At 42.2% G+C, this 72,089-nt stretch overlaps 1 protein-coding gene across 1 annotated transcript; it reads left to right on the top strand.

Annotated features, from left to right (window-relative positions):
• Positions 1 to 17,311: 17,311 nt before the first annotated feature.
• On the top strand, positions 17,312 to 46,044 carry LOC144722375 (tyrosine-protein kinase Src42A-like). The gene is made up of 8 exons (XM_078600586.1): positions 17,312 to 18,072; positions 28,985 to 29,106; positions 32,598 to 32,764; positions 34,140 to 34,308; positions 35,872 to 36,030; positions 40,794 to 40,975; positions 42,446 to 42,602; positions 45,688 to 46,044. Exons 1-8 carry the CDS (start codon positions 17,690 to 17,692, stop codon positions 45,897 to 45,899), a joined length of 1,551 nt encoding a protein of 516 aa, XP_078456712.1. The 5' UTR covers positions 17,312 to 17,689; the 3' UTR covers positions 45,900 to 46,044.
• Positions 46,045 to 72,089: the final 26,045 nt, after the last annotated feature.

Here is a 72,089-nt window from a genome sequence, read left to right on the forward strand (position 1 = left end):
AATTATTTTATTATGTTTTATTTTTATTATTTTATTACTTCCCTTCTACGTGACTTTACCGAAAGAACCAAGAAGATGAATCGCTGCAGTCACGAAAGCTCTAAATCGAAAAGTAAAACATGTGTCACGTTTTTCAAAGGACAAAATAATTCACTTCTTTAGCCCACCGGTGTGCTGCAGAGAGAATCAACAGCACACTAAAGAAGTGAAGTATTTTGTCCTTTGAAAAACGTGACACATTTTTTACCGTTTGGCCGTGTCGAGTGGTGGAGGGTTACGACACATTTATAAATAACGCGATCTGACCCAAAAACCTTTATTATGAACGACGGTGCTGCCTTGACGTGCCATCGTGAGGGCTGGTCTGATGGCGACACCGCGGCTGATTTACCTTCTGACCTTGCCTGCGCCACCAAAAGGGCAAATCGATTTGCAGTTGGCTGATTCGCAACACCTTCTCGCGAGCGCCTCTCGCGGCTGCAGTGACGCATCACGACACTCGGTGGTGATGGTGGTGGTGGCGAGGTTCCAGTTTAATTTATTTTCAGTTTAATTTATTAGGTACAGCCCTGTGTGCCAATCGGCGCTTGAAGCGAGTGCAACCGCAACAAACAAAAAACAAAAACATGAACAAGAAAATATCTTAAAGTGACTAAGCGCAAACAGAAAAATCCAGGAAAAAACAGCAAAACACAGAAAAAAATTCCAGAAAAAGCACCGTATACCAACGCTGTGTGCAAAAATCCCAGTGGGATGCAAGTCAAACAACAACAACCACAAGACAACGTAGATTAAAGCTATCAATCTAACTCCGTACTACAACAAACACAAATGGCCAAACCAAAACACTTTTTGAAATCACCAAAATAAAGCCATAAAAGCAATGTAACAGTGATCATAGGAACTGTGACCGAAATTTCACAATAAACGACATAAACAACATGTACTACCAAAACCCTGTAGCCATAGCTGGAGCATCAGTAGGATGGGGAGTGATGAAGTGGTACATGCCCGTTCGCGTGTGAGCAAGAGGAGGGGTTAAGTAGCGGCGTGGCTTGTAACAACCCGGCCACCCGAGTTCGATTCCGGCTCGAACGACTCAGCCATGATTAAACATGAGTAACTGGTGCGGTTTGTAAAACATCAGTAGTGGGGATACAAAGGCGGTCGGGCGTGTGGAGTGCGGGCCTTCATAGCTGCTCGCTAACAGCACTTGCCCCAACAGTCTGGTAGGGTTACCACCTGTCCTGGTTTTCCTATTTTTTTTAGGGTTAGTCCAGTGGATTCTGAAGGTCTTCCTGGAACATTGATTATTAAAAGCCACGGTTATTGTCAATTAGATAGAGTTCCCACCTATAGCTCCCATTATATACCACGGTTTTTGTTGTGTGCCTGGACATCTTTTGCAGCGTGCGTAACTAATCCGAGGTGGCTCACAGGTGGTAACCCTCTTGAAGAGGCTCGGATGCAGTATAACACAATGACAACCGCGAATGATTAATGTCACAATGATTCCTTCATTCTACCTGGGCTGAAGTATATTGAGATATCAATGGGAGTTAGCAAAAGCAGGGCAACAGCGGAGAGGTGACAACACATTCCTTCGGAGGGAGCTGGTAGGAACGTTGGGTTGCTCGGTCAATGGCCAGGGTCAACGGCGGCGTGGTGTATTCCGCAAATATGCCCGAATGTGAGGGCGGGCACAAGCCGGCGTGAGGAGGTTAAACGTTGAGTTTTATAAGGGCACCACGGGGTGACCAGCCCCTCCCCACCCAGCCCCACCCTCCCCACCCAGCCCCTCCCCACCCAGCCTCTCCCCACCCTCCCCTCCCCACCCAGCCCCACCCAGCCCCTCCCCACCCTGCCCTCCCCATCCAGCCCCTCCCTCCCCACCCAGCCCCTCCCTGCACGACGGACGGACACAATAATCCCCTGTGGGCTGGTGTAACCAGGAGGTTCCTACCAGTATAATTTGCGTGTCTCTGGGATCACAGTCTGCTGTGGCCATTCGTGAGGAGGCGCTGATGCATCCATGAATGTGAATGTATTTCAGTGAATCTGTTACGTTACGTGCTCTATACGTTACCAAACACTGCCACCTCTTGTCATTGACAGATTATTTGTGGTCGGTTATTTTAACACCTTTAAAAATACCTGCCCGTCCAGGGGCGCACGTGAGAACGCGTGTTATCGCAATAGTCGAGGAAGAGAATTGATGATTATCGGTGGAGTAATCAAAATGGTTATAAAGATAGAAGCCGATGACCGTACTTGGATATCCCACTCCACCCTGGACCTTTTCAAGCGCATTTGCCGTTCGCCTCGGCCCCCCCCCCGCCCATGTGGAGTGACGTCATCCGCTAATTATTATGAATGGAGGGGGGGGTGTCCATTTGGAGGAAGTCACCTGTTCATGATTATTAATGAGGTGGGCTGTTCGATGTGGAGTGACGTCACCCGCTCATGATTATTCATGAGGGGCGGGTCCATGTGGAGGACGTAACCTGTTCATAATGATTCATGAGGGGGGCTGGTCGACGTGGAGTGACGTCACGAGCGTTAAGGACATTCCTGTGTGATTATAGCAGATATATTCTTTGGGTCTTTCGGTAAAGTCACGTAGAAAAAAAAAAAACTCGATTTATAAATAATAAAAATACTTCTTTTATTTTATTGTTATAATTTTTTCTATCTACGTGACTTTACCGAAAGACCCAATGAACATGAATTCCTGCAGTCAAGAAAGCTTTAAGTCAAGATATAGTAGGTATGTTTAATTTTACTAGTTAAGACCCACTATGCCAAAGAGCTATTTAAGAAGAAGCGAACTGGTCACAAATGATAGCCCAATGAAATGGCTTATCGCGTGGAAACATATAGCAGTCAAATACTCTAAACGCCTGTTGAATATAATTATAAATGTGGAGGGGAAAACCGGAGGACCCGGAAAAAAATCCACGCGACCACGGGGAGAGAGACACGCAAACTCAAATTATACAGCAGGCGTCAGGGTCGGGATCGGGATCGAACCCATGACCTCCTGTATACCAGGCAAAAAAACGCATCCAATCTCCACAAATCTCTGAAGCTCAGCAGGTCTGAAGCTGGGCAGGTTCGATCAAGCGGGCTTGCAGAGGTGTTCTCGTTGGTGTGAGTTGCGAGATATGTGGCCGGCAAATAGCAGTGCCGAGTTTCACTCTCTCGGTATGCGTGGTGGCTCTTTTCCGCACAATCAAGTTTCTATCCATGTGCGCCCAAGGGGCCGTCCATAAATGACGTCACGCACCTAGGGGGGGGGGGGGGGTCAGACATTTGTGACGATGTGTGACGAGGGGGGAGGGGGTTGAGAAATGTGACGTCACATCAAAATGCGCAACTTTAAATAAATATAGACACGTTTTACTTAATTAAATAGACGTTTTAATGTTTTCTCCTACAACATCAGAGTGCAGCGCCACATTAAATACGCGCAACAATGACAATAGTTTAAAGCGATTTGAAACATGTTTTATTTTCAAAATGGAAATATGGTTTTGGGGGAGGGGGCAGAGCTTTGTGACGTCATATTTCAGGGGGGGTCTGACTTTTCGTGACGCCGTGTGACGAGGTGGGGGGGGTCAAAAATCGTTAAAAATTGCGTGACGTCATTTATGGACGGCCCCCAAACACTCATCGGTTGCATTGACAGAACGTCACATGTATCGCAGGGTCATTTCCTGGTTTAAAAAAAAAGGAAAAGTCTTGACAATTCATCGAAGCGCATTGTTTTGCTACACAATCAATGGCAACCGCTTGTGCCTTTAAGCTCTTTAATCAATGAACGCCACTCGGTTGTTCTGGGTGGACACGCTGACGTTTGAAGGCGACCCGGTTGATTGATTTAGACTGCACACGAATGCACATATAGGGGTCTCTGTAAGACGGCTGTTTTGTCCAGGGAGGTCCAAATGTCTTGTGACCCACAATTAATTGACTCCCCACATTACTTTCGTTCGCGTATTCATTTGTGTTTTCAATAAACTTTACTTGCAAAAAAATATTAAGTTTTAGAGAATTAAATTGGGGTCACGAGACATCTGGACCACCCTGTAGATTTTGTGTGGCAGGTAACAGAATTGGACTCCAGATGCTCCGTCACAGGGTGCTGGCTGTCCCATACAATGATGATACTAATCCACAGTGTACTGCCAGATGAACTCCCTCCTCCTCCAGAATATGATTGTTAACCCTATCTAAAGTGCAGTCTATATATATACTGTATACATGTCAACAACGTTTGAAGAGGGATCAATGCGGAGTTATATGTATAATCAACAAGCAACACGTCCTATGGACTTGACCGTCTGTCCTTACCTCTCTCCAGGCAGACAACCAGACAGCAAAATCTTCTTGGTTCTTTCGGTAAAGTCCCGTAGAAGGGAAATAATAAAATAATAAAAATAAAACATGATAAAATACAATGTTTTGTATTTTATTATGTTTTATGTTTTATTAAAACATAATAAAATACAATGTTTTGTATTTTATTATGTTATATTTTTATTATTTCCCTCTACGTGACTTTACCGAAAGAACCAAGAAGATGAATCCTTGCAGTCACGAAAGCTTTAAATCGAAATCAGACAGCAAAACTTATTTTTTGTCATACTGTATAGTTATCAGAGGGATCAATATTGATGTCATTATAATTATAGGAACCAACATATCGATGTTAACTACGTATCCAGCTGTTTTTTTTTGCCCATCCCGTATTCACCTTATTCGCATGCTATTATCCAACAGATTGGAGTGGTGGTGCTTCGTGCTTCCCAGCCACGCATAACTAAAGTGGCTACCACATTCTGATAAGCCCCCCCCCCTCTCCTCCCCCCTCAACTTGTATTTAAGGGCTTGCATCTTGAATCCCTGCCTCACTTGATGCAGCAAATCTGGCTGTGACGGTCCCACCTGATGACGGAGACTTGTGTTGCCTCCGAAACGTCGTGATTTTTATTTTATTTTTATTAATTTTAATTTCATTTTTTACCTACGTGACTTTACCGAAAGAACTAAGAGTATGGCGGGTGATTTACGTGCTAAAAAGGAGGGCAATTGCCCAAAGAGCTACCTATTAACCATATGTTTCCTTTGAATGCATTGTTACAGACGATAGTGTTTAGTTTGGTTTAGTTATAAGTGGTGTGTGATATCTGTACACCTCCTACACTAACTTCCACCGACCAACCTAATAAAGTATGGTCAAACAAACCTTCATTACCGACATCACCGTGGGAGGATTTTATCCTGCAGTGGAGTGACTCAGAGCTGTGAATGATTGCCCTCGTTTTCAAAAAACTACTGCAGAACGGTGTGCTGAGACCGAAATAAAATTCATAATGAAAGTTTCTGGGGGTAGATCGCGTTATTTATAAATGTGTCGTAAACCCTCCACCACCCGACACGGCCAAACAGTAAAAAAAATGTGTCACGTTTACAAAAGACAAATAGTTCACTACTTTGGCCCACCGGTGTGTTGAAGAGTGATTTAACATAATTTACAACTTTTTTTGTACTCAAAAATGTTGTACTCAAAAACTGTAAATGTTGTTAAATCACTCTTCAACACACCGGTGGGCTAAAGTAGTGAACTATTTGTCTTTTGTAAACGTGACACATTTTTTTTACTGTTTGGCCATATCGGGTGGTGGAGGGTTACGACGCATTTATAAATAACACGAACTAACCCTAACACGTTTATTACGATTAATATTGGTCGCGAAAGCCTACGTGTTCAACTGACCGAAATAAAATGTCTGCATCGTCGTTCTATATACTTCGGTGGTGGTTACTTTTGATCGACACCTACGCTGTCTATGGGCTTCTCATTTACAGCGCTAAGGTGCATTCCATTTGGCGCGCGTGTAGACTGTATTCGTTTGCGCAAGCATGACTCGTAAAACACGCCACGAGATAAGACAAATAACGTTGAATAACCGCGCGAGACCCTTCCTCCTACGCATATTGAAGTCGGTGTGGCTCAGGTAGGTATGTAGGTATGTTGGTATGGGTCAAATATTCACGGCTATCGTGGGCGGTAGGGGAGGGGACAGTTTCCCCGGCGACTCAAACGCGAGGAGGCTTCGTGAATGTACTATGTATGTTGACCTTCTTTCGCACCGTACGTAGCCAACTGTGATTATCGCAGGTGCGGGGGCAACGGACTAAACGCAAAAAAAACTGTTATGTATAGATATGAAAACAAATTAAATCTAGATTTAAAAAGTGAATTGCTCCAGTGGCTTCCTGATAAAATGGATCTTCTTCTTTGGTATGGCTGATGCAGATGCAGAGCAACAACTAGAATTTATTCATAATAAAGGTTGTTGGGTTATATCGCGTTATTTATAAATGCGTGGCAACCCTCCACCACCCGACACGGCCAATCAGTAAAAAATGTGTCACGTTGACAAAAGACAAATATTTCGCTACTTTAGCCCACCGGTGTGTTGAAGAGTGAATCCACAACATTTACAATTTTGTGTTAAACTACAATTTAATATGGGAAGAGAAAGATGGGGGGGAATCAGAAGAGTAGGGGGGGGCTAATCTGGATTTTTACCGTCGGCCCCCAACAGGAATTTTTTTGCCGATCCTGACCGCGATTAGCATACTTTTTTTTTTCAAAAATAAGTTCACCAACACAAGAATTGCAAGCAGGCCGTCAATGCGGAAAGTGCATTCGCTTCGCCAATTTGTATACGGCGACGTTCTTACCCCCGTCCGACGGCAAAGTGACCTTTCGTTGGAATTCACCTCGAAGCAAATGTGAAGTGGGCTTCGAACGAAGGGAGATAAAAAATTAACCCGTAAAAACAAAGTTTTTCACTATAAATCCTTTATATGCGTGGCATCGGGCGGCTAGAGTCCTCTCGTCCTCTGGCTTGAGATGGCTGCCACCTATGGGTCAGATGATTGTCTGGCAGCATTAAACAATTGGTAATTAAATATTTAAAACATTTTCCCTAAATAGTGTAAAATTTTGGAAAAAAAATGTTCACGAAAATGCATTGTCACGCACAACGAGTCTGTGTGCAAAATGTCAGCTCGATTGGATCACGGGAAGTGGGTTCAAAAACGACCGAAAGATTTGCACGGTCCTAAGCAAGCAAGCGAACTTAATATAAAGGATTTTAAAAGTGAACTCAACGTTAGCAGCTTTGTGATCGTGTGCAGGAACTCTGCAGCGCTGCGCTACCACCCGAGTTCGTTTCCCGCTCACGGCCACCAACAGCAGTCACGATTATGTGAACCGGTTCTGGGCCTCCCCTAAGTCGACTCAGCCTCAAACGAATACCCGGTGCGATGTACAAAAACATCGCCGCTCCAGAGACAACAGTTTGTTAAGGCCATAGGGCGGATATTGTCTCACTGTTACATCGAAGGATGGTGATAGACGGAAACGGATTTAGCAGACAATCATTCACCAGTGGATTGATCGTATAGCGTACGTATGAAAGCATATTCAGTACGAGTCAACTAGTGTATAGATTTAAAACTCATATGACAGGGTGTGACCGACGCGTCGTGAGGAGACTATTATCTAGAAGTAGTTTGACAATGGACGATAAATGATAATGATTCCCAAAGGGTAGAACCCATTATCAAACAATTAGCAGTTTGAGATCGGTCAAGGCAACGACACACACACACTTGGTAATGTGAAAAACTATAACCCATCAGTGTCATCCGGCCTATCTGAGTACCAGGTGAGTTCATAACATCTATAATTATATTATAATTATATAATACATATTATTACGTAACATTCGGGTGCGATTGTTTAGAACGCATTTTCGGATGACAAGCGTATGCATTGGTCGAGAACTATGCTGCCAGGAATCGAACATGAGATCAATTGCAATTGTCTGGATGTTGAACGGATTTTTGGAAGGAAAAAAACTGGCTTCGATCTGGCTTCTCGAAACCAGAAAAGTTGCTTTATAGTCACCATCGTCGGCCAAGGTCAATAAGGCTTCCCCCATGCAGCGGTACCTTGTACAGGGTGGTCTAGATATATTGTGACCCCCCCCCCCCCCATTTAATTATCTATAACTTAATCTATTTGGGTAACAATAGGTGTGAACATAGAAATGAATAAGCAAAGGAAAACAATGTAAGGGGTAAATTTTGATTTAAAGCTTTCGTGACTGCGGGGATTAATTTTCTTGGTTCTTTCGGTAATTCACGTAGAAGGGAAATAATAAAATAATACAAATAATACAAATATAAAACAATAAAATTTTGATTTAAAGCTTTCGTGACTGCAGGGATCCATTTTCTTGGTTCTCTCGGTAAAGTCACGTAGAAGGGAAATAATAAAATAATAAAAAACAATACAATTATCACAATTATTGTTTTATATTTTTATTATTAAGGGGTAATTTAATTTGGGGTCACAAAGCATCTGAACCACCCAATTTAATTCTCTACAACCTTTTTTTTTTTTTAATACACCAATGGGTGTGAAAACAGAAATGAATTAGTAAAGGGAAAACACTGGTAGGGGTCAATTCATTGGATGGTCACAAGACATCTGGACCACGCTGCACAGTACGATACTTCGATGTGACAATCCAGCCGGCACCTGCACGCCAGTTGATTGCATCGCCACCCATCACCGTGGTGGACTGTGTTAATTATTTCCCCAACATCCATTCTAAGCGACGTGTCCTGCAAAAGTCACTTATTTCAGATCACCTCTAGGTCAGCGGCACTCGTGGGAAAAGGCTTGAGTCTCTACACCCCAACTCTGTCGTGTTATCTTATTCGTCGAATAACTGAATGAATGCTCAACAGAGTATTGGACTACTTAAATAACTATAGCTATCGCACGGCTCTGTGTATCTCACCTATCGTAGCGAAGGTTCAACTATGCTCACCATCTCGCCCACATACTCCCCGCCACACACTGTGGGTATATCGTTTGAATATCTGAACATTCCATCGCTCGCGTGAATTCCCTGCACGCGTGCTTGCTTGAAGGGCGGAATGCGACTCATCCACAGGGGGGTTAGCTGCTTGATTTCGATGCTAGACGTCGTGTAAAAAAAAACCCCAAAAAACATGAAAATTACGAGAAAACCCAATGGCAACAGAAATATAGAAGAACAAAGGTTCTAATGGGCGCGGTTGTAAATCAGCAGTGACCCACGCAATTTGGAGAGGAGGGATCTTTATTGTTGGCTATGGCTGCAGATTCTTAGGTTATATCGGTAAAGTCACGTAGGTAAAACATTAAAATTAATAAAAGTAAAATAAAATAAGATAAGAATCACGACGTTTCGGAGGCAACACAAGCTTCCGTCTTGCCTCCGAAAAGTCGTGATTTTTATTTTATTTTACTTTTATTAATTTTTATGTTTTACCTACCTGACTTTACCGAAAAAACCTAAGAATATGAATCCTTGCAGTCACGAAAGCTTCAAATCTAGAACTATGGCTGCAGAGTTTGGTAGTATATGTTGTTGACGTCGTTTATTGTGAAAATTCGGTCACAGTTCCTATGATCACTGTTTCATTGCTTTTATGGCTTTATTTTGGTGATTTTCAAAATAAATTTAGATTTGGCCATGTTTGTTTGTTGTAGTACAGAGTTAGACTGATGGCCTTGCTCTAAGTTGTCTTGTGGTTGTTGTTGTTTGACTTGCATCCCACTGGGATTTTTGCACACAGTGTTGGTGTACGGTTCTTTTTCTGCAATATTTTGCTGTCTTTTCTTGGATTTTCTGTTTGCACATAGTCACTTTAAGATGTTTTCTTGTTCATGTTTTTGTTTTCTGTTTGTTGCGGTTTCACCCTCTGCCCCCCCTCTCTCTCTACCCCCTCTCTCCCTACCCCACTTTGCTCTCTCTCTCGCTCTTCTTTTTTTAAACCACAAGTGCTGCATCTGCACGCAGCCCTTCTCGCAGTCCAACGGCCTCCGACGGGTAGCTCATATCTTGCATGCAGAGCTCCCCGTCATCTGCCACCGAGCACACGGCCTCCTCCATCGCCCACTGCTCCTTGAAGGCCGGCACGGCGTGGGTCAGCCGCGCCGCATGGCGGAACTCCAGCCCACACACCCTGGGGCTCCGACCAGAGCGCGGAAGATGCCCAGGCTGCTGGCCGGACGTTTCCCCTCCAGGGCCACCTTCCTTGCCCTGTGTACGGCGAGCTTGGCGTAGCCGACGAGCACGTTACTCTTCTCGCCTCACTGGAATCATCTTCCCCTCCACATTAAGTAGTCACCTTCGGCCGTTCGATTCTGCTCCTCACTCAAAACTCACGTGTTTCCCCGAGCTCACTCCACGACCCCCCACCCCTCACTAACCTCCACCCGTACTGTCCCCTCTTCATATTCTCACGCCATGGTTATCACTCATTAACCCCACTCATTCATTCATTCGGTCGTTTACTGTCATCAATTTCGCTTTCACCGAATTCGCGTTATCATCACACACATTTGCCCCCATTGCTTCCTCTCTCATCGATGTCATTCATCTCATCTCCGCACATCGCATTCAGACGTTGCACCGTTGTTAATTCGTTGTAAAGCGCGCCGCTGGTTGTAACGCCACTTAAATTCGACGATAGTGATATGAGAAGCGCAAACCTCGACAACGGTAAGGAAACGCGCTCGGCCATGTCAAGAAGAAACACGTTTCACTTGTTCTAACGTTTCACTTCAACCTATTATATATACACACACATACACACAACGATGAAAAACAGAGATAAAGATCCCCCGTATAGTCTTAGCAGACTTTGAGAGGAAGTGCTGTTAGCGAGCACCTATGAAGGCCGGCACGGCACACGAGGGGGCGGCGAGCCAACACCACGCCCGGCCGCCTTTGTCTCCCAAGTGGCGATGTTTATACACAGCACTAGGGAATCGCGTGCGGCTGAGTGGACCTAGCACCCTGCACACATATAAACACGTAACTCACCCACGTCGCCTATGGGGCCGTCCATAAATGACGTCACGTACCTAAGGGGGGGGGGGTCAGACATTTGTGACGATGTGTGACGGGGGGGGGGGTTGAGAAATGTGACGTCACATCAAAATGCGCAACTTTAAATAAATACAGTATAGACAACACGTTCTACTTTATTAAAGAGACTTTTTAATACATGTTTTCTCCTACAACATCAGAGTGCAGCGCCACATTAAATACGCACTACAATGACAATAGTTGAAAGCGATTTGAAGCATGTTTTATTTTCAAAATGGAAATATGGTTTTGGGGGGGGGGGGCAGAGCTTTGTGACGTCATATTTGAGGGGGGGGGTCTGACTTTTTGTGACGCCATGTGACGAGAGGGGGGGGGGGTCAAAAATCGTCCAAAATCGCGTGACGTCTATGTTGAAATGCGCGGGATTTGCGCGGAAGAAATCTGCGTGCTTGAAATGTCGTTCGACTGGATTCGCTTCTATCTGATCGCAGAGAACGAGACGTGCGTGGATTTTCTTTCTTGCGTGTTGTATTCAGACTATTTCGGTTTCTTCCCGCAGGCAAAAAATTTCAGGCGCGGTCTTGAATAGACTCCCGTCTATTGCACCGATTTAAAAAACGTGTACATTGTGTCCAACCCGCAAATTACTTGATCATGCCACTGCAGAGAGCTCGATAAGAGACACTGGAGGTGCATGGAAACAAGACATTAAACATCCACAATCTGCACAAAATAATAATCATAGGGGGCAGTCCATAAATGACGTCACGTGATTTTGTACGATTTTTTACCCCCCCTCTTCCGTCGTCACACGGCGTCACAAAAAGTCAGACCCCCCCTCAAATATGACGTCACAAAGCTCTGCCCCCCCCCCCAAATAAAATATGCCTCACACCTGATGATGATTGCTTGTGTTGCGATCGAAACGTCGTGATTTAATTTTCATTTATTATTTTATTTTCTTTATCTACGTAACTTTACCGAAAGAACCAAAGAGTATGCTTCAAATGGCTTTAAACTATTGTCATTGTAGTGCGTATTTAATGTGGCGCTGCACTCTGATGTTGTAGGAGAAAACATTTATTTAAAAAAAAGTCTATTTAATTAAGTAGAACGTGTTGTCTACATTTATTTAAAGTTGCGCATTTTGATGTGACGTCACATTTCTCAAAAAACCCACCCCCCCTCGTCACAAATGTCTGCCCCCCCCCAGGTGTGTGACGTCATTTATGGACGGCCCCTAAACGGTAAAAGTGCAGCCCTTCAATTTGTACCTCACGCCACTGCGCCCCTCGAACAAGAATGCATTTGGCCGAACCGTCGTAGCTGGTCAGAACATGTGGGAATGCTCACGCTTGACGCACACCGCATGCCTGTGGGATATGAATGCCAAGGCCTGAATTAAGCGAATTTGACTATTATCTCACCGAACCAGTTTTATAGAGCAACAGGTTACAGTAAAACAACAAGTAAATAATTTACAGGCCTTTACAATTCTGTCCAGACACTTTAACAACTGCACAGAGCGTTAGGTAGACTTTTGTCGGTCTTCTGGGGATGTTTGACTATAAGAGTTGGAACGTCAGGTTCCGGGTTCATGATGGACTGAGACAATATCCCCCACTCACCCACCTCCACTTCAGTTTCGCAACAAACTCAACAAGTTCGTCGATTTTTCGATTTATAGTTTGCGTGACTGCAGGGATTCATCTACTTGGTTCTTTCGGTAAAGTCACGTAGAATGGAAATAATACAATAATAAAAATAAAACATAATACAATAATTTGTATTATATTTTATTATTTCCATTCTACGTGACTTTACCGAAAGAACCAAGAAGAAGATCGTCAATAACACTGCCCTAAATGAATACATCTACAAACACACAAACGTAATTATCGATGTTCGGACAATGTACCTTCTTCATAGCAATTAACTTTAATCGTATGTGCGCTAGCTTTGAGAAGTTGCGCGCTAGGTTTGAGATCGATTTAAGATTGCGTTGATTCAAGACATGGTGACTCATATAACACGTGCATACGTAGTCACGCACTCGTACCCATTGTCGCGCATCGATCGTCGCCCGCTGTCCACCCGGCAATATCAATGGCTACACCACAGGAGATGAGCAGGTCACATGCGGTGGGGTAAAGTATGGGTTACTCGCTCCTCTTCCAAGACATTTGGCCAGCGTGGGAAGAGGAGGCCAAAAATGCCCTCTGGAGCGGCACGCTCTACAGCTCACACTCTCGAGCTCCTTCGAGTCAAAGTCCTTCCGCGCCAGCAGTGGAGAGAGCAATACATTGGTGACACTTTTATTGGTGCGTTACCTTACCTGAATAACGTACCTTACGATGAAATGCAATCGATTGTTTTTGTTTGCCATTTTGTTTCGCAGATAATTAATCGGTCGATTTAGATTTAAAGCTTTCGTGACTTCTTGGTTCTTTCGGTAAAGTCACGTAGAATGCAAGTAATAAAATAATACAAATAAAACATAATAAAATAATTCTCACGACGTTTCGGCCACAACGCATTTCACAAGTAGTACTAATCGCATATCTGCATTTCCCATAAATATGCTAAATTCCTCTTGATATGCAAATTATTTTGTCAAGGCGCCCTTCCCCCCTCCATTCCAGCTTAAATAGTCGCTTTAAGCCTGGAGTGTGTCATTCAGACTCTGTCTTCTCAATAGACCTGCTCTTCACCTGAGGACGGCTGCTTGCGTTGTGGCCGAAACATCGTGAGAATTATTTTATTGTTAGATTTTTTTTATTATTTTATTATTTCCATTCTACGTGACTTTACCGAAAGAACCAAGAAGATGAATCGGTCGATTGTTACATCGCAACATCGTGAGAGGTGACGGTGGTTTGGGGTGGACTTCATACAGCAGTTGATTGACCATGGCTGATGGTGATTTTTGTTTCGATAGGATAAACGGTACGGCCGCATTGCATGTATCTATTTCGATTTAAAGCTTTCGTGACTGCAGGGATTCATCTTCTTGGTTCTTTCGGTAAAGTCACGTAGACCTGGTTTCACCTGAGGACGGCTGCTTGCGTTGTGGCCGAAACGTCGTGAGAATTATTTTATTATGTTTTATTTTTATTATTTTATTACTTCCCTTCTACGTGACTTTACCGAAAGAACCAAGGAGATGCATTTATCTAGTTTTGCAGTCGTGGGATGGTAGAATTGTGTTACACGTAACGCCTATTGTTCTCCGGTTGATATTAAGAGGAAAAGAGTGAACACCTATTGTGTGTGTGGACTTACTGTGCAGGCCCAGGTAGTTTTACAAATTGCGTGGCCTGTGTTCTAAAGCTCGTGGGATGTCTATTGTGTGGGGTTCTTCATAACAAAATGAATGATAATACGATTTAAAAAATAATCTATGCCTCGAGTTTCCTGCCTGGATCATGGCTGGACTCCTTTCCAACCCAACAATAACTTTGCTGTTGTTAGAGGCCCCTGTGGACCGCTGCCACCAAATCGGTGGAAGAAGTTCGCAAGATAGCAACGCAGAAGAAGCGGTGGAAGTGATACATACAGAAAACTCACACGGTTCATTTAAAACAGCTCTAACTTTTCAAATGTGTGCTTCTATAATTACAATTCTTTTCGCCCAGATTATTTACACTCTATAGAATGTAATGCAAAAAAATACGATACATATTGTTTTGGAATTCTACGGATTACTTTCAGTGCTCCGAGTGCAGGATTTGTGAGACGGTTATGAAAATGACAGCCGTCGATTATTTTCCGCTGGAGAGAAACAGGATCCCCACGAGTTGTTTTAATAATAATTATTTGGCGGCTGAACTAATCCATTGACCCATACACATGGCCGAGATTTATACACGCCGTTATTAATCTTTTTATCCATCAGTCGTAATTTCCTACTTTATTTAAAAGCGCGTCACGAAATGTATACGAGTATGCCACCTTCCAAAAACATGCTATTGCAATTACATGCAAATATCAAATGCAGTCCGTTCCCGAAAAAAACGATATTTGCATCGTTTTAAACGATTAAAAGATATGCCCATGTGCGTGTTTTACATTTCTGTACAGTATGTGTGTTTGTATATATGGTGCAATCCATTTTCATCCGTTCATACGTGCTCCGACCCAGTTGGATTTTGGTTATTTAGCCATGGCATTCCACGGGATGCGAATTATTGATTATAGGAATGACACGTATTTGCGTTTAGAATGATACTTAACGCAATTTTAAACGCGACAAGTCATCTCACGGACGTGTCAAGCCAAGAAGTCCAACAATTAAAACAAACACCAGAGACTACCGTACTTTTACAGGTAGGAACAACAGATTCCACACTGCCCACCAGGGATTATTTGTCTGTCGTGCATAGCCCCTCCCAAACATGTACGCTCCCGGATTGGTTGAAGTGCGTCACGTGACCGCGAGCTTTCTGTCGTGCACGAATGCGCTGTCCAACCAAGTTCCTACCTGCCCACTCCGAAGGAACGTGAATACATTTTACGCAAAGCATCATCATTACAAGGGGCAGCAGGTTGTCACAGCCATAAGTCGATGGGCTCCATTCCCGACTCGGGCATCTTTCTGCATGCGAAGTCTGTATGATTACTCCCTGTTCTGCATGGTTTTTCTCCGGGTTCTCTACTTTTCTCACGTGGCTATCAACAACAGAAAATTGTAAAAACTGGTATTGGCCAGAATTCCCGATGCTACGGTGAAAAAGAACGTAGCTCAATGGGCCTTAGCCGAAATAAACTGATCTGAAAATTTCGATTTAAAGCTTTTGTGACTGCAGGGATTCATCTTCTTGGTTATTTCGGTAAAGTCACGTAGAAGGAAAATAAAAAAAACCTGTTCTCCACCTGAAGACGGCTGCTTGCATTGTGGCAGAAACGTCGTGAGAATTATTTTATTATGTTTTATTTTTATTATTTTATTATTTTCCTTCTACGTGACTTTACCGAAAAAAACAAGAAGATGATCTGTAAATTTCTCAATTCGGATTACACAAAGCAACATCACCCCCTACTTTAAAACTCTTGGCAAAAAAAAAAATAGTTTCGAAACCCAGTCAGGCTTTCCGTTGATATAACAAACGTAATAATTGCGCGAATTAAATATTATTAGTTACCTAGGTGTCAATTATGGTCAAAGTCCACATCATTGATGCAGAGTTTGCCAAAATACCTCACGGACAGTCTCTGTTGAGCTCCTTCGAGTGGAGGCTCTTCTGCTAATAGTGACGTGAGGCAAGACATTTCATGGCTGCACATCTTTTTAAATCCTTTATATTAAGTTCACTTACTTGCTTGCTTGCGCGCTTACAACCGTGCAAATCTTTCGGTCGTTTTTTAACCTACTTCCCGTGATCCAATCGATTGCTTAATGGTGGCAGGCAATCCTCTGACCCATAGGTGGCAGCCATCTCAAGCCAGAGGACGAGAGGACTCTAGCCGCCACGCATAAAAAGGATTTATAGTAAAAAACTTTGTTTTTACGGGTTAATTTTTTGTCTCTATCATTTGCCAAATATTTCGTGTGGTGCCAATCCCACCCATCCCTTTGGCTTAATCACTCCCAAAATTTGGCCTATGGTCACGAAACGTTCACCGACGCATGCAGAGCAAGGATGAAACCCAGAGAGCGAGCGTGGAGAGAAGGGATTGCTGATGGTGGGGGCAGTAATCTAAGCTCTTTTTTTCAACGAAGCATCGGGATGATTGGTCAATACCAGTTTTTACACTAGAAATAGCGTGTGGTTAGCGCGCTGCGCTACGAGCCCGATGACCCCGAGTTCGATTCCCGCTCACAGTGACGATTATCGTCACCGTTCCTGGGCCTCCCCTAGGTCGACTCAGCCTCAAATAAGTACCTGAGTGCGGTCTGAAAATATCACCGGCCGGGGAGACAAAGGCGGTCGGGCGTGGTCCTTTCCACCCACCCCCTCGTGTGCAGTACCGGCCTTCATAAGTGCTCGCTAACAACACTTGTTAAGGCTACACGGGACATCTTTGAAGTGGGGTGATGTGTGGGGGGGGGGCAGTTGGTGTGTAGATACGAATCCAGCTTCACCTGGATGGCTCAGGTAACGTGGGCGCTTGGGCAATGCAGAGAACGAGGAAACGCGTACGCAAAAAAAAGGCTTATCGCCTACGTGATATAGTGAATGACGGGTGAAGCGCCTAGCAAAGCCGCTCACCACCCCCCCACCCCACCTACCTACCTACCTGGGCGAGAGCTGTCTCGCATGCACGCGACTCTGGCAAAGGAAAGCTTCTAATAATAACGAAGAAGGTCGCGCCCGTCCGGTCGAGCCGGATTCCACGCGCGCAACTTCCTCCTTCCTGATCGAGCGCCGCGGGTTTCGCGACACGAGCGAGGAAGGGGTCGCCCCGGCTTTCTTGGCAAAGCTGCGGGGAGCTTGTCAACGCGGCCGGCGATTCGCTCGTTCGCTTAAACACCGCGAGCAAACGACTACGAACAAAAAGCAATTTTCGCTACTTTGAAAAGTTTGGCATCATGGCTCCCCACCCCACGTCTTGAGAGAGGGAGAGCCAGCTGTGTGTAGTTGAGATAATGACGATTCGTGCGAAAGGGTGAAGTTGTGTGGGTAGCCGATTGCTGCTGTCGTTTTAGGTTGTTGTTGTTGTTTTAATAGCCTCGTACAATCTTCGAAGAAGAACGGCGAAGGACCTGCTAAACGAACGCCATGGCGACGTGCTTAAGATCGTGCTGCCCTTGCTGCGAATGCCTCTGGAATATGTGTTGTCCCCCGGCCCCGAGAAGCGATCAGACTGACTCCGCTCGTCCAACACAATCCTCGAGTACAGCTCCACTACCGGTGATAACTAAACACAACAATCCGACGTTCAAGCCGCTGCCTCTCTACGTGGCCCTCTACGACTACGACGGACGAACAAACGAGGACCTGAGCTTCAAGGAGGGCGAACTTCTAGAGGTGACGGACAAGACGAACCCGGACTGGTGGTACGCGCAGAAGAAGACGGTGAGCACCAGTAACGCCCGCAGCAACACCCGGGGATACATCCCGGCCAACTATGTCGCCGAGTTTCAGAGCCTCAACGCCGAGCCGTGAGTCGCTTCACAAAGCAACAAGCACACACACACGCGCACACAATGCCGCCGCCGCCTTCTCCTCCTCCTCGACACCTTTTCCCTTCTCTGTGGTCGTGACTTGTCTCGATCGCCAACTTTTGCTGCTCCTCCTTCTTGCGCACCGCCACGGTGCGTGGCGAAACGCAACAAGGGTTTTGTTGTTGTTGTGTGTTGTTGTTGTGTTGTTGTTGTGTGTGTTGGAGAGGGGCAAAACCCGAGCGCGCAAAGCTGCCCCGCGAGAATGATGCCCTCGCCACATTCATTCATCCATCTTCGCCGCCTTCACCTGTCCTCACCGATGCGGGCGGTGGGAATATCGGAACGCGAAACGATGTTCTGGGTTTATATTAACGCACGCGTACATGATGCAGCAGCAGCAATGTATTCAGGAGCTGAATGACCAATGTCCGAGGTCTTCTAGCCCGCGAGAGGGCTTCAGGAACGATAAACATGGAACGATGGTGGATAGGCGTCCGCGTGTACTGCTCCTTAAGCCAGCCGAGCAGCGTTCCGGAAAGTACTTGTCCTGTACGGTGTATAAATATGTGACTTATAAGCCCTGTCCCACACCCCCCTGGGCAGCTGATATCAGGGGTGTAGGGAAGAGGGAACGATGCCCATGCTGGGGGGAGGAGCTGGGAGCACAGGGGGAAAACGGGAGGACAAATGGATGTTTGCGCTCCTCGAAAAATGCATTCTGTATAGCGGGGTATATACGGCTGAATTATACCAATAATAGCCTTGTTCACACGCGGCTTTTTTAATCGTCGTATTATTGTACCGTGCAGGAAATCATTTGTTTTTCGAAGGTTGCAACTTGTGTATATGCAGAGAGACGCTCTCGCCACAAAGTGATCGTTATTAGAACCCGAAATGTTTAATCCGATTAACAACCTCGCATCCTATCCGCATGGCCACAGACCCTCCAAGCAGCATGATTACGCAGATTTTTTTGTCACGAGACAATTTGCCTCCGCTCCAGTTTTTAATGGCTTGTGGGTTGAGGGGTTATAGAAACATATACAGGGTCTTGAATTTTACTAATAGGTGAAAGTCAGGTACTGGTGTGCACATGATCTCCCGGTAGCCTCGTGACGTTATAGGTCTCGGTTTTTTGTCAGTTGCTTAACAGCACATCACTCAAGACGATTTAATTCAGGACAGTTCTCCCTTCTTCTGTGTCAAGGCCGTAGCCATGGAGTCAACATTGGGGGGGACCAAATCTTCTAGGGTGTCTGGGGGTCCCAACCCAGAAAAAAAAATATCTCAATTTGAAAACGAATTTCCTGCCTAAAATGTAAACAGATTCACTAACACATAGGAAGGAATTTTTATTTATTTATAGTGTATTGTATTGTATTACATTTTCTTAGTTTTTTCGGTAAAGTCACGTAGGTAAAGAAATGAAATTAAATTTATTTTAATTTTTATAAATTTTAATTTCATTTTTTTACCTACGTGACTTTACCGAAAAATCTAAGAGTATGAATCCTTGCAGTCACGAAAGCTTCAAATCTAGAATTGTATTACATTGCTCTGTTTTTTTTTTACCTTTTCTTGTTTCATTGTATGTAATTGCAGATATTAGGGATTAATAAAGTACAACCATAACCACAATCATATGAACAAAAATCTATGTTATAGCAATATATTGGGGGGGACATTTTGAGCATATTAGAATATTACGGACTTGTTCTGAGTACAGTACTGCGATAAGTTCTCATTCTTCCCGATGATATGTCCCAGTTTTTTGTTGTTGTTGTGGTGGTGGCGGCGAACTCGAGAGACAGCTGCTGGTGCATGCAGGGAAAAAAAAACACAACGTGCCCTTGCACTCGTCTGAATGGCCACCCGGCTGTAATTTTTTGTTGTCAAAACAAAACTACGAATAAATTTCGATTTAAAGCTTTCGTGACTGCAGGGATTCATCTTCTTGGTTCTTTCGGTAAAGTCACGTAGAAGGTAAATAATAAAATAATAAAAATAAAACATAGTAAAATAATTCTCACGACGTTTCGGCCACAACGCAAGCAGCCTTCCTCAGGTGAAGTACAGGTCTCATTCAGACGCTGTCTTTCCGACAGACCTGTTCTTCACCTGAGGACGGCTGCTTGCGTTGTGGCCGAAACGTTCTTTAATAATCCCTGCAGTGAACACACAATGTCGAGTGCTTCGATAGATACATTATTATCGTTATAATTTATGATGATTATTTTTATCTATGCCAGTGTTCAAGACCTAATATCAATCTTCACTGATCTCAACACGGTGGCCCGAAATTAAACTCAGTGGCATTGCTTGTTAATGCCAACCCTGTAAACCACATATACATTATATCTTGATTTGAAGCTTTCGTGACTGCAGGAATCTCGTGGAACTGCTGGATTATTTTTTCCGCCTGCGGACGACCGCTTGTGTTGCAATCGAAACGTGATATACAGTATAATTTTTTGTTTTATTTTAGTTTTCTACCTACGTGACTTTACCCAAATAACCAAAGAGTACACATTTGTATAGTTTGGAGGTTAATAATGAGTACATGGCTATTGCTGGGCCATATTAAACTGTCCTGTACTATTGACAAAATACATCACTTTGTTGTCCAACAATTCACTGTAGTTCAGTACTGCACTATATTGTCAAGTGAAATTGCGTTGTATCACACTTCATGCAAAATTATGTGGTGCTCTTTCAGCCGCATATTATTTACACATTAAAAAAGTTACCAAAACATGATCTCGGTGGTAAATGGTAGCAAAAATCACACCGTTATTTACCATATACACGTACTGTACGGACACGATAGAGGCATTTGCTGTTGCAAGCAAAGCTTTTTTTTACATTGGTGAAAAGGTTACACTTTAAAAACGCCCTTTCTCCATCACTTGCAATGAGTAACCTGTTAACATGATCAGCGCCGCCATTCTACGCTTCCTTGTGTACGTAGGACATTAATTTTAACGGAGCTTATCCCAAGCAAAGGTTTGCGTTTACCTTTGGCTCACTGAGTTATTTGCATTTTGTACAAGGCAAGGTGCATACCGTGTTGTAGGCAAAACCGGATTCGATCTTGACAAAGCAATTCTTGCCAGCTGCATCTAACCGCATATGCCGGTGTACATAAGTTAATCTAGAGGACTCTATTTTCTGTCCAGTGTGGATCTGTATGAGAGCTAGTGAGTGCTATTTAATGAGTAACACACATGAGTGGTAATGTAACCTGGCCTGTAATGTGAACTATTTAACACGTAGGCTTTCGCGACCAATATCATACATAATAGAGGTTTTTGGGTTAGATCGCGTAAATATATAAACGTGTCGTTGGCTCTCCAAACACACCGGTGTGCTGTACTAGTGACGAATTGGCCACGTTCTGCTTACGTGACAACCCTTACTAGTTGGCTGTGTCGGGTGGTGGCGGGTTTTAACGACACATTTATATTTTCACGCGATCTAACCCAAAAAAAACCTCTTATGGATGTGAACTATGTCCAGAGTTCGTAATGAAAATCTTTTGCTAAGTCAACATCAGCAATGAGGAAGCATAAACAATCCCACTCCTTCGGCTAAACATTTGTAAGGCTTTGTGGCACAGCCTTATACAATATTTATCTTTTAGTCACCAATGTTCTGTTATTTCCCTGCCAATATTGATGACTAGATTGTCGGTGATGTTTTGAGCAGCAATGCTACTCCTTCACGACACTTAGGGGCAGGTCAGAGAGGCCTGTAACTCGGAAGTTCCCACCATGGCTGGCAGGTGTAACAAATAACACTGGTCAACACACTTTTTCTGGCATAAGGTATTCCAACGGTTTTAAGGTAATTTTGGAGTGCTGATTTCAAATCTGGCATCAGTTTTTGTCTATCGCATCAGGTTCATGAGATATCAAATATTGCATTTTCAATAAAAACTGCAGAAGAAAAATATTAAATAAATGTGGATATCTACATAAAATTATATTATAAACACACTATCCTAAAAATACAGCACCATATTTTAACACTAAAGCAGTCACTGACTCGCAACAACTTGCAATCATAAGTGACAAGAGTTAATTTCGGGTAAAATCAATGAAAATGGGGTATGCCTTTAGCATAAAAATGAGATGTGATAGAGCAAATCTGAGATCAGACTTGGAATCAGCACCCTGAAATTAGTCTAAAACAGCTGCAAAAGTCCAGGCCAGAAAAAAAAAATTTTGTTGACCAGTGTATAATCGATTGCTTTAGGGATATCCAATTAAACAAATGCACATGAGATTCCAACCATGCACCAACATCCAAAACTTCCATTTCATAATAATTGAACATTTTAATAGAATGAATGCGTCATGGAAATGTCTCCTTCCGTGGCATCAAAACCCATAGGGGCATCTAAAGGCATCTAAATTCCCCCATAAAAATCTTTAACTCGACTCCCCCCCCCCTTTCCTGCGGTAAATACCTTTGATAGCATCCTCTGCCTTTCTACACTGAAATGCCAAAGCTACAAATGTAGAATGAATGACGTAGACTACCAGCAAACCGGGCCCCCATCCATTCAAACCCCCTCCACAAGCCACCCAAAACGCGACTTTGTAAGCCACACAAACATCAGCCATGGGAATGGCTTTATGCTTGCTTACTATCACCATACTCACACTCTAGGAATGTTTACCCCCGCCCCTCAGACCACAACCCCCTCTTTCCCCTGTATATCCCCCTCCCACATATCTAACAATGCAACGCTGTCATGTGGTTAAAAATTATGATTTGATGCACTTGTATTATTCTAATGATCGGTGATGCATCCCGTTGATTTGTTTTAAACTAGTTTTCTTAATCGTTTTAGCATTTATTATTTGAGATCATTTAATGGAAAGATGTACTGTATGTGAGAATTCGGTGAGATTCCTGATGACGTTATTTTATCCTTAAAAAATAGTTGGATGCAAATAACTTGATGCTGTATGCCCCCATATTCTTAATCTAGAAATCTAAATCAGCTCAAGCCTGACTTGTGTGGCCACCACCACTCTGAATCTCCCCCCCCCCCCTCTTCCCACCCACTATGGGAACAGATTCTGCTCCACGCAGCTTACTTCTTGCTTGCTTCTTCTCTCTCCCTACTTCCCGTCTTTCGTCACCCTCTGAAGGGATGAGAGAGTGATGAGAGATGACCATAAACCATCACGGCAACTCCGGTCATATTCTTAGGTTTTTTCGGTAAAGTCACGTAGGTAAAACATTAAAATTGATAAAAGTAAAATAAAATAAAAATCACGACGTTTCGGAGGCAACACAAGCTTCCGTCTTCAGGTGGAACCGTCACAGCCACCACAGCTGTATCAAGTAAATTAGCTCATTTACTTGATTTTTATTTTATTTTACTTTTATCAATTTTAATGTTTTACCTACGTGACTTTACCGAAAAAACCTAAGAATATGAATCCTTGCAGTCACGAAAGCTTCACATCTAGAACTCCGGTCATCCTCGCAGCAGCGGCTTTTGGCTTGCCATCGAACAAAGATGGGCCATGGCATCGCGTGCTTTCAGATACGCTTCTGTGGCCGTCTGGAACGCTCTTCCTTCAGATATTAGGAAGCCACACACGAGCAATGCAAGTTTGCATTCATTTTGAAAACTGATTTCTTTAGAACTGCTTTTTGTGTTGAGTTTGTTGTACTTGTCTGCACCTACGACTTGTACAGTTGGCTACGTACGATGCAAGATAATTTCAACACGTACACAGGCATAAATGCATCCCTGACATATTGTCCTGGTCATTCCTTCTTCCCATCCTCCTCCCTTTCCTGCCTGGTGCTGCTTTCTTCCAGCTGCTCATCTTGAGCTGTGCCCTCCTTTTGGCGAATTCCTCCCCATCATCCGTACCTCGTACCTTGTCCCGGTTATCTTGCCACCTCTGCCCTTTTGCACGACGACTGTACTCCCCTTACCCAACGGTGTGTCGCGGGTAAAACTTTGTATAAGGTCCAACAAAATAATCTCGCCTTTACAAGCACATTCCTGTGCATGGGTCTGTATGAAGGTTCATTACCTGTTCAGCTGGTTTTTGGCATCCAACAAATGCAGGATGGAGTTCAAGTTTTACCTACTCATGCTATGCTGTATCTATGAGAAGCTCTTAAAACATAAACAAAAACCCAGCAAACCTTAAAACCTAACGCTTTTTCAAACAAGAAAAGACACTACAAATAGAAATGTACTTTAATCATCCTCACCAGCCATGATCAATCCACCTCTGAAAGCCTTTCAATCCTTTGCCATCCATCATGGTCCCGCAACGTACTTGATACCTGTTTTTTTTTTATATATGATCTCTCTGCAGAATATTTAAATGGCCTTTCAGGTTTAAAAATGATACTACTCTTAACTATCGATGTGAATGTAAGTTACTCGGTGCATTTGGAAACATTGAATATCAAATCTCGGCCAAATAAACCCCCATGATCTGCATGGCTTAGGATGCCCTCGTCAAAGTAGTAGTTTGACAGATAGACCAGTACACATAGGTGTGTAATAAATCATGAGATTTTAGCGTAGGTTTGAGATCCCGAAGACTGGGGGTGAGCAAGCGATCCTCGGGCTGGATTGCCAGCGAGGACCACTACCCCTTTTACGTCGAGATCCGGGAAAGCACGGAACCTTCCATCCCCACCACCACCTCAGGCTCTCTAAAATGATCGTGGAAAGCCTCATGGTTGCGATCCAAAGTAGCATCGACCCACAGTCGTCAATGGGCTCGCGATCCCTCGGAATCTTGAGTGCGAGCATCGCTTAGATCCACCGAAGACATTCTTGGCTGTGACTAGATTGGAATGGCATTTTTTTGTTGAGAAATGCTTCTTACTGGAATTCGGAGTTATCTCGGTCTGCCCGGATTTCCTTGTTCTGCCCGGATTTCCTTGTCCTGCAATGAATGCACCTCTGACCGGCCAATGAAAACCTTGAACGCTTTTGTCAAATGTCTTTAGTGTGCACCATTTTACCAAACGCATGCCTAAAATATACGTAAAATAGAGCACATACCTGTAAATCCCAACTTCGCTCACAATATTTTGAGAATTTGGTTCAAATAATCCTTCACCAACGTCATGGTTACTCTTGAAAATGTATCATCATCATCAGCCATGAAATTCGATTTTTTGAGGACCTTTCCCGGCTAATGCAATCACTTATCATCTTGAAATTTCATGATTGATCTTACTCCTGAAACTGATCAATTGATGGGTATTTATTAATCCATTGCAGAATATGAAAGTGCATGAGAACCACTTTTTTTCTTTGTATTTTGTGCACACAGTATATTCACATGAGACCCTCCAACCATTTGTAGCTGCCATATTCATCACAAAAATACGATTATTAAATCGAATGGCAGCCTTGAATCGTGATAATCAATAAACATAGATTCAAAAAAATACATCTTAGAAAAACACACCAAGATACGTAATTCTATGCATCTTAATGTACTGTATTGTTAATTACGGCTTGCAATAGAATGCAGTTATCACTAGGCGTATTTAAACAGCAGTTGCTATACACAGTAACCTCTTTGTTTGGACCCTTCTGTTCTGGTTTATCTTTGGGGCAGGGAGAAGACCAATGCACTCGCCCCAGGGATCAAGGTCCATTAATCATAAATTCGATCCAACCCAGGTGTCGATGTTGTGTTACAAGTCAGGTACATAGACACACAATGGCATTTCATTCAGGGCAACAGTGAAGTTTAACCTTACTTGAGAGATATATTTGTTTCTATGCTTGAGATTCATAACTGCCGGAATCTTCTTGGTTCTTTTGGTAAAGTCACGTAGAAGGGAAATAATAAAATAATAAAAATTAAACGTAATAAAGTTATTCTCACGACGTTTCGGCCACAACGCAAGCAGCCGTCCTCAGGTGAAGAACAGGTCTTTCCGACAGACCTGTTCTTCACCTGAGGATGGCTGCTTGCGTTGTGGCCGAAACGTCGTGAGAATTATTTTATTATGTTTTATTTGTATTATTTTATTATTTCCCTTCTACGTGACTTTACCGAAAGAACCAAGAAGATGAATCCCTGCAGTCACAAGACAACTTAGATTAAGGCCATCGGTCTTATTCCGTACTACAACAAACAAACATGGCCAAACCAGTAAACTTTTCGAAATCACCAAAATAAAGCAATGAAACAGTGATCATAGGAACTGTGACGGAATTTTCACAATAAACGACAAACAACATGTACTACCAAAACCCTGCAGCCATAGCTGGCTGTATGAGTCACTCCACAACAGCAGGAGCATCAATCGGAGTATTATAAGTCAGTGATCGTTAGTGAAGGGGGGAGCCCAGTACATCACTCGCCACTGATGCTCGCTGTAGCCGTGAATCGAATGTAGGTTGCCAGGTTCAGAGCGCAGCGTGTTAACACTTGTGCAAGCAACTTTCCAGTGCTCTCTGAGTGAGGGTAAATGTTTGGCTTCAGTGTTGCAATCGTGATGACTGTTGAAGTGATGTGACGGTTGAAGCATATTGGCACGTGAGAGAGGGCTACGTCACACAGTCTGGCACACAAATAATTTTTTTCGCTAATTGGGTACAAATTTGGACCAGCACAGAACATTGACGTGATGTTTTTAAAACAATATGGTCAATTATGATGATTATTTTTTGCGTGTAAGCTTTGGTGCTTCTGGTAAAAAAAAAAAATAGGAAAAAAAATACGAGTGATTTATTTGCCAAGGAAAATGCATATTTATTTTGTTGATGTTGTAAGAATATGACATGACATTTGTAAATATTTTAACCAAAATTCCACAACAGCCATACAGAGTAACCAATGTGTTAGCAAATTACTTTCCACCACTTGACAAAGATGGTAATTTTTCTGAGCTGCCTTAATTGATAATGTACATTCAACTTGCAAGATTCTGTAATTAGTATTTCAATTGTGAATGTATAAACGTGTTTTTCATTCTCATACTTACTCTGTGATTAAAAAAAAAATTCAGAATTAGTCAAGTGTCTTAATACTGTGCTCGAGTATTTTGAGACAAATTTTGGGCCAGCATAGTAAAAAAAAACGTAATTAGAAACGATGTACATGTACAGTGATTTGAGCATAGTAAGTGATTCATATTACGTAGTATGGATTTTTGTGTTGAGTAATGAGGCTTGTTTGCTTCAATACCTTTATCTGTCCATAAACACATTTTATGAAATTTGCCAAACTTTCCAAGGCAGGACCCTCCTAAAAGAATCCGTGTGTTTTATAAACCTCGCTATATAAATAATGGGATCGAACGACCCGAAAATTATCACGCTTATTTAACCCAACGTTATTTTAAATGTTAACTTTTGGCAGAAATGTTATACTATACTGTGGTGCTCTTTGAGTTTTCATGCGCTAACCTTCATCAGAAATTTATGGATTTCAAATTAATTTCCCCTCCCCCCCTATATTCAACAATCTATCTTACTCATGACCAGGATATGAATGTATGGACTTTGTGGAATGAATGCATTTCATGATCCAGTGAATAATTTGTAAGTTGATGTAAGTTGTGTGTGACAAATTCCACCCAATTACAATTCTAATAGAGATGCTCCTGTAATAAAAACCTTTCACATACAGCACAGTATTTAATAATAAAAACACTGTCAGTGTCTCTCCTTAACAGTGGCTGTCTATTTTTGAAAACTAAAACTATTAAAATTACACGTGCATTTGCATTCAATTCAACCGAGTTATTTCTCAAATGTTTAAATGGAAATTCAGTACGTTGGTGACTCGGCCGCCCTGAACACTCTTGCTATTTTTACAATTGCTCATTTGTGTAAACTATACACTATTTTAACTAAACATTTAATTTGTATTTTACCAGGTAAGGCCCACTGAGCTACATAGCTCTTTCAGAAGCAACCTAGTGACAAGTTGCAACCCAATGAAGTGGCTTATCACGTGGACATTTCTAACATCTGAATACTCTAAACACATGATTCAAAATTTTGGGGGAAAAACCCCGAGGACTCAGAGAAAAATAGACACGACCATGGGGAGAACATGCAAACACCAAAATATACAGGCGTTCGGGTCTGGATCGAACCGAGAACCTCTTGTAGACGAGGCGAGGTAGTTAACATGACGTTCGACATCTCGCTCCACATGCTGGGAGCTCCAAGTTCCTGAAGAAGCTTCCAGCATGCTGTGCGAAACATCGGACATCGTGCCTGTGCAACACGCGATATAGCCCGAAAGTCCATCCGAGGGCTATGTGAGCACAATCTCGAAAACCTGTGCTTAAATACGTTCAGAATTTCTGCCATAAATCGGCCGGTGATATTTTGGGTGTTTCATTATTGTCGAGACTTATTACCCGCCATTGGTACATTCTCCTGTCACATCCACGAAGTATCAGGTGTGGATGAGGCGAAGAACCAACTCTTGCGTAATGTATATGCTATTCTGTGCTCGTGTCATGATGATGTGGGTCAAAAGCTCGCACAATCATGACTCTCCACAAGATGGTGTGAAGGTGCCTCAATGCAAACTTGCCGTATACAGCTAAGTAATTTACAACAACAATGTGGTTGCAGTCAGTAAATCTGTATTTTCTGAAATGTGATTAATTTTAATTGGCAGATTTTTGCTGACTTTGCTTTCAAGAGAAAAAATATATAACACGAACCTCAATGACTATTATCCGGTATTAAAATAAATGTACAAAGACTTAACACGAATGTACATGGAGAATACATGATTTGATGCGTTCGTCAATGTCGCTTGAAACGTAAGAGCGGATATGTATCCGATACAAGTCTAAACGCTTTGTAACCGTTATGCAGCCACTATCTCGAGAATGTTTAAAACGTGTGTGTTTTTTTTGTCTTCTCCTGCAGATGGTACTTTGGCGATATCAAGAGAGCAGATGCCGAAAAGTATCTGTTGGCAGACGTCAATACAACTGGCGCCTTCCTCATACGGCAGAGTGAGAGCAGGAAGACCGACTACTCACTTTCAGGTACCGACTCTTAGTTCTTTCGGTAAAGTCACGTAGGTAAAAAATGAAATTAAAATTAATAAAAAATAAAATAATAAAAATCACGACGTTTCGGAGGCAACACAAGTCTCCGTCATCAGGTGGGACCATCACAGCCAGACTTGTGTTGCCTCCGAAACGTCGTGATTTTTATTATTTTACTTTTATTAATTTTAATTTCATTTTTTACCTACGTGACTTTGCCGAAAGAATGAATCCTTGCAGTCACGAAAGCTTCAAATCTAGAATTTCAGGTACCTCTTCCTGTTCCTGTGTTCAAAGGCCTGCACCTGCCAGGTGCAAAGTGCCACACTTTAATTGAAATTTGTTATGAGCGTTTTTCTCCCACGTGTTTACCCTATTGTGCTATTGACGGTTACGTCACGGGGCGAAGGATCCATTTGGGCACTGGCGGAGCCAGTTGGGGGGGTGGGGTGGGGTGGCACGTGCCCCCCCAATGATCCAATCGAAATTAGAGATTTCGATCGGATCGGATCATTGGGGTTTATAGTAATAAATAGGCATTTTGTGACCCCACTGCCACTGTGTAGCGTATTATTACGTGCCAGGGACTCTATGAGATGATATGCCAATAGTCTGAGTCCATAATTGTCAATAAGTAACGACAAAGCAGTTATAAGTGACTCAAAATTGTGCACAGTTGCGTATACAGTACATGACTTCCGTGAAGGAATCAACACCTTCAGCGAGCGCGATGCCGATCACACAACGTGGTTCGAATTCGACTCTCGATCGATGGCTGCGCCATCGCCGCACACGCGTCGAATAAAAAGCAAGGGACAAGTCCTTACTTGCTAACAACTCCTCTATCATTTTTCCATTGCTGGAGGGGTTGCCCCCCCCTCTACCTGGAAATCCTGGCTCCGCCATTGCATTTCGGTCTCTCTAAGAGCGGCAGTGCAACTCTTCGAGCTACAGAACGGCCTATGAAAGTGGATGTAGTAGAACTACTCATAAAGATCCCTTGAAAGTGATCTTTGGCCCACATAGTAGGGGGCAGAACTTTTTCAGCTGCCCTGCGACAAGCGAGTATTGTCTGCTGAGTCACAGTCGTAGAAATACTTTTTTAAGCTGGAAATTAGCTAATCCGTAAGTGAGCAAAACCACACTCATGATTTTTAATTGACGGATTTTTCCCCCGGTGAATTAATTGGTGATTGGCTTTATAGACCATCGACTCGCGAGACTCGAAAACCACTTTTTTCTGTTCTATTAACGCAGGCGACTGACATCCGATTCGAACCGATGAGTGTGTCGGTGGTTGCCAACGTCACTGATGTCCAAGTCGCCTGCCCACCTCACAAGTGCCCAGTGGCTAATCCTCCGGCAACGACCAACGGGGAATTGATGAGATTTTGTAATGATCGCCGGCCGATGCTGTTGCTCCTTCTTTTGTTTGCGTACACACCCTCGTAGCGAGCTCCACAGTGCCCGTCTCAGGTGGCATTGATGTTTGTATTTGGTTACGTAGCAACCGTGAAACCAACTGCGTGCGGCGTGTTATAACACAAACACACACTACATTCATTGAATATACATTACAGCAGCAATGGGAACAGGTTTTGAGTACAGGCACCAGTCGCGGCTTTAGAGTCGTACGTTCACGATTTGTTGTATTGTGATACAATATTGTGATACAATACAACAAACCGGTATTATTACTATTAAGATCTTCATACTTTATTAACCACGAGCTTGTTTGCCCGTCCTAGGAGGGAAGCTGTAACATTTACAATTGTATCTTGCGTAAATGTAATGGCAGTTAATCTTGCACAAAACTACGCCATAAAACACCTTGCTGCATGTCACTGTAGCACTGTATATAACTGATCTTCAATTAGTTGAAATTCACTGCTCTGATACTTTATTCTCTTCTGCTTTCGGTCGCTGGGGTTGAAATGAATTGGAAATCGATACAATATCTGGAAAAATCACCGAGAAATGTCGATTTTACCATAATGTAGAAGCATAAATTATACACTTTAGTCTCAAGTGCTGAAGAAATAAATAAAGACACAAAATGCACCTTGTTGCTGCGTATAATTATTTATTAGATTCACTTTCAATAAAAAAACGTCAAACTTAAAGCGGATTTGCGGAATTTGTTTTATTTCCGCTCCACCTTCTTCTGCGTGAGGATAAAAATCCACCTGCTCATGAATATTAATGATGGGGGGGGGGGGGGGTGCGGCATGTGGAGTGACGTCACGTGGCATGTTGAGTGACGTCACGTGGCATGTTGAGTGACGTCACGTGCGGGACACACAAACAGACATTTTTAGCTCATTACAGTAGTAATAAGTACATTAATAAAGCTGCAGTCGTGCGACTTGGTGCCGCGTGGACGTGGACTTTGATTTAATCTTCTGGCTGAATCTCCCCGCTCCCCCCCCGACAAAGAGTGTCTTAGCTTTATGGGCTTTTGCTTTTACTCGGGGGTTAGTAAACTTGCGATTCCGCAAGGCGCTTTGAGATGCTGCTGGGGCATTTAAGTGGCCCAAGATTTGCAAACCATTTGATCGTGAATTGTGCTTTTTTTGGCCGCATTCCCAAAAAAGTTGTGTGTATACACATATATGAAAGCACAGCATATCCAGCGTACCTTTGGATAAAAAAACGTAGGAACAATGCACAGCCTTTGTCTATCTACTGATGGATGGCCTCCTTGCTCTGTGTCGGTCGTGGGAGTTGTGAGACCATGCTTTAGCAGGTCAGTCGGTGCGGATTGGCGAGGGGGTTGAGGCAGGCCAGTACCAACTCGTGCATCACTTGCCCACCAATGTTAAGCGTGGCCAGGTATCGAACTCGTGTGATTGGGTTCATGGCACATGCGCTAACCGTGATGCCCATCGCTCCACCAGCGTGAAATACGGTGATGTGCGTACCGTACAATATCATGGCCACAAACCAAACACGCGCAGTTTAATGGCAAATGTTACACTCGTGAAAGAAAGACGTCCTTTAATTTTTGTTTCTCATTATGGCTATTATACAATGGAAATAAAGACCTCTAGGAGTGGGCCAAGGTATAGTTCACAATATCCTTGTAAAACAAATCACTTGCCGACGCAAAAAAGACAAAGATGAAGGTCCCCCCTCTCGCCTCAACAGACTGTAGGGGCAAGTGCTGTTAGCGAACACCTATGAAGGCCGGCACGGCACACGAGGGGGTGGGTGGCCAATACAAGGCCCGGCCGCCTTTGTCTCTCCAGCGTTGATGTTTGCACACCACACCAGGAACTCATTTGAGGTTGAGTCGACCTAGGGGAGGCCCCGGACCAATTCAGATAATTGTCAGTGGTGTTGGCCGTGAGCGGGTTGCACTCCCCACTTGCTGAGACAAGGGTATGAACACAAGACACACCGCAGCCGAGCTAGATGGCCGGTCTCTCACCATACCACCTCGGTATCATTTTTAATCAGGCCTGTTCTGTGATTGTGTCTATTTTCAGTGCGCGACGGCGGTACCGTGAAGCATTACCGGATCCGGCAACTGGATGGGGAGGGTGGTTTCTTCATATCGAGACGGGTCACGTTCCAAAATCTGATTGAACTGGTGCAGTACTACAAATCGAACTCTGATGGGCTCTGCATGGCCTTACAAAAAGCTTGCGTGGTGGTGAGTTTTTTTTTTGGGTTCCTTCCTTTTCTGTGCTCCGTTCTCAGGTTCCCCGACAAGGGATTAACGCGTCGTGACAAACAAAGAAAAAACTTGGCCACGAGACAAGTGTTGCACGGAGCTCCGATTCCCCACAGAACACCACGTGATTCTGTGAGGCATCATTAAACAAACAATTTGGTGAAAGTGTTCATTTGGAAACATTTTTTAATTAAATTCTTCTCAAGCCCCGTGGTTTGAAATGCAGCCTCCAAATGTTATCCATTCGGCTTCTCTGCCTGAAAGCTCGCTTATTTTGCACATATTTTTAGTTGTTGTTTTCCTTTTAGCGAAGTATTATTGATGAATTTGACTGTTTTTTGTGAGGCATTGTGGACATTTGCTGCCTGCAATAAATAAGACGGAAGTGACATTCACATGAGCAGACCCGTGTTTTTTTTGGAAAGCTGAACTTGATAATGAAAAGTAATGTACAGTACTAATGTGCTACAGTATGCTATGACGTGTTTCAGAAAGATGGTTATGAATAAAAATGACCCAAAAAAATAGAACAACTGGAAAGTGTACGATAAGCATGGAGAGATACATGCTTGGAATTACACTGAGAGACGGACTGAGGAACGCATGGATTTAAACTACTAAACTTGACCAAACTTTTTATTTTTATTACGGAAGGCCCACTGAGCTATATAGCTCTTTTTTAGAAGCGAACAATTCACAAGTGATAGCCAAACGAAGTAGCTTATCACGTGTAAATTTATAGTAGCAGCCAAATCCTCTAAACGCACGTCTCTAAATGTGGAGGGAAAAACCGGAGGATTTGGAGAAAAATGTACGAGACCACGCGGCGAACATGCAAACTCCAAATATACGGTCACCAGGGTTGGAGTCGGACCCACAACCTCCTGTAGACCAGGCGAGGCAGTTAACATCTCAGTTGTGTGTGTGAGAACGTACATAAGTTAATAAGATCTTCAAAGCTATGAAGACAAAGTGGGTAGAACACTTGGCGAGAATGGGTGATGGATAAGGCCAAGAAGAAATGGAACACTTCGTAGAGGAAACAACGATGAAATGGGTTCATGCAAAGGTGATGGATGGATTTGGTGCATGCAGAATTGTGAGATCTGGTGGTGGCTTTGTGGGAGGTCTTCATCCAGCAGTGAGTTCTTCATGGTGAATGGTGATGAAACCAATGTGTGCCAATGACCTGGTCAAAATATAACGTGTTGAAATTACCTTTCTCTTTAGTAAAATTATTCAGGAATAACTTTGTTTACAGTATTTACGAAGTACATCGTCAAGTTGAATTAAACGTTGCACGACCAATTAGTCGCGTAACAGCACGCATTCTTGCGCCCTTTTGTGATGGCAGATGGAAGTTCCCAACACGATGGGACTGTCCTACAACACGGTGGATAAGTGGGAGATCCCGCGGGCCTCGATCCAGCTGCAGAAACGGCTGGGGGCTGGCATGTTCGGCGAGGTTTGGCAAGGCCTCTGGAACAACAGCACCTTGGTGGCGGTGAAAACCCTCAAGCCAGGTCTGACGGTCGTCATTTGTGCACCAAATCACCAGCACGCAGCAATCACTGCGCCCCGGAAGGGGGCAAAACAATTTGTCGATCGATCGATAACACTGGTCAACACACGTTTTCTGGCAAAAGGTATTCCAATGGGTTTAATGTAATTTTGGGGTGCTGATTCCAAATCTGGCATCAGTTTTTGTCTATCACATCAGGTTTTTGAGATATCAAATATTGCATTTTCAATAAAAACTGCTGAAGAAAAATATTAAATAAATGTGGATATCTACATAAAATTATTATAAACACACTATCCTAAAAATACAGCACCATATTTTAACACTAAAGCAGTCACTGACTCGCAACAACTTGCAATCATAAGTGACAGAGTTAATTTCGGGTAAAATCAATGAAAATGGGGTATGCCGATAGCATAAAAATGAGATGTGATAGAGCAAATCTGAGATCAGATTTGGAATGAGCACCCTGAAATTAAAACAGCTGCAAAAGTCCAGGCCAGAAATTTTTTTTTTTTGTTGACCAGTGTAATTCATTCATCGGCTCGTGGTACATGTGTCGAATTGCGTGCGTCTGCAAATGATGTGCAACCAATGCTCGTGCATGTGTGCGTGTTGAACTTATTTCACACCGCACGTAGCCAAACATGCAAATCGGAGGTTCGGGATATGCTAATGTACCGTGTAGAATAAAATAGTGCTACCAGATCGCACAAGCAAGAATAATCTGTGGGCATTGGAGGGTCGCACATTTCATTTTAAAGTGCACTCTCTCACTCTCTCTTCACATTTAAAAAAAAAAACAAAGTTTTAAAAAGGTAGCGAAATATGTTGAACGGTGTTGACTTGTATGCTGTACATGAATATAATCTCCTTCTACCTTCGCGAATATAAATTAACGATTCTATAACAATGGCACCTTCACTGTGATTACCACACACCACGCATCCTTTCTCTCGTTTTTATTACGTAAGATCGACAATGCCACCAACTTGGTACGCTTTAAAGAAATAACATTTTCACGGCGATGACGCCGTTAGAGGATTTTCAGTGATTTCGCAACAAAATTGAGTGACGTTCATTGTGCGGCTCATGGCTCGTATTTCAATGAACGTGTTCGAACTGGCTTCGAACACCGGAGGTTTTGTTGAAGGCAGGTGGAACGTAACAGAAGAGATGCGCACTTTTTCGATTTAAAGTTTTTGTGACTGCAGGGATTCATCTTCTTGGTTCTTGCGGTAAAGTCACGTAGAATGGAAATAATAAAATAATAAAAACAAAACAAAATAAAATAATTCTCACGACGTTTCGGCCACAACGACAGACTCTGTCTTCTCGACAGACCTGTTCTTCACCTGAGGCCGGCTGCTTGCGTTGTGGCCGAAACGTCGTGAGAATTATTTTATTATGTTTTATTTGTATTATTTTATTATTTCCATTCTACGTGACTTTACCGAAAGAACCAAGAAAAAGATGCGCACTTGTTGCAATAGCGTGTATCCAATTATGCGATGTTGACTTTGGTTATGCCCCTGCTTCTTCTTGCACCCGCCACGCTGCTCAGGAACTATGAAAAAGGAGGAGTTCATCGGGGAGGCGCAGATCATGAAGCAGCTCCGCCATGCGAACCTCATCCAACTCTACGCCGTGTGCAGTCAAGAGGAGCCCGTCTACATCATCACCGAGCTCATGAAGCACGGCAGCTTGCTGGACTACCTGAGAGGTATAGACATCGACGCTGCTGATTTGGTTTGGTTTCGGCGATTCACACGTACAATGTTCAACTTGTACTAATCGATTTTTGCAGATTTTTTTTTGATGACTCCGTCTTGTTTTACCAACTTTATTCCATCGTGTCATGAGATCAAAAGAGCCGTCCGGAACTCTGGAAAAAGCGGTGCATCTCTCCCCGTTAGAGAACGGCCCCACGGAATTGGATTTCACCAAAAATTACTTTTGTGACCCCTTCTAGTGACCTTTGGTTCACACAATAGAGGGGCAGCGCTTTCCCATCCGCCCAACCACCAGGAGTAATGTTCATCACAATTGAATGCGATTTATTTGTGATACGCACTCGTTGGCGACCAACTCAAACAGAGGCCATAGATTCGCTGCACTCGTGAATCCGCATCGGCCGTGGACAGCTGCCCAGAGATTCGAACCCAGGAATTTTTGCAGTGGCAGCTCAGTGCTCTGGCCTCTTACCCACCCAGCCACTTCCTCAATCTCGTGAAAATCCATGCATCTGTATGCCTGCACACACTCATTTGTGAAGTTATTTGTCAATACATTACCTATTTGTACGTTTCAAGGGTAGGCTGCTGACATTTGAAATGCTGTATTCTTCATTTATATTCAAGGTCACCAATTTCTTTGCTATTTTACATCCGTTTCATAATTATAACTGAATGGATTGATATATGAGTGGCATATTTTTTCTTCTGTAAGTTAGGCGCTAACTTTATACTGGTAGGAACCTCCTGGTTACACCAGCCCACAGGGGATTATTGTGTCCATCGTGCAGGGAGGGGCTGGGTGGGGAGGGCCTGGGTGGGGAGGGTGGGGCTGGGTGGGGAGGGGAGGGGCTGGGTGGGGAGGGTGGGGAGGGGCTGGGTTGGGAGGGTGGGGAGGGGCTGGATGGGGAGGGTGGGGAGGGGCTGGGTGGGGAGGGTGGGGCTGGGTGGGGGGTGGGAGGGGTGGGGCTGGGTGGGGTGGGGCTGGGTGGGGTGGGGCTGGGTGGGGTGGGGCTGGGTGGGGTGGGGCTGGGTGGGGTGGGGCTGGGTGGGGTGGGGCTGGGTGGGGTGGGGCTGGGTGGTGCCCTTATAAAACTCAACGTTTAACCTGCTCACGCCGGCTTGTGCCCGCCCTCACAGTCGGGCATATTTGCGGAATACACCACGTCGCCGTTGACCCTGGCCATTGAACGAGCAACCCAACGTTCCTACCAGCTCCCTTCGCAGGAATGTGTTGTTGGGGAGATAGCATAGGAGGATGTATGAGGGGATGAGTGGGGAGTGAGGTACTGGGCTGATGCAATGTCACATTTCTCGGTAAGACACAAGGCAGTTGTTCTGGAATGCATGGGACCTATCTCTCCCTGCTGTTAGGAGCTGCCTTTGTTTGGCTGTTACACACCGACTCTTAATTATCCTAAACATGGTCCGGTGTGACTTGGGTAACGACGAACCTGCTTGCGCTTTTTTGTTGACCTTATTATTGTTATGAATATGAATAATGTGTCCGTGTCTTAGTGCCATACATGCCCTGGTTTCCTGCATGATGCAACTCACGCTGATTGGTTCCTGCGCTCCACGAGTATGTAGCCTACCGTGCTAATTGAAGGTACAGGGAAGGACAACAAACTAAATGCTAAAAGCAGTTCAAAATAAATGAGTTTTTTCAATCTAGATTTGAAAGAGCGCAACTCCATTGGCTTCAATATATCGGAAGGAAGAGCTTTCCAGACGGCCGAAGCGCTTCTGAAAGCGCCACGCGATGTGGTGACCGTCTTTGTTCGATAGCCAGCCGAAAGCCGCTGTGCGGATGACTGGAGTTGTTCGCGTGATGATGGTTTATGCTCCTTGGCGAGAGTTTGTGGCACTGGTAACGCGCCACTTTACCGTCGTACAAATTTGTGTAAAAATGTAAATGTTTTACATCGTTAAATTATACGTGCTAGTGATTCCAATTTCCATATGTCACAAAAGGGGGTGAAGGTCTTTGTCTTGATCTTGATCGAAACCTCATATTTGTTGACAATGCTTGGTTGTACACTATGGGAACCTCATTTGCCAGTAAAAATATGATAATTGTTTTTTTACCCTTCTATCTGGCAACAAAACTGACACCCTTTTACAAGGAGTCATGTTTGCATAGACTGCAATACCTGCAGTCATAATACAAACAAAAGAACATAACTCTGATAATGTGCACTGTCCTTGCGGTCTATGCAAACATGACTCCTTGTAAAAAGGTGTCAGTTTTGTTGCCAGATAGAAGGGTAAAGAACCAATTATCATATTTTTACTGGCAAATGAGGTTCCCATAGTGTAGATGCTTGCCCCGAGCTCTCATACTCTGATGGTGCATTGTCTTTGAGTTGTGCGCCTTTTGGCGTCATCTGGTCCAACCCATGTGAGACTAGGCTCTAAGGAAAGCTGTCTCGTGTGTGGACCAATCAACTTCAAGGACAGTGCATTCATTATCAGAGTTATGTTTTTTGTTTGTATTATGACTGCAGGTATTGCGGTCTATGCAAACATGACTTCTTGTAAAAAGGTGTCAGTTTTGTTGCCAGATAGAAGGGTAAAAAAACAATTATCAATGCTTGGGTGAAGGAGATCTAGATATCTGTAGATTGTAAAAAGAGAAATAAATAAAGATGTTTAGTTTGTGATTCATTGTAATTGTACATATTAGTGGGGTGGGCGGGGGGGTGGTTACTGTAAAAGTTCCCTGCAAGTAAATTTTTGTTTTAAAGGACCGTATATAAAGCGGCTGTCGTCTGCGCTCCTTCACTGGAGGAGTAGCAACACTCCACCAACTTTCTCCTGCAGGCCTCTCGTGGTTGGCAGGCCTCGACATTGGCATTTAGCTCCTGGGCATCTTGCGATACGCAAGATATGAAATGGAACGAGTGTGTCACGTTTCAAGTTTCGCCCCGGAATGTCATTAATTGCACCTAGGCTACAGCTTACCTTGGATAAATCACTGAATCATAGATAAAATACACTAGTTACAAAGCCACAGAAATGATAGATTTAACAAAGAAATTGCAAAAGTTAAATGATTTTCGTCATCGCAAAAAACTCCCAAGACAAGGCACGTTTAGCGTTTACTAAATTGGGCTTCAGTATATCATGTTTAACAAGATATACAAGTTTGGCATACTGTATTATGCCTTTCTTGAACCTCAAAACAAATATTTATGTTTACAGTTCTTGTGAAGCTGGCTTTTATAGAAAACAAAAATGACAACTGTCATCTGGTTGTTATCATAGCTCTGCCATTGTAAACCCGAGATGGTTGATATTCCTGCATTTGATGTTTATAGCCATCTTTTTTCCAATCCAGATTTTGTAGAACCTCATAACATCGCGAAAATAAACCTCCATGGCTTGGATCCTCATCACAGTTACCTTCATGCAATATTAGTTTAACTGTCCCATTCTTGTAAATAGTTTAAATTGTCTCTATTTTTGTGGGCTGTTGTTTGTGGAATCGTGGATGACCGCATCAATTTCCACTGAGTCACGTGGCTTCTCATAGCCTATAATGGCCAAGCACAGTGGAATTTGATATTCGTTAGTGTGTCCCCTGAATGTGACTGATTGGATGTTGTTTGTAGTGGAATAAGAGAACATTCCTCAAGTCTGGCCTGTTAATGTTTTTGGTCGGTATACGTGCAGTAAGATATACATGGGTCTGTTATTCTTCAAGTTAGTATTGTCACCCTCTTTGATTAGCAGAGAACAATGGGAATGAAATACACGGAAATGTAAGAACGTAATAAAGAAAGCTGCAAAGTTGGGCTCAAGATAAGTATATATGTAAGCAAAAACAAAAGGCATTCACAACAAGTTCACTTCACAAATGAAGATCTTTGTTGGACGGACAGAACTGGAAAACACATCGGAGTATTTACCAAAGTCGAATAATGAAAGTGCGATGAAGACACGAGTGATTTAGGGGTTTAAGTACTTTTGGATAATGAAAAGTAACGTAGAAATGTGCCTAAAGGAGAGAGATTTAAATCCTTGTATATCGCCTGCTATGACATGCATCAGCAACATGGAAACTGACAAAGAAAATGGAACAAACGTTGAAAAGTGTATGAAAAAACATGGAGAGATACATGCGTATAAGAGCCAGATGTATCATATTGACATTCATTCAGCAGTGGATAGATCATAGCTATTTACAAACTAAACAATTGCATGTGTTGCATGGAGTTTTCACGAAGAAAAAGCTTCATAGCTCATCGAAATTGTCTCCAGGATAAATAAAGGTTCCGATTCTGTAAAAAGAAAAGAACAATTGCCTTCATATATTTTTTACAGTACCAATGTCGTTTCTAAACCATCCTCTGACCACACACTAGGATAACTGGGTAGACAATAGCCAATTAGCAGGTCACGTGGGATATGATCAGTTATGGGTACTGCCCAACTTTTCCCAAGATATTTGGCGAGCGTGGAAGAGTAGGCCAAATTACCTCTAGATGCCCTTTCTAGGGCTCCGTCTAGTGGTGGCCCTTCTGAACGCATTGGTGTGAGCAAATCATTGCAGGGCCGCACGTTAAACCCTATTTTAGGAACGTCTTGACTGTGTCATTCATTATCGGTCCCATCAAGTTGTTTTAAGTCCTCCCAAGCATTCAACGAATGCAATGATTCTCTCGCCTCTCAGTTTTAACACTCGAAGCAAGGCCGCTCTTCTTCCCCGCGACGATCAACCGTGTGAATCTGCTCCTACTCCTGTGTCCAGGACCCCTGGGGAATCAACTCAAGGCACCGGAACTGGTGGACATGGCTCGCCAGGTCGCCGCTGGCATGGCCTATCTGGAGAGCCAGAACTACATCCACAGAGACCTGGCTGCGCGAAACATCCTTGTTGGGGAAGGCAAAGTGTGCAAGGTGGCCGATTTTGGGCTCGCCCGGATTATCAAGGTATGCGTTGCAAGCAAACAATTGCTCTCTCTCTCTCCAGCTCGCCGGTATTGATGTGCTTTGGGTCGTTACTGGGTGTTGTTCAGAATGATGTCGGACATTTTGCTCCGTGTGCCGGGAGGGTCGTCATCGTTGGCGAGATGTTAACTACCTCACCTGGTATACAGGATGTCGTGGGTTTTATCCCGACCATGACGCTTGTATATTTTGGAGTTTGTGGGTCTTTCTTCTTGTGGTTCCGTGGATTTTTCTCCGTGTCCCCCGTTTCCCCCCCCTCTACACTTAGAAACGTGCGTTTCGAGTATTTTACTGCGATAAATTTCCACGTGACAAGCCACTTCGTTGAGCTATCATTTGTGGCCAGGTCGCTGCGAAAAAAGGGCTACGTAATCTCAGTGGGCCTTACCTGGTAAAATAAAAAATAGCTTAGTTTAATAGTTACTGAAGAATCTCTCGGCATGCGGAACCCAAAAACACATTAGAGGGCTGTACAACACAACCATGAAAAGCCTACGCAGTAGACTTTCTCTCTCTCCCGTATCCTGAAGCATCAATTTTGATGCAAACGCTCCAACACTGCCACTTGTTCATGCCGTTAACAATGCTTGCTCTTCTCACATTGGTCCTATTTCTCCTTAATTTTGGAGGGGTCTACCTTTCGGCTTCGTGTCTTCCTGTTTACACTGCAAGAGCCCCCTCGGTATTTTGTCGTCAATCGTTGTCAATGGTCTTCTGACATCCAACCAATCCCTATATTTCTATTCTCGTGGTGCATATCAATACGGCTGGTTAGTATTACTATTACTCCGATAACATGGTCCAAACTTGAAGATGTACACTGCAACTTAATTGGGGGGGAAAGCCCCCACATAGCAACGTTGCCCCCTACTGGCAGACTAATTGGCAGGCCCGTGCTGCTTACACTTCGTGCCCCACGTAGGGACAGCTGCCACTGGAGTCCCCTTGGCTAGATGGCAGCGGGGCATTGAAATAGTTGATGCAAAGCGTGATGTAAGGAGCTTTGATTTTCTGAGCCATTCAAGCATCCTCTAAATGAAAGTCGTCATTGTCAATGTCCAAGAGGTGTCATCATTGTACACCTAATTTCAAACGTTGTTTAGTAATGTACAGTAGTCTATGAAATATATTCATATAGCATAAACTTGTTGGAAAAAAAGATATGCTTTTTATACCATTACTGTTATATAGGTACTTTATATAAATAGTAACTTGGACCGATGTAATTACGACATTTTTTTTTTTATATAATATTTAGTGGGGCTTTTTCTTTTTAAAACTCGTAGTCATAAAACCACTCTGCAAAGTCCGCCCAAAAAAAATCCATGCTGTATAAATTAACATTTGCGGATTTGATTGGCAGCGTGTTCTGTGTGACGATGCGAGTCGCTGCAGGTTGTGTACGCCTGAAACACATGGCGCGTTCCTCGGAATGCAACTTTTGTTTTCCAGGAAGACGAATACGAGGGGAAGGCCGGGGCCAAGGTGCCAATCAAGTGGACTGCCCCTGAAGCTGTGAATTATCACCGTTTCTCCGTCAAATCCGACGTCTGGTCCTTCGGCATCCTCCTTTATGAGCTCATCACGTACGGCAGGATGCCTTACCCTGGTTAGTAGCTGCTCACTTCGTTAATGCTACAATGGAGTGCGTTCTGGGACCTCCCTTGCCAGTAGCAAAATAAAAGAATAGGTTTTACCCTTTCTAGCAATAAAACAGGTGTTAAGATATTCTTGGTTCTTTCGGTAAAGTCACGTAGACGGGAAATAATAAAATAATACAAAATCCACAGCAAATTTTCTTGCTGTGGATTTCACACCTGATGATGATTTGCTTGTGTTGCAGTCGAAACGTCGTGAGAAATTTTTATTGTTTTATATTTTTATTATTTTATTATTTCCTTGCAGTCACGAAAGCTTTAAGTAAAAATTTAGGTGTTAAAACACCAAATAGAAACCTTTTGAAAGAAATCATGCCTGCATTCACCACGTATAATTGTGGTCAATATGCAAACAAGAAAACATTCTCTGGTAGTATAAAACAGCATGTATATGCATTCACTACCAGAGTGTATTTTTTATTATTATTTTACAATGGAGTGCATTGCTCACATCCTGGTGGTGAGATGTTAACTACCTCACCTGGTATGCAGCAGGTCGTGGGTTCGATCCCGACCTTGACGCCTGCTGTATATTTGGAGTTTTTTTGCATGTTCTCTCCATGGTCGTGTGGATTTTTATCCGGGTCCTCTGGTTTTTGTCTCCACTTAGAATCAGCGTATTTGGCTGCTATCAATTTCCACGTGATAAGCCACTTCGTTGAGCTCCCATTTGTGGCCAGGTCACTTCTGAATAAGAGCCATATAGCTTGGTGGGCCTTACGTTGTAAAATAAAAATAGTTTATAGTTTAATTTAGTTTGTTTAGTTTCAATGTGCCCAAACACGTGTTTACTGACACACGCCAATGAAAATGTACCACAGTCACAAGAGGTATTCATTTATTTTTTACGTTTCAATCACATTCAATTTTCTCAGTACTTTAACATTTTACCTGCCAAGTTAATTTAGCAGTGTTAGTTACTGTTGCCCCAGATCTATGTTTAACATTTGGCAATGATTGCATTTATTTTTGTCCGCTGAGCATAATAATAATACCATTTTAATTAAATTCAAATGATCACATGTGTAATATGTAACGAAATAAATGCCTGGCATGTGTGCACGATAATGACATGCGATGTGATGGAAAATTAATATAAAAATATTTCTCAGAGTTTCCCATTGTCACTCAGAGCACTGAGTTGGCACCACTGAGGTCCCCAGGTTCAACTTCAGGCCTGTGATTAAACTGGTTCCTCAAGTGTAGTGAGTTTATGGCCTCAGCCTGGCCACAAATGACTGCACACACACAAAAACACCTTGACATTAACTTTGGCTTGTCCACAAAGTTTAAGAATGAATATAATAAAATTTAATTTTTAGACACATTGTTTGATTGTCATGCCACGAATCTTAAATCTCAAATGAAGAGCGAGTGCGAGGTGCTGTCCCCTCTATCTACTGCGTGTCGCAACAGAGGTCGCTTGGAGGGATCTCAGACGTGGCTTTGTGATATCCGCTTCCATGAAGGTTGATCATGCAGGATAATTCGTCTTAGTGGCACAATCAGGGCGGGAAAAAAAAAGAATTGGGAGGAAATGACTGTTTAAAGAGTTTACCATTGTATAAAAAAAGTATTAATGAAACAGTATAATTATTGATGGTTTTGGAAACATTTCCAGCCTAAATAAATATGTATACAGTACTTGGGCCAACATGATCCCATACCATTAGTATGTGATGTTGGCGTGGTCTCTTAAACTACAGGTTAATAATTAAAATTATGTATTTTAAAATGAAAATCCTTTATTTGATCCAGTTAATAATCCATGGAGATGAGGTGCAGGATATGTGCAGTACATTTATTTAGAGATTATATCAGTGTCCGAAAGCATGCTTTAACCAGTTAAACCACATTAGGGTGTGTGATTAAGATACAGTTATTTTATTTGGTTAGTACTGATTAGATTCCATTTGGAATTTTCCCACGACCTGCAAGAGCCCTAACCTATATGCGTGATCTTTTGGGGCTAAAGTCTAACCCTGCCAGTCGTCTAGGCAACCTCGGTGTTATGAAAAGGCTGCCCATATGTTCATCACACACTTGCCAGCGTTAGTATCAATCACATCGCTCACATGTGCCGATGCCTTTTCTTGTTGTTGTCGGTGTAAAATGTCACGTGACGATGAATGTTATGCTCGCGCGTTGTAAAGCGTTGGCTTATTCACCATGACCAATTAACCACCCACACTCAGTGCGGTGCATGTGTGCACAGTTTAGCTGTCATTTCCCAAAGGTGTTCACATATCCGACCTTTTCACACATACCTGAGTTGGTTTGCGACGTTGTGCATTCTCTCTGTAACCGAGGGTTGCCGCTGTTTCCTAGAAACAAACTTTGAATTGTTTCTCTCTCAAAACCGGGCAGTGGACTGGAATGCATTCGGATAGAATACCGGTACTAGGTCTCGGTATGAATCGATTCTTGCCATTGGAGCACAGATGTCAATCCGTGGACTGCCTGGTTAAAACCTAGACATGTGGCAACTCTAATGTATCCAGTTCAGATCATTGAGCTCTTTCAAGAGGCTTCTTCTTGGAATGTTTAAATCCTTGGGGTTGTATCATAGCCACAACGATGAATGCAGCTGTTTATTTATATTTTGGCTTTGAACTCACCCTCTATGGCCTCATTAATGATTTGAGCATTATATTTATATTTACTGCATAGTGTAGCATTACATTGTATATTTGACTCCCTGGAGAATTGGTACAGACAGCGAGAAATTCACCTCCGTGGGTCGCAATTGGTTTGGTTTGCCGCCGCGTTATGAGTGGGTGGGGGTGGGAGGGGTGGGGCTGGGTGGGGAGGGAGGGGCTGGTCACCCCGTGGTGCCCTTATAAAACTCAACGTTTAACCTACTCACGCCGGCTTGTGCCCGCCCTCACAGTCGGCCATATTTGCGGAATACACCACGCCGCCGTTGACCCTGGCCATTGACCGAGCAACCCAACGTTCCTACCAGCTCCCTCCGCAGGAATGTGTTAATGTTGTCGTCATGTGATGATTTTATTTTATGTTTTATTTTATTTTTAGAAATGAACAACATGGAGGTGATGAAACAGCTGGAGCGGGGCTACCGGATGCCGCAGCCAGAGAATTGCCCGCCGCTCTTTTACTCCATCATGTTGGAGTGCTGGAACAAGAAGGAAGAGGAGCGACCAACGTTCGAGACCTTGCAGTGGAGGCTCGATTACTTTGACTCGGACCCGAACAACTACACAGATGCACAAGCCTTTGTCCGTTAGGAGGTTGGGAAGGGGGCGATATGGGTGATCGAGGTATGTGTGACATATGGAAGAGTGGGGTTGGCACTCGCATTGCGGATGTGAAAGATGTCGTAATAACGGGAAATGTTATTGCCATATCGTTGAATAAAAACAGTACATGCAATCATTTGTATATAAAATACGGTAATCGTGTTGTGGTGAAATGTGACCTCTGATATTAACACAAGAATATAGCGGTATGATATTAATGTACAGATTTTAGGAATCTCACACTACTACAGTCATTGGATATAATAGTGAATCTGAGGTGTCTTCATAAACAAAAAACTATATTTTGTATTCTAGATTTGAAGCTTTCGTGACTGCAAGGATTCATATTCTTAGGTTTTTTTTGGTAAAGTCACGTAGGTAAAAAATTTAAATGAATAAAAGTAAAATAATTTATTTTACTTTTATTAATTTTAATTTTTTATTTTACTTTTATTAATTACAATTTTTTACCTACGTGTCTTTACTGAAAAAACCTAAGAATATATATTTTGTATCTCTCTTTGCAAGTCTAATTCCACACACACACACCTATTTCTACACTTTTCTGTCGCATTATAATAAACCAACGCGTAAGCATAAACATTGTCACTCGGTATGCGGTGGCATTGTACAATTCACCAACACCCGTTTCCCACGTGGAACACGTGAGTGTGTTGCAACTTAACTGCTTGGGCAGATTGCAAATATTTCCGTGCAATTATAAATCACATTCATCCTAAAAACGTCAACCAATGCTAACTTTATATGATGTCAATTAAGTATAAAGCCATAAACAACGTAATAACTGAATCAAGTGCTTAACAAGTAGGGTTTCACGACCAATATTATCCATAAAATAGAGGTTTTGGGGTGAGATGGCTTAAATATAAATGCGTCGTTAAACCCGCCACCAGCTGACACGGCCAATTAATAAGGTTTTTCATGTAAACAAAACATGAAAATTCGTTACCAGTACAGCACCACCGGTGTGTTGGAGACTAAACCCACAGTTACTCGAATTGTAAATGTTGCAAAACGCGACACGTTTACATTTACGTGATCGAACCCAAAAATCTCTTGTGCATTACGAATCAAGTGTGTACATTGCCATTGCAATTACAATACAGTTGCAGGCAGGAAAGAGTCGGGTGTTCGTTCCAAGGTCACGCTGTTAGTCTATGACGGACGCTCGAGTCAAAAGCAGCCCTATTTTTCTCGCGGCACATCGGTGGGCACATGTCCATGGGGACATGAAAATGGTCAGATGTGGAGCGGCCTCGGATGAATCCTGGCCACATTTCTCAGTTTTCCAGCGGGATGTGCAGCACAAGCTGCATGGCCATTCCCCAAGCTCTTTCCGCCCGTGCAATAGATGTCTCTCGTTGAAATCTCCACGAAATGTGTACAGCGTCCTCCGACGCGGTCACGTTTTGGACACTTGCAATGTGTCGTGTGATGTGCAAGCTGTGGCACAGTCACCTGTTTTTTTTTAAATCCTTTATATTAAGTTCACTTGCTTGCGTGCTTGCTTACGACCGTGCAAATCTTTCGGTCGTTTTTTAACCCACTTCCCGTGATCCAATCGAGCTGACATTTTGCACACAGACTCGTTTTGCCAGACAATTAATGTTCGTGAAAAAAAATTCCCAAAATGTTACACTTTTTAGGCAAAATTTTTTTTTTTTTACATATATTCGAATAGAACTCATTCATCACTTTGGCTGAACGTCATAGTATAAGAGCCCAGAGCGTAACCCCTCCACAGGTCGTGGCGGAGTAGCGCAGTTGGTAGCGCCCTCGCTTCCCATGCCAAAGGTTGCGGGATCGATCCCCGCGTCCTCCACAGGCGAATATATTTTTAAATCCTTTATATTAAGTTCGCTGCCACGCATATAAAGGATTTATAGTGAAAAACTTTGTTTTTACGGGTTATACTTATTATTTATTTATATATGGGGAGTGTAAGCAAGGTTCAAAGGTTCCAGTTGGGTTTGTTGTTTAACCGGGCGAGAGCTCAAGAGACCAAGGAGATAGCCTCGTTTGCAAGGAGTGACCTCGGTTACCAAATTGACGAAAGCAAAACAGCGCAGCAACGATACTAGACGTTGAAACAGAACAAAAGAAACGCCATATCGGCACGAGCGTTATGAAAAAAATGTTGTGAACCTAAACGAATGTTAAAATATTAACGTCCCCCCCCCTTCATCGCAAATCAGCAAAAGGGTAGGATAATTTACAAGACCGTGTCTTCACCCAACCTTGATAATTTAACACGTATCCTAACCTGTATTATAACTTGAATCATAGTTGACAACTTGGAGGAGGTTCTTGGTGTACATTCATGTTGGTGATAGGGAAAGAGGAGTGGGGCATGAAACAACCCATGTTCCCGGGTACTTTGCTGAAACTTGACTTGAAATCAAACAGAGGAGTAGTAAATGATTTGCCAAATATGGCAACGTTTGATGCACACACAAATAGGTTGCCATAACACGTTTTTGAAAAAGCCACGGATCTTACAAAATAACTTTTGGTTGTACTTTCGTTTTCTTGCATGGGCTAGTAAACAATATGAAAAGTTAAATTAAGCACTTTGCAATTCAATGTGTGCCAAATGTGGGACTGTTATACATATTAAAACGCACGTAGTAATGTTGCCAATTTGGAGTGTGTTTAATAACTAGTGGTTAGAGAGAAACAGGATGCAAATGTGTAGCAGCCTATCTTGATCCTGATTTTCTTACAATATAAATTGTAATCAATGTTAATATGAGCATCGGTTTTTGTACATTTTGATGGAACCTCTTCCTGGTTCGTAAGCAAAAAAATGTTTCCAGCAAAAAATACAACTGTTTTTTTTTTCAGACAAAGAGTTGCATGCTCCATAATTCTCAGTGTTTTAAAGTATTTTTTTTTCTTCATATAATACCCAAGTGCACAACACCTTTCAACAATGTATAGTCGATCACTCGTTTTTGTTTAACTGAGACAATTTATATAACATTGTATGATATGATATACTACGACTATGGTGTAACGGGTTCGCACACTCGCCCGGGCGTTGCAGTTGAAACAAACAATTCAGAACTTTTCTTAAATCCTCCACACTTCTTGTCCACCCCAGCAGTCGAGTATACATCGGTCACACCAGGGTTGATTGGAGGATCATATGCGGCGAGGTAAAGCGTGGGCACTCACACCTCGTGTGGTGTGTAAACTTCGCCACTCGGGAGAAATAAGACGGCCAAGCGTGGTGGTGCTGGCCACCCATCGCCTCTGCTCGTCGTAGCGGCCTTCGTAGGTGCTCGCTGACAGCACTTGCTCCTACAGTCTGTTAAGGCTACACGGGGGGGGGGGGGGGTCTTTGTGGTTTGTACTTCTAACCTCCTGTTCCCAAGACGGCTGGTCACCGTGGAAGAGTGGGCCAGAATATCTGGAGCTACTCCTAGTGGAGCCCCCTTCTGTCATGTGAGCAAGACATTGCAGGGCTGCACCTTTATATTTTACCTTTACCCCGTGATTTAGTGTCGGTGCACCAAGCTACTGGGCTGCATGCATACGCTTTGTTTAAAAGGGTAGTCCATTGACTGAAAGAAAAAAATCAAAGCATGTGTACAGCATCGTCCGTAAACTTGACATGTTGTTTTCCACAGGGTTGAACAATGCCTAGTAAAACCATTCCAGAAAGTAGTATGAACATTTGACGGATTTGGCAGATACAATTTCATCCCAACTTCAAAACACTGTACTTTATACATTAATAAATACGTACTTATTTTTGCATACTGTATCGAGAGAAAGATGGGGGGGGGGAGTGGTGCTGCAGTGACTATTACACTGCAATGAAGCAGGTCACCTGAGTTGGATTCCCAGCCATGGCTATAGTCTGGCAGGTGTTCTCTCTGATCAACTCCGGTGCCTGCCCCCTTCACCAAACCCTCCTGACCGCCATCGTCAGTTGACTTCCCCTCTTGACCGACATGACATGGAGAGGTCCTTATGCAGTGGTCGATTAACAGACGTATTGTTGTTATCTTATTCTATACAATACTAAGTTTAGGTTACTTGCATTCAGAGAGACAACCCGGTTCTGTAGCAGATTCTATTCGTGGGCTGCCTCTATGTCAAAGCTTTACCAACAAGTTAATTTAACACAATGCCCTTGAAATAATGTTTGCTTAATTTTAGCAAAGTACTGTGATTTTTTTTTAATTGTTGCCATGTTATTCAAGAAAAAATATTTGCTGCCAGCTATGTTGTGCACTACAATAACTGTACATGTTAACCTGGTTATTTTGTTTTATATTCGCCAGTAACTGTGTAGTTCACAACTTGATTGACTTGTGAGTAAGAGTGTAACTCTGTCATTCTGCTTCAGGGTTTGAAACCAAAAGTGTACTTGTTGAGATCAGTTACCAAAACCACAGTTCTACATGATCATGACTAGGGTCAAACAAATTCCGGGATTCAATCACGTGTTTCGTTATCAATCCGGTTTATAAATGTGTATATGGAAGAGCGTTTACAATTAAACGTTTACGTGTTTTATAGATAATTTAACTCGTGTAGGTCAGGTGTGAAAAAAATACGTATAAAGTAGTATTCTTTAAATTGTTTTTGTAAAATATGAAAAAAGAAAATTGATTTAGGCTATTGCGTGCTATGCCAATGATTGGTAGATGTTAACACTAATCATGACAGCAGAGGATACTGGCCTCAATACACTGCAGTAAATTGAAACCGACCTTTGGAAACCATCCGAAAAAAAGATTGTACATCCGTTTTTGGATTATTATTTTTTGCAAAAGCAGAAGCACTCATGGTTGTTAAATGGAATAGTAAATTGGAAACGGATATTAAGTTGAGTCAATTGTAACTTCTAAAACTGAAATATGTAGACGGTACAGTCGTACTAAATAATTCTCAAAGGTGTAATGATATGAAGAGAAGCTCATGTTGGTTACGGGTCATTTAGACCTGTTGGAGCCCTTTATCTCGCCAGAATTAATATAAAGATTCATAAATCATGTCATCCACATGGCATTAAATGTCCCTCCAATATAAATGTACTTTTAATGGTTGGGTGAGTTGGAATACTGTAATGCAGTACAATAACTTTGTAACTATTCACATGTTTCCCATGTATTCAATATGTTTATCACTTCTGAATTACCTGGTTACCGAAATCTTTAAAGGTTTTACTGTTATTTAACGGGGAATCGATGCAATATTTAACGTCGTGTGATTCAAGCAAATAAACATTATGATAAAGTTATTTTAATGAATTATCGACTGTTTATTAATAGCATTACCACATTGAGGACTCTGATTACTGTACAGTAAATGGCAAACTTGGGGGCCAAGTACAATTGTAAGCATGCAATGTGTGATGTCATTATAATTGTTGTGTTATAACTGACCCCAGGTTTGGTTTAGACTCAAGCCCTCAAACCACTTATTTTAGGGCAAGTTTTTAAAATGATTGCAACGTAATAATTTTCCCATTTTACTCACAAACCGCATATTGATGCTTTTTGACGTTTTAAAATCTCAAAATGGTTTCTAGGCAGTTTCGAGGTTTCCATTAAGAGTTCTATAATGAATATCCAACAAGATAGGGGAGGCGTGCGGGGCACACAATTATAACAGGTTTATGTAATGTATGATCAGTTACCCACATGTTTAGTAACAGCGTCAAGAGTTTGTGGGTTGCATGGTGACCATCGTACTGTGGCTTGTCTATGCATTGTCCACTCGCGATGATGGTATGCGCATCGGCCTGTCGTTCTGACGTGGTTGATGGTTGTTACACCATTCTCTTCGGGGAATGTCAGCAGCACGAACTGAAAGTGAAGCACACATTTACAAAGTGTCACGTGAAATGTGAGCAAAAAATATATTGCTGTAAAACCCCTCTTAACGACCACCCCTGTTAACGACTAATCAATTAACGACGGGCGTCCATAGAGCCCAATGTGTAGTGTATAATGTAGTGTATAGTAGTGTAGTGTATAGTGTAATGTATAGTAGTGTAGTGTATAGTGTAGTGTATAGTAGTGTAGTGTATAGTGTAATGTATAGTAGTGTAGTGTATAGTGTTGTAGTGTATAGTGTAGTGTATAGTAGTGTAGTGTATAGTAGTGTAGTGTATAGTGTAATGTATAGTAGTGTAGTGTATAGTGTTGTAGTGTATAGTGTAGTGTATAGTAGTGTATATTGTCATGTATAGTGTAGTATATTGTAGTGTATAGTAGTGTATAGTGTAGTGTATAGTAGTGTAGTGTATAGTGTAGTGTATAGTAGTGTAGTGTATAGTGTAGTGTATAGTAGTGTAGTGCATAGTGTAGTGTATAGTAGTGTAGTGCATAGTAGTGTATAGTGTAGTGTATAGTAGTGTAGTGCATAGTGTAGTGTATAGTAGTGTAGTGCATAGTAATGTATAGTGTAGTGTATAGTAGTGTAGTGCATAGTGTAGTGTATAGTAGTGTAGAGTAGAACCCCTTCTTAACGACTACCCCTGTTAACGACTCACCGCTTAAAGACGGGCCTCCATAGAGCCTAATGTGTAGAGTATAGTGTAGTGTATAGTAGTGTAGTGTATAGTGTAGTGTATAGTAGTGTAGTGTATAGTAGTGTATAGTAGTGTATAGTGTATAGTAGTGTATAGTAGTGTAGTGTATAGTAGTGTATAGTGTATAGTAGTGTATAGTAGTGTAGTGCATAGTGTAGTGTATAGTGCAGTGTATAGTAGTGTAGTGCATAGTGTAGTGTATAGTAGTGTAGTGTATAGTAGTGTATAGTGTATAGTAGTGTATAGTGTAGTGTATAGTAGTGTAGTGCATAGTGTAGTGTATAGTGTAGTGTATAGTGGTGTAGTGCATAGTGTAGTGTATAGTAGTGTAGTGTATAGTAGTGTATAGTGTATAGTAGTGTATAGTGTAGTGTATAGTAGTGTAGTGCATAGTGTAGTGTATAGTGTAGTGTATAGTAGTGTAGTGCATAGTGTAGTGTATAGTAGTGTAGTGTATAGTAGTGTATAGTGTATAGTAGTGTATAGTGTAGTGTATAGTAGTGTAGTGCATAGTGTAGTGTATAGTGTAGTGTATAGTAGTGTAGTGCATAGTGTAGTGTATAGTAGTGTAGTGTATAGTAGTGTATAGTAGTGTAGTGCATAGTGTAGTGTATAGTAGTGTAGTGTATAGTAGTGTATAGTGTATAGTAGTGTATAGTGTAGTGTATAGTAGTGTAGTATATATTGTCATGTATAGTGTAGTGTATAGTAGTGTAGTGCATAGTGTAGTGTATAGTAGTGTAGTGTATAGTAGTGTATAGTGTAGTGTATAGTAGTGTAGTGTATAGTGTTGTAGTGTATAGTGTAGTGTATAGTAGTGTAGTGCCTCCACAGAGCCCAATGTGTTCGCTTACCGACCATCCCCCCCCCCCCCCGTTAATGACGGGCTGTTGTAGCTACAGGAAATAATAAATCCAATAAATTATTAACCACGTTTCTTCTAATGGTGTTTCTCATACTGTATGTATTTACGTACTAATAAACATTGTGTAAATATTATAAGGAACATTTTTTGGCGAAAAAGGGTAATTTCGATGCTATCGGAACGAATTAAGTATTTAACATCTATTTCCTGTACTCGATTAACGACCAAATCAATTCACGGCCGGTGGAACCAATTACCATCGTTGAGAGGGCTTCTCCTGTATTGTAGTAAATTTTCGCTCTCTTTGTTAACTGAAGTTTCTTCAAACCTGTTTGACACATTTCCGACGTACATTTAGACTTGCACGAACGAATAGAGAAGATCACTGTCCGAAATTACACATTTATTTGGTAGGATATTAAGGATATTAAGAGGTAACATTGCCACATGTGCCTCATTACTCTAGATTTGAAGCTTTCGTGACTGCAAGGATTCATATTCTTAGGTTTTTTCGATAAAGTCACACAGGTAAAAAATTTAAATTAATAAAAGTAAAATAAAAATATAATAAAAATCACGACGTTTCGGAGGCAACACAAGTTTCCGGAGGCAACACAAGCTTCCGTCTTCAGGTGGAACCGTCACAGCACGATTGCTGTATCACTTGATACATCACTTGATACAGCTATCGTGCTGTGACGGTTCCACCTGAAGACGGAAGCTTGTGTTGCCTCCGAAACGTCGTGATTTTTATTTTATTTTTATTTTACTTTTATTAATTTTTATTTTTTACCTACGTGACTTTACCGTCAAAACCTAAGAATACCTCATTACTCTGTTGAATTATGCTCGCGTGCAGGGGGTAGATGGGCTTGTGACAACATTCGGAGAAATGGCTACGGATTGTGGAGATTTATCCAGCGGTGAATATACCGCGGCTAGTGGCGGGTGAGGCTGTTGAAGCAGGCGTCGTGAACTGTTCCCAGTAAGCACCCATCATCATTAGTGGGTGGGGGGGGGGTACACGATGCTTGTTACCTCACCGCACCAACCACGACACAGAACTGTTGATGGTTTCACCCCAAGGTGTCAAAGAGGTAGGAAACATTCAACACGTATGCGACATTCTAGATTTGAAGCTTTCGTGACTGCAAGGATTCATATTCTTAGGTTTTTTCGGTAAAGTCACGTAGGTGAAAAATTAATAAAAGTAAAATAAATATAAAATAAAAATCACGACGTTTCGGAGGCAACACAAACTTCCGTCTTCAGGTGGAACCTCTCACTTGATACAGCTATCGAGCTGTGATGGTTCCACCTGAAGACGGAAGCTTGTGTTGCCTCCGAAACGTCGTGATTTTTATTTAATATTTATTTTACTTTTATTAATTTAAATTTTTCACCTACGTGACTTTACCGAAAAAACCTAAGAATACGTATACGACAATAGGTTCGCCATTTAACCGCTTCATTTTTTTTCGCGTCGTTTCCCCCCAAGAAATGCGCTTATCTGCTCTTGCGAACTATTTTAAACGTATTTTTTTGGTGTTCTTGGTGTCGGCGAGAGGCGAGCGCATCTCTTTGAGATAACAACGCCGCTGCCGCCGCTGCTGGTGTCGCGTCGCGACGCGTCTCGCTGTGAATCTAGCTCGAACCGGTTTATGGTCAAAGCGGGCAGCAATTCTTGACATGAACTCGTCAGCAAATGTCCATTGAGAGGACTGTGAAGGTACAAAAGTTTCGTTCTGTTTGCGATGAGAGAGCATTTGTTTTTAATTTGTTAGTTTGTAAATGAATGCTGTCGGTTCAAGAGACGTGTGATTTGTTTGAGCAGTCTTGTTTTCGCGTGACGGTTTTGCGACTTTCTTTCCCCGTGTGTAAAATTAAACACTTTTTAATACTTGAAGGTGAATAGTGAGTGGGGGAGGAATTTACCGCAACAAAAATGTTGCCTCTCGGTTGTCACTCGGTACCCCCTCTCCCCCCCCCGCTACTAATCTGCTCCGCTGTTGTGCCAACGTCGTGATTTTATCGCTTGATCTATAGACTTTTTTTGTAAATGGCAAGTAGCCACGCACACATTAGTGCATTGCGACCTGCCCGGGTGAGTAGACTCCAGGTGTTTTTTTTTTGGATTCTGCGACAATTTACAGAGGTTTTTTTGTTACTCAGTAAATTGTTCCGTGGCATGATTATTAACACATTCCTGCGGAGGGAGCTGGTAGGAACGTTGGGTTGCTCGGTCAATGGCCAGGGTCAACGGCGGCGTGGTGTATTCCGCAAATATGCCCGACTGTGAGGGCGGGCACAAGCCGGCGTGAGTAGGTTAAACGTTGAGTTTTATAAGGGCACCACGGGGTGACCAGCCCCTCCCCACCCAGCCCCACCCCTCCCACCCCCCACCCAGCCCCACCCTCCCCACCCAGCCCCTCCCCACCCAGCCCCTCCCCACCCAGCCCCTCCCCTCCCACCCCCACCCAGCCCCACCCTCCCCACCCAGCCCCTCCCCACCCTCCCCTCCAAGCCCTTCCCCACCCTCCCCACCCAGCCCCTCCCCACCCTCCCCACCCAGCCCCTCCCCACCCTCCCCTCTCCACCCAGCCCCACCCCTCCCATTTTTGGATGCACGACGGACGGACAGACACAATAATCCCCTGTGGGCTGGTGACAAAATGTTCAGTAGCTCAGGTGCGTGACGTAACGCACCTAGGGGGGGGGGCGGTCAGACTTTTGTGACGATGTGTGACGAGGGGGGGGGGGGGGGAGAAATGTGACGTCACATCAAAATGCGCAACTTTAAATAAATATAGACAACACGTTCTGCTCCAGCTAATTACAGTCTCTACGCCTGATGACGGTTGGTTGTGTTGCTTCCGAAACGTCGTGATTTAATGTATTTGTTTTAATTTTAATTAATTTTATATTTTTTACCCACGTGACTTTACCGAAAAAACTAAAGAGCATGGATCCTTTCAGTCACGAAAACTTCAAATCTAGAATGCTTATATTATCAGATCATGTTTTTCCACAAGTACGTGTGCTTAATGCAGACTCGGTGCGTTGCAAAAAGTATCTTATTTGGTGTTTGAACATCTTAACACCTGGGTAAATTGTATTGGGATATTGTTTGACTTTTTGTCACTTTTTTGTCAAGTAACATTTTGACTTTGGGTCTATCCAGCGACATCAAGAGGTCGCTCGTTGGGTGAGTTTCCTCCTTTAGGAGTTGCCAACACAAATGTACACTGGAAATGTTCGTCAAAGTGCACACTGCCTTCTGCTGGCAAGTGGTGAGAAACGCATGGGTAACGTCGAGTATGTATGCCATTAAATTTGCTTAAATATTTGAGAAACGTTTTCTATTTTAACCACCCCTTGGGCGACCTTATTGATACCGCATACTTTACAATGTAATTCCACGAAGAAAATGGCGATCCATTTACAGATACCCCACTGACTTCTAATCACCATAATCTCTGCGGGAGGATCGCATAATGTGAAAGAAAATCAGACCGGCTGTGTTCGACAAAGTGTAACAGCAGTCTTTCCAAATGTGTAACAAGTGCATTAAAATTGGCGGGAGATATTTAGAGAGGTTTTGAAACAATTGTCTGCCATGTTCGTGTGGTATCGATAAGTGGATCGCATGGTCCAGCAGAGTATGCCAGACCACTGCAACACAAGGGTCATACCCGAACAAATCTGCTTTGGGGCCGTCCGTTAATGACGTCACGCAATTTTGGACGATTTCTTACCCCCCCCCCCCCTTTCATCACATGACGTCACAAAAAGTCAGACCCCCCCCCCTCAAATATGACGTCACAAAGCTCTGCCCCCCCAAAAATAAAACATGCCTCAAATCGCTTTAAACTATTGTCATTGTAGTGTGTATTTAATGTGGCGCTGCACTCTGATGTTGTAGGAGAAAGCATTCATTAAAAAGTATATTTAATTAAGTAGAACGTGTTGTCTATATTTATTTAAAGTTGCGCATTTTTATGTGACGTCACATTTATCAACCCCCCCCTCCCCCTCGTCACACATCGTCACAAATATTCTTAGGTTTTTTCGGTAAAGGCACGTAGGTAAAACATTAAATTAATAAAAGTAAAATAAAAATAAAATAAAAATCACGACGTTTTGGAGGCAACACAAGCTTCCGTCTTCAGGTGGAAGCTTTTTTATTTTATTTTTATTTTACTTTTATTAATTTTAATGTTTTACCTACGTGACTTTACCGAAAAAACCTAAAAATATGAATCCTTGCAGTCACGAAAGCTTCAAATCTAGAATCGTCATAAATGTCTGGGGCTAAACGAATGCACGCTACGGGCGATTTCGGCGGTTTAAAATGACACCAGGTGGCGCTCTTGTACAAGTCGGACGTCCATTTCCCACGTGGCGTTGAATTACAGTCGTGCAGTTCGAAGAACGAATTCACTCTTTGGCGAGAGAAGTTAATTGATTGTGGTGCTGTTAGTACGTTGGTGGTGGTGGTGGTGTGGACGAGGGCAAATAACAAACTGAACTAATGTCATCTATAACGCTGCCCTCAAAGGGCAAAACATATATGTAACCATTTACTTGATACAGCTGTCGGGCTGTGACGGTTCCATCTGAAGACGGAAGCTTGTGTTGTCTCCGAAACGTCGTGATTTTTATTTTTATTTTACTTTCATTAATTTTAATTTTTTTACCTACGTGACTTTTCCAAAAAAACATAAGAATATATATGTAACAAGCGACGTTTCTGGAAATGACCCTTCATTGTAGAGAGATTGTTTTTTTTTAAATCTCTCGTACCAATCACTCCATAATTTCGATACATACTGTCAAAGAATTTGTTGCCAGATACGTAAACAAAACGACAATTACCAGCGAAACGTTGTACTACTCAAATTGTAATTGTTGCAGATTTACTCTCCAACACACCGGTGGGGTGAAGTAGTAACTAATTGATGTGTTGTTTACGTGACAAATCCCTTACTGATTGGCTGTGTCGGGTGGTGGAGGGTTACGACACATTTATACTTACGCGATCTAACCCAAAACACCTTTATTATGAATAATATTGGTCGCGAAAGCCTGCTACGTGTATTATAATAGCACTGCCATCACCACATATCATTACCATAATCGTCAGCCGTGATCAACCCGGTGAATTCGGGGCTCACGCAACACGCGAGCCATCGCTGCCTTACAATCCCGATATGTTAATCGTCCACCTTGCCTCCCCGCCTGCACATGAGCTGACTTCGTGACTACATCTCCACCATTGCATTTAGGCAATATTATTTCATGAAAGGCGGTCCACTTTTTAAATCCTTTATATTAAGTTCACTTGTGCGCTTGCTTGCTTGCTTACGACCGTGCAAATCTTTCGGTCGTTTTTTAACCCACTACCCGTGATCCAATCGAGCTGACATTTTCCACACAGACTCGTTGTGCATGTCAATTACTTTTCGTGAAAAAACATTTCCAAAATTTTACACTTTTTAGGACAAAAATATGATATTTAATTACCAATTGCTTAATGCTTGCATGCAATCATCTGACCTATAGGTGGCAGCCATCTCAAGCCAGAGGACGAGAGGACTCTAGCCGCCACGCATATAAAGGATTTATAGTGAAAAACTTTGTTTTTACGGGTTAATTTTTTTTGTTTTACTTAAGCTGTCCTATGGGAGACGCGTGGTGGGTTTGCAGCTACAATTGAACTCTGTTATCTAGCAGCAAGCCTGACATACTCGTGTTTCCGATGGTTAAGTTACTTAAGGGGGGGGGATCACTACTACTTTGAAAGGAGAAAGATAGTGTATTGAGCGTAGAGGAAATAGCATGTATATCTCGGGAAATGTTAATTAGAGGGGTTAAAAAAGGCAGGCATTTTTTTCATTACACAAGACTGAGAAACTGTTTTAGTCACCTTAACGATTCTAATTATGGACGTATGAAGTATGCACTAAGTTAGAAATGTGCAACTTGATGTGTTAGTCTAGTCATCTATGTGAGCTTTTAAGTTAAACACAGCACATGATGAATTTAATATAGAGTTAACCTATGTGGGACAAGGTTTGCTAATATCCAGTAATTAACGTAACATAAATGCGTCAAAGAATAGGCCATATCCACCGTTTCTTCTTGTTCTGACAGCTTTGAACTTGTAAATAATCTAAATAAACACTTCATAACGGACGATACTGAAATAACATTATGCGCAGGGTGAAAGCTTGTCACGGTGAAGAATAACAAAATTAACACATTTAATCTCGCCCAACAGCAGAGTTGCTCTCAATAGCGCGCACACATGAATATAAACACGTTCCAAAAGCATGGAGAGAGAGAGAGAGAGCGAGCGCTTAACCTTTTTGCGTATCGTTTGGCACTTCCAATGAAAAGAGAATTACTTAGAAATGCTTGTTGGAGTCTTTTTAAATCCTTTATATTAAGTTCGCTTGCTTGCTTGCGTGCTTGCGTGCTTGCGTGCTTGCGTGCTTGCTTGCTTACGACCGTGCAAATCTTTCAGTCGTTTTTTAACCCACTTCCCGTGATCCAATCGAGCTGACATTTTCCACACAGACTCGTTGTGCGTGACAATTAATGTTCGTGAAAATTTTTTTCCAAAATTTTACACTTTTTAGGACAAAAATAATAATATTTAATTACCAATTGCTTCATGGTGCAATGCAATCATCTGACCCATAGGTGGCAGCCATCTCAAGCCAGAGGACGAGAGGACTCTAGCCGCCACGCATATATAGGATTTATAGTGACAAACTTGGTTTTTACGGGTTATACTTGTTTTTCAATCATCGTGGTAAGAAACTCGCTCGCGGTATGAAGTTGGGTCCCTGGAAACATGCAACGTCGGCATGCCCTTGGAACCTTTGGCCCAATGTTGCACCAACGTCGGCTCAACGTCGCATGCTTACTGACGTGTTATTTGGAAATGGGTTTTGCCCGAAAGAAAACGCTGCATGTTTTATTGTCGATTATAATCAACGTTGTGCAAAGGCTGCAGTACATATATACCCCATGCAGTATTGTCAACATCCATGCAGTATTGTCAGCATCTATGTATTGGATGTTGAACTTCTTTCGCACCGTGCGTAGCCTACCGTGCTAAACACGTGTACACGTGCACACTAAATGCATACATGCACACATGCAACCTATTGCCAACAGGCATGCATGTACACACACACGACAGTACATATGTATACACACACACACACGATTCCAACATATTTTGCCACAGGCAATCCAGCACCTGTGCACACACGGCACGTACTGTAACACCAAGGTCGTGATTATAATGTACATTGGGGGGACATATCTCTCCCAATATTCAAATATGCTCAAAATGTTCCCCCCAATATATTGCTATAAAAATATATATTTGCTATGCTATGTAAATAAATAAATTGATAAACCCTGCCCGCAATATCTGGACTTGTCTGCATAGATTTGTTTATGATTGTGCTCATGGTTGTTCTTTACCAATCCCTAATCTCTGCCATTACATACAATGAAACAGGAAATGGTAAAAAAAATAACAACAGAGCAATGTAATACAATACACTATTAGACATTATTGTAAACAAATTATAAAAAGTCCATTCCATGTGTTAGTGAATCTATTTATATTTTAGGCAGGAAATTAGTATTTAAATTTAGATATTTTTCTGGGTTGGGACCACCAGACATCCTGGAAGATTTGCCCCCCCCCCAATGTTGACTCCATGGCTACAGCCTTGCTGTACACAAACGACAAACAAGCACACGCTGCATAGTCAAAAGATTTTAAACAAAGATGGGAGCCGGGTGTCCATCAATTCCAATGTGGCGGAGCGATGTTGACGGCTTATGCCGGTTATTAATTATGAAAGAATGCCCAAGCAGACACGCGTGGACTGACTGGATGAGTTTTGGCATGGATCATCACCTCGGCTAATGAAAGCGTTGTGTGATTGGTTTGCAGTTCGTGGTCCACCCTCCCCGACTGACAGATGATGGCAGTGGATTTCGGGGTTTGCGCAATATGACGACGTCTCGCAAAACAAACGTCATCATCTTAATTACTGGTGTTAACTACCGAGGGATTGTTTTAATTATGATACGGTATTGTGTTTTTTGTTTGTTTGTTTAATGTCATGAATATTGCTTAAGCTTACATCCTACTAATGTAAAATCAAGCTAAACTGACATTAACATTTTTTTTGGCATATACGTCTGGCCTGCTTAACAAATGAAAACATTTCTAGTTTGTTGGTATTTGAATACGAGTTACATTTTACGTGGAAAGAGTGCGTGAAGTCTTCTATGGTGTTATAAAGTGAAAGGTCTTAATACGGTGATATAGAAAATATACATATTTATCTTTAAATTAACAGATTGATTTTTTTTTGACATTTGCTTATTAAATGCTCCATTGAGATGTTCTCTAAATATGGCATTAAAATAAAATTGTGTTTTCTTTTCATTGTGCTTCAGCCACACCAGAGAGTAAGAATGTAAACATTTTTTAAATAATGATTTTGAAAGCCCAGGTTAGTTCGATGCCAACATAAATATCTCGCTGCGATGAGACAGGGAGCTTCTAAAAGATTTGTCACCAAATTTCAATTTCATTTCCAACAAGTTTTCTAACAATCAATGGGGTGCTGGGAAGAGCTTAAATAAACTGTCAGTAACTTCAAAGGGCACTTTCTACCGGTTTGGTTTCGTGACCTTCCAGTTTTTAAATCATTTAAATAAGCCGTAACGCAATGCAGGTGTGGGAAAGGCAATATGATCGTCGCAAACACCGTGGCCAGAGAACACGCTCGCAACAACAAAGCTTGCACGTGTCAGAGAGAGACCCATCAAAAAGTAAACAAAATCAATGTAAACGACATCAGCGCAGAAACCTAGTTTCCATTGAACTAAACCTTCAACATTCTGCTGCTAGCTTAATGTTTTTTTTGTGCAAATATTTCCTGGAAAAAAAAGTTGGAGCTTGTTCCTTTAGTAGACCTCCTGTGTGGCACGCTTCCTGTTGTTTATCTCCTATACATAAATAGTCTAGACGTAAGGGCTTCCTAGTCTTATGGCTCAACTCACCGTTGAAGTCGGTGATTTAGGGGCTGTTAATGCTCTAAATCGTGTCCGAAGACATATTGTTTTAATCTTGAACTTCCTTAATGGTGTTGGTTTGCTTCATTGGTCATCGGTTTTTAGTTTGAGGTTTTCTTCCGCACCCTTTTGAAGATTCTATTTAAGTGACAGTTTTAGTCATTAGTTGTTGTTAGCGTATTGTAGCTTTTTAAAGTTCCTTAGGGAAATGTTGTGAAAGGTGCTTGTGTGTTTGTGTATATATATAGGCAGAACTTCAGTCTTCAAATACGAATAAAAAACACATTAGCTATCGACTTCACATACCAATATTATCAAGCAGCATTTGTTTAAGTAAGGAAACTCTGAATTATGTATAAGTATTATTATAAATTGAAGTCTTGTTCTGACAAGTTGGCTAATTATATAATGCAAAGAGCAGTATAAATGGTAATAGCAATTATATGTATATATATATTATAAATAGATAGATAGATCGTTTATTGTCATTGTCACCAGTACAACGAAATTTAAAATGCTCACCAGTCAGGGCATCATTCATAAATTTAAATTAAATATAACAAGAAAATAAAATTAAAATTAAATGAAAGATGATCAATTTATACTATATATATAAAAACAGCCCAAGTATACCCACATACCCACATAAAGTAACTAATACAAGTAAATAAATAATATGCTATTGTTTCCTGTAATATAGGTGGCAATAATTTACAATTGTTGGTCGCAGAAAACATGTCTGCATTCAAACATTTGGCAGCATTGGAGAAGGAGAAAAAACAAGCGTATTGCCATAACTTTTGAATGACACTTTGTGTGGCAGCGACTGCCGCATTTAATTTAGCAGCACACTGCAACTTATTCTGTGGAAGTCCAATTCAGGTTTTGTTGTGGGGAAATCTGGACATGTGTCACGGAGTTTTCTTCTGACACGTGAACGTATACTCAAACAGGATGCTCTCTCACTTTCTTGTGGAATAAGCCCATTTCTGAACAATGCCAAACAAGCAGACATTCATCATGCACTGCATCCATGGTATAGTAAAAATGAATCATGGCACATTCAGAAATTGTAATTGCACAAATATGTGTTTTAATGTACAGCGTGTTTCAAAAGATGGACCCGATTTCAAATCGCTATATCTCTGCCACCACGAACCACCCATGAATAAAACTCTTACCACTTGAAAGGGCGGGGCATAGAGTTTCAAATGAGTACCGCCAGATACCTCTCCCAGCGCACAAACAGCCCCTAGCCTCAGTCATTCGCAAGATGGCGATCCCGCAACACAGATGGGGCGTTTTGCGTTCTGCAGTTCAGCAAGACTGAATCCGTAATTGCGGTGCAGCGTGCGTTTCTACGGCGTTTTGGCATTGATCCGCCAATGTCAAAGAGCATGGTGGCACAAAAGACCGTGTTTTTGTGCCACCATTAGCGACTAATCTGGATGACCTCAAAAACAGAATTACGGCAGCGGTGACTTCAGTGGAAGAAGACACTTTGAGAGGCGTTTGGGACGAATTCAACTATCGTCTCGATGTTGTCCGTACAGCAGGTGGAGGGAACATAGACCATTTATAAAATGGTTAGTAAAACTTGATAACTCATTAAACCGTTTGTAACTTTTTGTGTAATTGTAGCATGTTGCCATCGTGAAATATACTGCTTTGAAATTGGGTCCATCTTTTTAAAACACCCTCTATTGCAGTCAATTGTCCATCCATGGACAAAGACGCAATTTGACGTTTTATTTAGTGGTTTGTTATGATCATATTTTATTCTGAAATGTAATCTCCACGATGCCCCTTATTGAGGATATATACCTGCTAAGAAAAAAAAGCGCAATATTTTATGAGCCGACCATTTATTTAATGAAAAGAATATTCCATTACATGAATACGGTCACTCCAACAACAACAAAAACAGCACGGCAGTAAAATGAGTAAATCACTCATTCCTGCATTCGTTTCATCATCCATTATGAAACCACACGTGTGGGCGATTTGTTGAAGTATTCACTATTATTGTTTATAGAGTTTGTGCATAAAGAACGGTCTGCTGCTTCAGTATTTCCGTACACATTTGAACGTAGCTAATTGCGATCGTGACGTTTCCAACGGGATATTTAGCCAGTCCTCGATTGAACCCTACCGCTGTGTTTTCGTGTTGTGCCGTCTGCCATTTCGTCGCACGTGCTGGGAGTTTCTTCAGGAACTGGAACGACGCGTCAGATATCACGCGGGACAACAAGCGGTTCAACCCCGAGAACACATCGGAGCTGCACGGCACAGCCGCGAAAACTTTTTTTGCAACAATACAAACGTCCGTTTGTTGACTTAGACGAGTCTGCCGAGTCTGATGAAGTTTAGACATATTATTGGTTCTTTCGGTAAAATCACGTAGAAGGAAAATAATAAAATAAAAAATATATGACATCATAAGATACAATTCTCACGACGTTTCGGCCACAACGCAAGCAGCCGTCCTCGGTGAAGAAACAGAGCTGTTGGAAAGACAGGCTGCTTGCGTTGTGGCCGAAACGTCGTGATAATTTTATCTTATTATGTTTAATTTTTGTTATTTTATTATTTCCCTTCTACGTGACTTTACCGAAATAACAAAGAATATGAATCCATGCAGTCACGAAAGCTTTAAATCGAAGTTAGCCTATAATGAAAAACAGCCCAGGTCGTTTGCACTGCGTATGTACCTCCCATCGGCAGTCAAATACAGAACACATGCTACCTAAACGCGACGTAACTATTCCCATAGTTTCATACTCTAGCATCTGATGCAGCGTGCTTCTCGATTTTTACGATCAGAGGAAACAAGAAGATGCTCGGTGTATTCGATACTTTGCTTCGTTCATCATTTCGGTTTTTTTTTCAATGCTTTGCTTTATGTGCCCCCCCCCCTCTTTAAATGTAAGATTTCACAAAAGATTGCTTCTCAATCTGATACCGACAGTACAATCCATATTTCGCCTATTGCATCTGCCCATTCATTTCGCCGTGTTAGTCCACGTGTGAGCCCATCGAGTTTGCCAAAATTTGAATTTTCGCCGCGGACGACTCGATTGGCCACAGCAGGGCTCTGCAGCCAAAATGACGAGAAGATAATTTTTTTGTTAAAATATTTATTTCGAATTCGGTAAACAAACCAGACCCCCCGCAATGCACGTGACTGGGAGACGGGATCCTTCATCAATGACGTCACGAGGCAGCCCTTTAAAGCCACAGGTCGCCGGTAACAATGGTCAACAACAAAAAAACACGTTATTTTCTGGCCTGGACTTTTGCAGCTGTTTTAGACTCATTTCAGGGTGCTGATTCCAAGTCTGATCTCAGATTTGCTCTATCACATCTCATTTTTATGCTATCGGCATACCCCATTTTCGTTGATTTTACCCGAAATTAACTCTGTCACTTATGATTGCAAGTTGTTGCGAGTCAGTGACTGCTTTAGTGTTAAAATATGGTGCTGTATTTTTAGGATAGTGTGTTTATAATATCATTTTATGTAGATATCCACATTTATTTAATATTTTTCTTCTGCAGTTTTTATTGAAAATGCAATATTTGATATCTCAAAAACCTGATGTGATAGACAAAAACTGATGCCAGATTTGGAAATCAGCACCCCAAAATGACATTAAAACCGTTGGAATACCTTATGCCAGAAAAAGTGTGTTGACCAGTGTATAATCGTTTGAAACCGTCTAGCAACATCGCTCCGCACTGCAAGAGAAGATTCTTCCGTCAAACCAAAGCGCCTTTGCGACAGCCTTGGTCTATGACAATTGCGCATATACCACATGTACTACCGGTAATTACGATCAAGATGCACTATTTGTAGTTGAGACGTGGAAAATAAGCTGGCACATAATGGCCTCCTGTTGAGAGTGATGATAAAGGGTTTCTTAATGTCTACATCAGACGTCGTAGTTTAGCGACTCCCCACAGCATTACTGAAATTGAACTGTTGACCCCATGAAAACTGGTTCCGAGGCAATCATGCTTTGCACTCTGCAGAATGTCGTAATTCTATAGCATTGAGGTATACAGTCCTGTGTCTTGTGTTGCTTATTACCATACGGAACGTAATCAAGAACATCACTGGCCCAAATCAAAAACTATAACTTCAAATGACAAAGTCATGAATTTATATAGATGTCATTTAGCATGTATGTGGCAAATGACCTGCATGTACACTATATACATAATGTAATTATATATTTTCAGATTGAAATGAACAGGGACTACATTAAGGACACTTCGCATATGATCTTATTATGACCAGTGACACCTTATGATGCATACAGAAGTTAGACCTGTATAGTGTTTTAAAAAGCACATCATTTCATTTAAATGTGTGAAAGGAAAATCTCATTCTCTTTTATATAATTCTGACTGTATATTGTGAAAAATGTTTTTTGTATGGGGAAAAAACATTGCAGGTTAGTCCACGATCACAATGTTATGGAATGTGTTAATACATAATACGTCAATTCCAGCAATTCTCATTTCATCAATGGGTGATGGCCTTTTTTAGGTACGTCGGTCATGGGTATGTGTGTGGGTTGGTGAAGAATGGGGGGGGGGAATTGCAAAACCAATTGCAATTTCACTTGTCATGCATGTTAGCCATGGACGAGAATTAAACTTTGGTTGTTGGGTTAATAGCACAGTGTGCCAACCACTCTATCACAGTTTCACCATCATCCCTAGAATGATGGAGCAACACAGTGCCGTACAGTACATGTTCAAGGGTGCTAGAACAATTTTACGTGTCGGGTATGTTTTAAACCCGTACTGCTTTTAAACATTGAGAAGACAAATTTAAAACATTTACAATAAATACGACGCGAAGGTAAAGACAAGTATGACAGCACTTGCGCGTGTGTTTCTGTTTTAATTCTTCGTTTTGACTGGTTTTATTTCACACGTCACTCGCTACATTCGTGTTGCTTAAATTAGATGTCGCACAACGTTGTTTTGTGAATGTCTTTATTTTAACTCCATTACTTTATTTGCTTTCACTGTCTTATTATGTGTCACCAGTTCTGTTGAAATAACGTTTTGGCACTCTGGGAGCTGTTGAAGATCACTGTTGCTAGATGATTAATTCTAAATTACGGTGTTTTAAATTGCAAACACGATTTAAACAAAAAAAATACCGGTTGAACTGCAGAGTCTGGCAACAAACAAGTTTCTTCTAGATTTGAAGCTTTCGTGACTGCAATGATTCATATCCTTAGGTTTTTTCGGTAAAGTCACGTAGGTAAAAACATAAAAAGTAAAATAAAATAAAAATCACGACGTTTCGGAGGCAACACAAGCTTCCGTCTTCAGGTGGTACCGTCACAGCCACGACAGCTGTATCAAGTAGATGAGAGATTTCAGGAGTTACCACTGCGTTTATATAATGGTTGGAGAAGGTGGTGGGGCATGGGCCGCATCTTTATTATTAATATGGTAAGGTGAGGCTTGAGACTAAGAATAGACTGCATAACAAAGGCTGAGCCTTATGGAGAGGTGCGGTTTGTGACTCAACCTGTAACAGGAATACCACCACTAAACATGGTAAAACAGTAATGGTTGTCTGTCAAATAAGATTGGCAAATAAGTGTAGTTAAATCTTTTTTGCATGGTTAATCACATCTTTCCAATGATTACTCAGTTTGTAACCGTCATCACGGTTGAAATTATGTCTGTGTTTGTATATTTGTATGGCTTCGTGTACAAACGTTTGATGGTAGCCAGGAGGTTTGCAGAGAACCTTGGTCTCGGAAAATACAATTTCATGAGAGCCCACCGAGTTATAACAATGATCGGCAACGGCCGAAGAATCAGTTCTGCCGTGTTTCAGATCTGACTTGTGCTCGCGGACACGATCAAAAACATGACGTTTCGTTTCTCCAATGTAGCAATCACCACAAATGCAACTCAATTTGTAGACTCCAGGATACTGTAAGTCAGGAACGACATCCTTCACAGATGGAATAAAATCAAATTTACTTGATACAGCTGTCGTGGCTGTGACGGTACCACCTGAAGACGGAAGCTTGTGTTGCCTCCGAAACGTCGTGATTTTTATTTTATTTTACTTTTTAATGTTTTTACCTACGTGACTTTACCGAAAAAATCTAAGGATATGAAACAAGTTTTTGTCATACCAACACGATCCTGGGTTCTTTGAACGTAATGGGCAAACGATTACACTACACGCTGTATTCTACTTCATGTGTCTGGTAAGTTTCAGTCTTAATTTCGAGCAATGGATATCAGTAAGTGATGTCTAAACGGGTTAATGGAACCGCCCCCCCCCCGACTTTGCAACAACATAAACCCACGCTGACATAAATGGGTGAAGTATGTTTCGATTTAAAGCTTTCCTGACTGCAGAGATTCATCTTCTTGGTTCTTTCGGTAAAGTCACATAGAAGGGAAGTAATAAAATAATAAAAATAAAACATAATAAAATAATAATTCTCACGACGTTTCGGCCACAACGCAAGCAGACGCTGTCTCCCCGACAGACCTGGTCTTCACCTGAGGACGGCTGCTTGCGTTGTGGCCGAAACGTCGTAAGAATTATTTTATTATGTGTATTTTTATTATTTTATTACTTCCCTTCTACGTGACTTTACCGAAAGAACCAAGAAGATGGGTGAAGTATGCTCAATCCCATGGCCAAAACGGTGGGGGGGGGGGATAAGGCCTTGATGCAGCATTGAATTGGCAAAAGGACTGCAATTTAATCCAGTTTTTTTTTACACGTAGGCTTTCACGACCAATATTATTCATAATACCTTTATTATGGAGTTATTTTTTGTTGTTTGTAAATTCTATGCATTGTTTTTCAAAATATGTCTTAAATTATTTTTATTTTATTTCATAAGCCAGTGTGTAATACATAAATGTACTCTGTCTTATATATATATACTGCACTGTACGGCAATATTGCTCAAAGTTCTGTTTTTGTTTTTTGTACAAAAATGTCACCCTCCAAGGCGCTCGTGAAAAAGCAATCGCCCTCATCCTTTTGCCATCACCCCATCCTCTCGCCGCCTTAGTTTTACCATTGCGGATTATAACACCACATTGTGTCGTATGCCAGCTTCAAAACGATACAGAGTCACCACGTGTTTGGCTCCAAATGCCCGTGGACAAAAAAAGGAACGTCTCCCACAAAAATGTCAGACGCAGTATTCCGTGAAGAGGAGTGGAATTGCTTGCCATGGCTCACACCGTGTGCGTGTGTGGTCGATCTACGGACATCAAATGCTGCTGCACTGTTTTTGTGTGATTCTATATTCTATTCTTTCTCTTCTCACACTGGTGTTTTTTAAAAAAATATACACAGTGTACTGTTACATATATCGTGCGGTGCATTTGCAAAGTCGTGTTGTCGGCATGCCTTTTCAGGATATGGTCGTTCAGCGTGAGTGAAATAAATGTATGAAGCTGGATGACTCTAAAAATGTAAAACATTTTAAGCGTATGTTTGTAAGGTACTTTGGTTTGAATGACGTTAATAATATTCTTAGGTTTTTTCGGTTAAGTCACGTAAGTAAAAAATTAAAATTAAAATTAATAAAAGTAAAATAAAATAGAAATAAAATAAAAATCACGACGTTTCGGAGGCAACACAAGCCTCCGTCTTCATGTGGACCGGCTTGTGTTGCCTCCGAAACGTCGTGATTTTTATTTTATTTTTTATTTTATTTTACTTTTATTAATTTTAATTATAATGTTTTACCTACTTGACTTTACCGAAAAAACATAAGAATATGAATCCTTGCAGTCACGAAAGCTTCAAATCTAGAATTGATATTAATAAGTTTCTATCCACCATTCATTCAGAGCGACTCCACTTCGCCTTGCAATCTTGAAATGGGCGAAAACAATCAACACCTGAACTCCTCTTATCCGCGGTGATCTGGGAGACCAAAATTGCATATCCAATTATCCGCGATGCCTGAACGTGTACAATAATTTGTGGACATTCGTGAATTTTGGGATGACATTTGCCGATGAAAGCCACTTAACCGTGAAAAACACATTCCTGCGGAGGGAGCTGGTAGGAACGTTGGGTTGCTCGGTCAAAGGCCAGGGTCAACGGCGGCGTGGTGTATTCCGCAAATATGGCCGACTGTGAGGTCGGGCACAAGCCGGCGTGAGTAGGTTAAACTTTGAGTTTTATAAGGGCACCACGGGGTGACCAGCCCCTCCCAACCCAGCCCCACCCCTGCCACCCCCCACACAGCCCCTCCCCACCCTCCCACCCATCCCCTCCCCACCCAGACCCTCCCCACCTTCCCCTCTCCACCCAGCCCCACCCCTCCCATTGTTGGATGCACGATGGACGGACGGACACAATAATCCCCTGTGGGCTGGTGGAACTAAGTGGTTCCTACCAGTAACATGTGTAGACTCGGAAGCCATTCTGCAATGCAGGGCTGGAAAAACTGAGGGTAATTGTGGATAATGGGAATAATTTGAGTGTGGATAATAAGAATGTTATTGTATTTCCAGCAAGGTGCAGCAGAGTGCCATTCACGGTGGGTTTGTTAATTTTCATTGCATAAAAAATGAACCCGTAAAAACAAAGTTTTTCACTCTAAATCCTTTATATGCGTGGCGGCTAGAGTCCTCTCGTCCTCTGGCTTGAGATGGCTGCCACCTATGGGTCAGATGATTGACTGCCAGCATTAAGCAATTGGTAATTAAATATATATATATATATTTTTCCCTAAACAGTGTAAAATTTTGGAAAAGTTTTTCACGAAAACTAATTGTCACGCACAACGAGTCTGTGTGGAAAATGTCAGCTCGATTGGATCACGGGAAGTGGGTTAAAAAACGACCGAAAGATTTGCACGGTCGTAAGCAAGCAAGCAAGCACGCAAGCAAGCAAGCAAGCGAACTTAATATAAAGGATTTAAAAATGCACACTGATGACTTGACATGCATTTTTACACATAAACAACTGCATGTGATTGTTTAACACATCTTGCGTGGCAGCGAAAAGTGATAAAAGGTGGTGAAAAATCCAGCACACGGGCCATATCAATGCCAATTGGGAAGCATTTGCTTGATCTAACACTTAATCTTCGTAAAGTGACAGGCAGCTCCACAAATCTTCAGTTCAAAAAAAAAACTCGACCCAGAGAGGTAGACACAAACTGGCTGATGTGACACCTCTTCTGGCAGGATCATATTCACGGCGCATGCAGCCCTTGATAAAGGTCCTAATGCATCATACGATGGAAGTGAATTGCTCACGGTCCTGGTCAGACATTTAATCAACCACCGTCTGTGACATGGTCATATTATAGCTTTGTGCGCAAAGTGCGTATCTGACCATGAGATGTCTGCTGAATGCTATGAATGCAGCTAAATTGCAGAGATGTGTGCAATTTTTTTTATCGCATCTACGTAATCCTGTATTTTTGCTGAAATGAGATGGAATTCATTCAACTGTATTTTACGTGCGTATTAAGTTTTAATAGGTGCTTAATCAAGACAATGTCCAATTTTGCAATGGCCTACGATCAGCCAGAAGATGACTTTTTATTTAATTGAATTGATTTATGTGACATCATAACCTCAATAACATATTTTA

This window comes from Lampetra planeri, chromosome 14 (genome assembly GCF_965212315.1).
Source record: "Lampetra planeri chromosome 14, kcLamPlan1.2.h2, whole genome shotgun sequence".
In the NCBI taxonomy this organism is placed as follows: Eukaryota; Metazoa; Chordata; class Hyperoartia; order Petromyzontiformes; family Petromyzontidae; genus Lampetra; species Lampetra planeri.

Excerpts from the sequence above, each read along its gene's own strand:
- LOC144722375 (XM_078600586.1), top strand. The coding sequence starts at position 17,690 with ATGGCGACGTGCTTAAGATCGTGCTGCCCTTGCTGCGAATGCCTCTGG. Across the intron at positions 18,073-28,984 it reads CAGAGCCTCAACGCCGAGCC|ATGGTACTTTGGCGATATCA; the intron begins GTGAGTCGCTTC and ends CTTCTCCTGCAG. Across the intron at positions 34,309-35,871 it reads GGTGAAAACCCTCAAGCCAG|GAACTATGAAAAAGGAGGAG; the intron begins GTCTGACGGTCG and ends CACGCTGCTCAG.